This window comes from Gobio gobio (genome assembly GCF_949357685.1).
Source record: "Gobio gobio genome assembly, chromosome: 16".
NCBI lineage: Eukaryota > Metazoa > Chordata > Actinopteri > Cypriniformes > Gobionidae > Gobio > Gobio gobio.
Genome location: NC_137109.1, coordinates 22,906,861 through 22,978,949, shown reverse-complemented (window position 1 = coordinate 22,978,949; position 72,089 = coordinate 22,906,861). Strand labels below are relative to the sequence as shown.

The window sequence follows — 72,089 nt, the reverse complement described above, 5'->3', positions numbered from 1 at the left end:
ATTTCCGGATGTCCGCGGCGCCGCTCTGCGTCTGTCAGTGGAGAGATCGTGAAATCAATGGGCCGCTTGCTCGTAGCCCGGCAACTTAAATCTCAGATTACTAAAATGACACCTTTCCTACTTCAAGTGGGCTCATCAACAGTGCTATCGTGTCTGCTGCTCTGCCGTCGACTCCTGGATCTGACACCTTAGCAGAAATGGACATCTAAGAACACCTTCTCTAACTCAGATGTTAAAAACACACACGCGTATCAGCGTGGGAATAAAAGAACCACTTCCCTTTAGTCGGATATTTGTGAGCGTTGACACAGCAAAGTCTGGAACTCGGCTCCACCAGGCACAGGAAATCCAGCCAGCAACAACACCGAGGGAAAAGAAGATCAGTAAAAGTCCGCTTCAGCACACGGCTTGTTCATCTGTCCAGAGCGTTCTCTCCCCCGGTAAGAGATCTAGCGTCCTTTTTATTGGGAGTGATCTGATCAGCTGGCAAATTAGATCGCTGATGTGATTGGGGTTCTACAGGTGTGTCGATTAGTGTTTGTTATTGATGCAGTTTGTGAAGGAGGAAAAACAGTACCATCAATGATCCAGCAAAATCACAGCAAACAAGGAAAACCACAGCAAACAATATAAACGTGAATCCACCACAAACAATGTAATAAATTAGTCCACAGCAAACAAATATGAAAGTTAAGGCAGAAATTGCTATATCAATCAATAACAATTTCCAAAACAAAATAAGGTTAACCAATCAATCACACTGCTCTACTTATTTTGTATTATATGACACATCCATGTGTGTTTTTGTTTTATAGTGCCTTTTTTTGGGCTTCAAAATCACGACCCCCATTCACTACCATTATAAAGCTTGTAAGAGCAATGATATTTTTAAATACATCTCCCAATTATGCTCGTCTGAAAGAAGAGTCATATACACACTAGGATGGCTTGAGGGTGAGTAAATTATGGGATAATTAATATTTTGGGGAGAACTATATACTTATATAAGTATATATACCTATATACTTATACTCATATTTGATATGCCTCTAAATTATCAACATGATCAAAGCTTTGCTGTTGAACAGAATCTACTACATACCTTCTGTCATCTGATTTATATTTTATGCTTTTTAGCAAGTAAAAGACCTAAGCATAATTGTAAAAACGTTCACCTTCAGGTCACGGTACACGTTTATTTTTTTCTTTGAAATCTTTACTGATTTTTATAAAGTAAAAGTAAGAATAACTTTTATATTGTAAGTAATATTAAACACTTAATGGACTAAAGTAACTTAAGTTAACTTGGTTATCCATACATAATTGTAGGTGCAGGAAAGGTTCAAGGACTTTTATTTTGAAATCGTCACTTCCAGTTTATTGACACGTCACTTGGGCATAGGTGTATATTTACCTGTTAGTTTTTTCTGTGCATGACATAAAGGAAGGGGGTGAGTAGCTGGAACACTCACTTTCTGTTGACCGTTTTGTTTAATTTAATTTTACTTTTTAATATTGTGAATAAAACCTCCTGCATTTGCATTGAAATGCTTCATGGATTCCTATTACAGCCTCTCAGCGGATACTGGCTGACTCCACAATAATTATTTACAACCCCAAATCAGAAAAAGTTGGGACAGTATGGAAAACACAAATTAAAAAAAAAGAAGTGATTTCTAAACTTACTTTGACTTGTATTTCATTGCAGAAAATATGAACACAAAATATTTAATGTTTTGTCTGGTCAACTTTATGTCATTTGTAAATATGCATCCTTTCCTGTCATTCAGACCTGCAACACATTTAAAAAAAAAGTTGGGACAGGAGCAATTTAGGGCTAGTAATGAGGTAAAATGGTTAAATAATGATGTGATTTGAAACAGGTGATGTCAACAGGTGATTGTAATTATGATTTGGTACAAAAGCAGCATCCAAGAAAGGTCTAATCCTTTAGGAGCAAAGATGGGCCGAGGATCGCCAGTTTGCCAACAAATACGTGAGAAAATTATTGAAATGTTTAAAAACAATGTTCCTCAAAGAAAGATAGGAAGAGATTTGGATATTTCACATTCAACAGTGCATAACATAATTAAAAGATTCAAGGAATCTGGAGGAATTTCAGTCTGTAAAGGACAAGGGCGCAAGCCTAAGCTAAACAACCGTGATCTCCGATCCCTCAGGCGGCACTGCATCAAGAATTGTCATTCATCTATAAGCGATATCACCACATGGGCTCAGGACTACTTTGGCAAACCTTTGTCAAGTACCACAATATGTAGTTACATCCACAACTGCCAGTTAAAACTGTACTGTGCCAAAAGGAAGCCCTATGTTAACAGTGTCCAGAAGCGACGTCGACTTCTCTGGGCTCGGAGGCATCTGGGATGGACCATCACACAGTGGAAACGTGTACTGTGGTCAGATGAATCAGTATTTCAGGTGTTTTTTGGGAGGAATGGATGCCGTGGGTTCCGGACCAAAGAAGAAAAGGATCATCCAGACTGTTACCAGCAACAAGTCCAAAAGCCAGGGTCTGTCACGGTATGGGGTTGTGTCAGTGCCCTTGGCAAAGGTAACTTGCACTTCTGTGAAGGCACCATTAATGCTGAAAAGTACATAGAGATTTTGGAGCATAATATGCTGCCTTCAAGAAGACATCTTTTTCAGGGACGTCCATGCATATTTCAACAAGACAATGCAAAACCACATTCTGCACACATTACAAAGTCCTGGCTGCGGAGGAAGAGGGTACGGGTACTTGACTGGCCTGCCTGCAGTCCCGATCTGTCTCCAATAGAGAATGTGTGACGCATTTTGAAGAGCAAAATGCGACAACGAAGACCCTGTACTGTTGCCCACCTTAAGACTTGTTTGCAGGAAGAATGGGACAAAATTACACCTGAAACACTTCATCACTTGGTGTCTTCAGTCCCTAAACGTCTTTTAAGTGTTGTGAAAAGGAATGGCAACATTACAAAGTGGTAAATGCTTTACTGTCCCAACTTTTTTTGAAATGTGTTGCAGGTCTGAATGACAGGAAAGGATGCATATTTACAAATGACTTTTTTTATTTATTTGCGTTTTCCATACTGTCCCAACTTTTTCTGATTTGGGGTTGTAGAAATAGCATGTTAAACTGCGAGTATCAAATATGATACAACAGGCTTTTGAGGAACATTTATTTGTTCATCTCTCAATCATCATTGTATTGCATTGCATGTTATGTTTTGCCCCTACAATGAAAACAGGAACTTCACCATATTTTTGCTCAGTTTGGGCCTCTGAATAAAATGAGGTGTTTTTTTCTCTGAGGCATAATTCTCCTGTATCATACTATGTGAGCCATGAAAACCTGATGTATCGAATATGAAATTGGAAAAAAATTGTCCAAAGGCTCAATAAACAGTTCCATTTTGCTGACTATGATTTTAATATGTCAGGCTTTAAAGAGTTAAATCATACATGTAAATCTACACATATCAGGCATAACATTATGACCATTATGAACATTATGATTATGTTGTTCCCATTTTTCTGCCAAAACAGCCCTGACCTGTCGTCGAGGCATGGACTCCACTAGATCCCTGGTGTGCTGTGGTATCTGGCACCAAGATATTAGCAGGAGATCTTTTAAGTCCTGTAAGTTGCGAGGTGGGGCCTCCATGGATCAGACTTGTTTGCACATCCCACTGATGCTCGATTGGATTGAGATCTGGGGAATTTTTGAGACCAAGTCAACACCTCAAACTCGTTGTTGTGCTCCTCAAACCATTCCTGAAACATTTTTGCTTTTTGCATTTGGCGTAGTATCCTGCTGAAAGAGACCACAGCCACCAGGGAATACAGTTTCCATGAAAAGGTGTACATGGTCTGCAACAATGCTTATGTAGGTGGATGAACATCCTCATGGATGGCAGAACCCAAGGTTTCCCAGTAGAAGATTTCCCTAAAGCATCACACTGTCTCCGCCGGCTTGCCTTTTTCCCATAGTGCATCCTGGGGCCATGTGTTCGCCAGGTAAGCAACGCACACACCCAGCCAACCACGTGATGTAAAAGAAAATGTGATTCATCAGACCAGGCCACCTTCTTCCACTGCTCCGTGGTCCAGTTATGATGCTCACGTGCCCACTGTTAGCGCTTTTGGCGATGGACAGGGGTCAGCATGGGCACATGACTGTTCTGCAGCTATGCAATCCCATACGCAGCAAACTGCGATGCACTGTGTATTCTCCACGTGCATCAATGAGCCTTGTCCGGCCATGACCCTGTCGCCGGTTCACCATTGTTCCAGTTTTGGAGATGCCAGTCGTCTAGCCATCACAATTTGGCCCTTGCCAAATTTGCTCAAATCCTTACGCTTGCCAATTTTTCCTGCTTCTAACACATCAACTTTGAGTACAAAATGTTCACTTGCTACCTAATATATCCCACCCACTAACAGGTGCCGTGATGAAGAGATAATCAGTGTTATTCACTTCACCTCTCAGTGGTTATAATGTTATGCCTGATCGGTGTATATATATATATATAAATATATATATATATATATATATATATATAAAATAATATTTTTAAGATATAAATATTATATATTATAAAATATGTATGTTTAATTGAATGTAAAATGATTGACGTATCATTCATGTCTGTAGCATGAACATTCATTAGGGCTATATGTTCAATTATTGCATGTGCAAGCATCACTAGCTACACTTAGATGACTTAGAATGTAAGACAATTTCCATGTAATTTGGTATGTTTTTTTTTTTCTTTTTTCAAAATTGAACGGACAGTGCTCTACTTATTGCCATCTCTACTGTAATTTTTCTCTGTGCACACTTAGTGATGTAAATCATAAGTTTGTCAGTGTAATTTGCATTATGTGGGTGTGTATGACCTAGTTAGCGCATGAACAACTGGTCACTCTGAGGCCATTACGGGATCAGCACTGTCAGGCTGGCATTTCACTCGCTTGGCTGTGGAGAATGTTGTGTATGGCGGAAAGGTGAGGATTCAACACCCTTCAGCCTGCAGCAATCAATCCTTGTCCCTGCTGGGCATATTTCACATAGCCGAGCCTGATTCTCCGCTCGCTGCAGTGAAGTCTACGCTCTGCCTCTGGAAGCGAAACAGCCCTTAAGTAGGTGTACGTGTTCAGTGGCCACTCACAGAAATGAGGCATGTATGTGCAAAAACGCAAGACTCTCCTCCAAACACTGGGGTGGTGCGCTGCTCAGGCCAGAGGAATGCGTTGTCCGTCTGTCAACAGGAGAGATTTTACACCCTGGCAGAAGCAGAGGATTTCATAACTTGGAGGATTTGGAGGACACCTTTTGCCATGGGCCCGGCGCTCTGTTCCCTTCTGCATTGGAACATAAAGATCACTATGAAACAACAACACACTTGGATGTGTTCTGCCACGTATTTTTTGAAGGGGCAACAGTGGTGGTTCTGGCTCATTTGGTTAAGCAAGATACTGTAAGACACCTAAAAGTAAAAGAAAAAAAAAATGACTTAGTTCTTCAAGTTTACAATGAGATATAAAGTATAAATTTGCTGATTTTCAACCCACTTTTTATTGTTGGTAGTATATGTAAATTAACAATGTTGACTCTTTTTCTGTGTTACCTGGACCAAGAATTTCCTATTTAATTGTCAGAAATTGTTAATTGTCTCGAAATCACAAGTAAAACAAACGATTATCAGTTTAAACTAAAGGTTGGACTCAATATAGTGTTACTTACAACTTACCAAAAATCCAGTGATCCATGGATACTGATACTGCAGCCAGGAATCATGTTTCCTGACATTTATATATGTCTGATTTCGATGCCGGAGAAATACATAAAGAAATTTTGAACGCTTTATATAAATACATTATAGGTAGTTATAAATCCGGGTGACCACTTTTATCAATGTTATATGTATCGTCATATCGCCCTAAATCTTGTATAGTTTTTTTCAGTGTTTAAAACATCCAATTATGCAGAACATAAGATGGTAAATATTTAATTGATGAGTGTTAATCCTTCAACGATTCATTTTCTTCTCTTGTCTATAGTCTTTCGGCAGTCTGTAAAAATATACCTCAAATTTCTTGTCAAATCTATTTGTACAGTCAATCTCAAAGCTCTTTCCCGTTTTAAATGGGTTTTTGTGTGTTTTTTGCAGAATTCACGCTGAAAACCAAAGCAGGCACTCAGTCTTTTGCCACTCAGTGGCCGACTGTGTCACGTGCATACCCTCTATATCTGTGGAACGTACCAACTACACAAACTGTGTGAGGGGAGCCTGGACTGAACCATTCACTGCATATGCCTATAATACAATTTTTGTATCGCTGCCCACGGACAGTCAGATCGGCAGATAGTTATTAACAAAACAATTATTGTAAGAGTAGGTTTATCATTGAAAATTGTATCGGACTTTGTCTACTCTATAAACAGCATTGTGGCATAACACTATGGCAACAGCTTACTTTCTGGTACTCAACTGTGTTTTGGGTCAGACAGAAGGTTCTCACTGTTCTTTCCCTTCCTAGTTAATTGATGGAACAGCAATTTCTTTCAGTTTTATCCCCTGCGTTTGACCTAAAACACTGTGTTCGTGGTCATCCTGTTTGAAATGTTGACTACAAACATAGAGATTTTTCATGTTTTCCTTTGTGGCATTTTCCCCATATTTACGATTCTTTGCAGCCTTTAGCCACTCCCTACAAAGCTCTGGATCCTTCACTGGAAACTGAAAATAATTTGCTCCTGCTAAACGTTTACTCTTTGAATTCTTGAACCCGGGAACAATACAAGTCGACACCATTGTGACTAAAAGTTTGTTTGCTAAGAAGTATTTCCTGCTAAAGCAAGGCGGTATTTGACTTTGGCCAAGCTTATCCAATTGGAGCAGACTGGGAGTGGCCTTGAACAAGCAACATGCCCAGTGCATTATGGGTGTTGAGGTTTTCCTACCTATGTCAGGTTGCACCATTTTCAACCATGTTTTGCCTTTCTACGACATAGACAGCCAAGTTTTATTGAAAGCCCATTTTGCCAGTGTTGAATTACCCCTTAAAATCCTGTGGTTCTCAATCTTTTTTCAGGTGGCAAACCACTTTAACAAGTGTTTTTTTGGGAAACCACCAACTATGTACCCCAAAACAACTATTTTTTTACATAGAATACAAATTACCCTTAGTTTATACCTCTTTGATACACCCATTCATTCTCCCAACCGCTTTTCCTATGTAGAGTCACAGGAATGTGGGATGACCAGTCTATCACAGTAGTTTGTACCTTATATCTTGAAATAGATTTTACCAGACTTTTACAACATTTACCAGAGAATATTAAGGTGTCATGAACTGTCTTTTTTTTTAAATATACTGTTGTCTTAGGTCAACTTATGACGTTTGCATGGTTTTTACATTAAAAAACATCATAATGAATAAGTAAAAGGCTATTTTCTACCCTGGTTTTGAGGCTCTCTCCTGCACGCTCAGATTTTATGGGCGTGCCACACTGAAGACTTGGAAGTAAACGCCCACGGCTAGGATTGGATAAGATTTGCATATTTAATGAGCGTCGGCTCCCCGCGAATACACCATGAGGGATTGTTTTGAAGCATGTGGGAAAACGGCAACCGGAATGATTCGTCCCACAGGGCTTGCAAAACGTTTTTATCAAACAAACACAATGATTTATCTCTCATCCACCTGCGGTTCATTGGAATGTTATTCTTTTATTACTTGGCCCGCCCGATCGGTGGATATAAGCGCAAACCGTACACACACACACACATGCGCGCGCGCGCAAAGTACGTTGCAGACTGCATGAACAAAACTTCCGCGATTGTATTTTTCCTTCAAATATCAAGTCAAGAAAGTAAACAACGCACATCAAGAACCACAAATAAAGGATTCTTCAGCCTTTGACAGTGTGCTAAGGTATGTTAGACACGTACACAATCAATAGATCTATATCAAACGATCTGTAACAATGCAATACTATCACATACAAAAAACATGTTTTACTCACATTAGTGTGTTGCTTCATTCATTAATGTAATCTCATCCTGTCTGCAAATCCAGTCTCTTGTTTACAAACGAATCCGTGATCAGAAATGAAGGAACAACCGCAATGTCTTCCCCACGTGAGCTGGATATTCATTAAAAGTTAAAGTTAAAAGTGCATCCATGCATTCATAATATTGGAATCCGAATGAAGCTTATGTGGTATGTTTAGAAATTCAATGCGGTTTAGCTCTCTCTGTAGGCCTATGTTATGTTAGTGGCACGAGTCGGTGGACGGGGCTACAGAATCGGGCATTGTTCTTCTTCTGTTGAGACGGTGCTTCATTACACTCTAACGTCATAGCCGGGCACATTCTGAGATTGATCGTTTGCTGGGCCAGGTGTCAATAAAAGCTTTTCTTTGACTATCAGCTCTGAAACTTACAGGATATTCTTATATTACCATGACTTTTTATATATCAAAAGCTCAAGGGAAAGTTGATTTCACAATTCATCACCCCTTTAAAAAACCTAAACGGTTAGCTAACTAAATTGGACGGAGCTTATATAGAAATGTATTAACAGTATTAAACATTAACTGTGAGTTACATTTATCAAGTGAGTAAACAGAAAAAATTACCACAAATTAAAATGTTAAAGTTAATTGGTTCAAGTTTTACCCTGCACAGTTGCGTAGTGTAATGGAGAAATAGAAAATATGTGTGCTGCTGAGTGAGAAAACAAGCTGCTGCATTGGCAGTTATGCATAGGCTACATCTGCACATATTAATAAACATAGACAGGATAGGACAAAAGGACAGACAAAACACACACCCCAAACAAGCAGATCAACCGCCAAGACATATAATTGATTTTTTTCTCCCTCTCCAAAGAGCCATGAGACTGCATGTTTTAATATTTGTGTGTGCCTGCGCCACCATGCCAGACAATGTTTTTAGACATTTCCGTCTATTTTTTATATAGGTTTATCAGTTGGGGGGATGACCATTCCACAAAAAAAGGCATCTGTTTATTTTTATTTTTTTGAAAGGTAACAAAAATAATGATTTGTAATGACATGAAAGAGAAAGAATATGATGACAAATTGAGCAAATGATCTGCAGACTTGACTTGAGTGACCACATTTAGAAATTACAGTTTAAAACAAACACTTACCTACAATAATCATGCTTAATTGTCAAATATTCAAACATTTGATTTGGAAGTTGTATTTAAAATCCACTTTTGGCCCAATCTGACAGGGCACGTGCCTCTGATGCCTTATCACTCTCACAAGCATAAGCACTGAAGAAAGTATCAAACTTACTTTCTTCACTGATGAAGAAAATGTGGTTGCATGTGCAACCTTAAGACACTTAAAAGTCTGTTTGGTGTTTTCTGGCTTTCGACGTACAGGCATCACATTGAGTCTCCTCCTCTTACTCCTCCTCCACAGAAGCCAAGAGTTGATGAATGCTGTGCTCTGTGTGGGGCCGTTGAATGTGGCCTAGGCCTGGCCTGCACCACCTGAGTGATGATTCTGTCTTCGGCAGAGCGTCTCCAGCATGCCTGACCTGCTGGGAACACAGACGCACTCTGTGCTGCCCCTTCTGTTGCAGTGGCAATTAGAAAGTTCGGCACAGGGAGCACAAGCCCTGCTCTCATGCTGTCAGGCTGCATTAGGGAGAAGTGCTGGATCCAGGGACACTAGCTCCCCTGTGGATCCCTACGAGGTCAACACTTTACTGTACAGGACGTGCTACCCCAAAACTGCCCGGTGACTCCACAGCACTCACCTCACACAGCGCTTGCCGTCAGCCTCAATGTTTATTATTAGACAAATGAATTTGGCATACTTAATACTAGTTGTGTTTGGCACAATCAGTCACCACACATCATTACATCCTGTTCTCTCACTTTAAAAAAAATTGTTTGCCATAGAATTGAAAATTTTACTATGATAACCACAGTTCCTTGACTTATTGTTACCTGTGTTAAGTTCACACAAGCTCTATTCTAGGGGTTCAAGCACGTAGTGCTGAAACCCTATTGTAATTGTTAAAATTTCCAATGATCAGCATTCTCCCCTAAAAGTGATCGGGCAGACCAAACCTGCAAGTCTTAGAGAACCAAACTAGTGCAGCAAGATTCTCTGGAGTCTGATTGTCAATAATGATCAAAAAACACCAAAACATTCAAAGTCTTTTACTAAAAATGTCTATAACTCGTGAACTGAATGAGATATTTACACCAAACTCATGTGAAAAAGCATGCTGCAACTGGCCGCTTGGTGGTGCTATAACATGTAAAAAACATAAAAATGGTTGACAATAAAACTGATTGACTTGGTGCCAAGACTTCCATTAACCGCGTTTCCACCGCAGGAACTTTCCCCAGGAACTAGGAACTTTGGGGTGTTTCAACCGCAGGAACCAGGGTCTAAATGAAGTTCCGGGTAAAAATTTCCCTCTCCGAAAGTCCCTGCTTGCGAGGTAGTACTTTTTCAAAGTTCAGGAACTTTTGGGGGTGGGACTGGGACAAGTCTTTTGCGAGGTTCGTTCTGCATTCAGCAAATATCAGTCTTGCTCTTTCTGTCTGATGGCGCGAGTTCGTCTGAGCCATCTCACGGTCAATGTCCATAATAGCTGATAACATAAGTTGTCTTATTTTAAATCTAGCTTTACGAGCTTTCAGAATATGCTTTAGTATCATTGCTCGTCTCTTTTCCGTTAATGTGTTTGGCCTTGGCGGAATAGATCTGCTACGCTGCGGTAGTGATGAGTAGAACAAGGCTTCGTGAAACACTGAAACATTTGAAGCAACTGTGCCGCGAATCAATCTGACACCCGTCTACATGGGGACCCCTGCTGGTCAGAACAGTGTAAATGCAACAAAAACCCAGGCCAAACATGCATAAAAACATCTTTTACAAATCTATTGCAAATGCAAACTAATCATCTAGTAAAATAACTACTAAGTATCTAATGTTCTTTTATCAATTGTCAGGGTTTGTTTTGATTATTCCATGGATGTCTCTCAGCTAAACAGGCCAATTAGTACTAATAACCAGCATTATTAATTTTAGTTATACTAATGTCTAATTAAAAATTCAAAAATGTATAAAACTGATCAGAAATCAGGTAAAACCGACAGACACTTCAATGGTTCTGAGTGACTGCTTCGTGAGTGAAGTGTTTCGAAACGTTTCGACACAGGGATGACGTAACAAAGCCTCGTTAAACCTTGTTAACTGATGCAATGGCTACCAATCAGCTGCGCTATGCAGATGAAGTGATCGCTACCAAATAAGTTCATGACAACTCTCAATACATTCACAGACATTGCTGTGAGCATGCAAGACATGCTGCTGAGAAAGAGCCCTCCCCACCCAAACATTTTCTCCAGATAATTTACTGGCTGTACAGCCAATGCAAAAAAAGCTGCACAGTTGCATATAGGGTAATGGGAGAAATAGACTATACAAACCAATAAGCGTGCTGCTGAATGAGAAAACAAGCTGCAACATAGGCAGATATACATCTGCACATATGAATGAACATAGACAGGACGGGATTTTCTGTTATGAGATTTGAAGTTATAGTGTTTTCACTTATTTTAGATGTTGAATACAGATGCTTTCTGAAAGTGCACTGCAGACTGCTAACAGCAAATTACCAGTATTTGAATGTTGAGCCACAGGTCATTGGGCGCTAATGCAACGGCAACCATCAGCTGAGCTATGTAAATAATGATGTGATCACTGCCAAATGAGTTAAGGACCTATTAGCCTGTGCCATCTAGAGTTTCATGCCAGAACTAGGTATTTTTAACAATAACTGAATATAATACAACAATTCAGTGCATACCTTTCCATACTTCAGCACCCCCTTCACAATCGAAAAGACTTGTGGCCTCTCCTGCTGGTGCACAATTGACTAAAAAAAAAATGTGGCTGATTTTTTATTTGACCTTTTATATCTGAGATGAGAGCAACTCTGGCATCACCTGTGTATCTTTCATACATTTCTTTGTGAGATGTGGCGTAATTGTGATTTATAAAAATCTTTTATTACATGTTTTATTTCCAAACCAACCAAATACATGGGTGCCCCTTGAACTCGTTATAAAGATAATCTGTTCCCCATTTTAACCGGAAAACACAATTTTTTTTATTTTTTTATTTTACTTTGGTGAACATTCACGTTAGCGTGCAAATCCTAGTACGTTCACTCTGTAATTACTATGGTTATCGGCAGGAACTAGCGACCTCTCCTGGTTGGGGTTAGAATTAACATCCTAATCTGAAAGCAATCTTTACATGACTCAATTTGCGTGGTGAATAATACATCCTACGGATGCGCTGGGACGCATCATCAGCGATGTATCCTGGGTTCATTGGGTGTTTCGGGTCTCACAACATCTCACCCTTGTGCCCCGACTTGTGTCCCAGTAGCATTAGGCCACGGATCTCCCCTCTTTAATCACAGCCATCATGCCCAGCCGGGCGTAGGCTCTATAGAGAGAGCATCCAGCAAAGCCTCTGCATCCTACTTATACTGGGTGGCAGTGTGCTTTCCACCCCTGCCTCCGGCATTCTTCCACCAGATCCTGGTACTTGGCATTCTTCCTCTCGAATGCTTCTTCCAGGCGGTCTTCCCAGGGCACAGCCAGTTTTATCAGGGCAAGCTGTTTCGTTGCTTCTGACAGAATGATGATGCAAATGTATTAAAATTAATCAGAGTATAACAGGGTTCAACGGGAGATATTGCGGGCTGCCAGTTGCCCATCCCTGATCCAGATTCAAGAGGCTTGATGCAAATTAATGATGAAATCATATTTAATAAACACAAGGAACAATAATGAGAAAGACCAGCACAAAACTTTAAGACAAGACATTGAACAGACGATGACTGAGGGTTTAAAAATGGGATGGATGGAGGGCAGAAGACCACAGCAGGGCAGACGGGACTGAAGATCCCCTTGGCGGAGCAGAAGACCACCACAGCAGGGCAGATGGGACTGAAGTCCAACACTGTGGAGAAGAATACCCCCATGGTGGTCCTGAAGACCACGTTGGAACAATGAACCATGATGGCCTCAATGGCCATAACAGGGAACTCAAGGAGTTCAAAATCGGTTTTCCGTAACCATGACAGGAAGCTCAGAGAGTCCATAATCAGCCTCCGTGGTCGTATCAGAAACAACAGGGAACAAAGGGCGCTTGATTAATTTGAATTCGACACAACATGATATGTGAACTTTCAAAAAAAACCTTTTTATGTAAAAAGTCTCTGTGGTGAATCTGAAACCAGATCGAATAGCTCCATGTACACTAAAGTGTCGAGGTCAACTGTACACAACAGTAATTCGCTTTTCAATTCACACAGCAGCATCACTATAAAAATTACCATGCAGTAACTGTATGACTGCTAATCTGTCAAATAGAATTTATAAAGTGATTTGATATGGTCTTCTTAACAAACACCAATATGATTGTATAAAGCATGTGCCATTTTCGCTATGTGTATGCGTGCATGCTTTGTGAAGGATGCAGAAATTCAGGACCTAGATACGTAAAAACGTGAACTAGAGCAGTTACAGGCGAAAAAGGATTTAAAAGTAGCACATAAGGTTTGAGGCCTATAATCTGATAGCAGCGCAAGAATAATCCTTCAACAAACTATTATCAGAGAACAACATTGCTTGCCTCCAAGCTTTTCTACTAATGGAACATCTCCATCTCAAAACTAACTGCCTTCTCTTTTGCAAGCCCTGCAAAACAGCATAAACTTGAACAGACTGCCAACTCCAGAGCCCTTTGTATTTTATGGTAACCCCATTCAGTATGCTGAGTGGAAGGGTTCCTTTATGTCATTGATTGATAGAAAGAGCATATATGCTGCTGATAAACTTTATTATCTAAAAAGGTATGTGGGTGGATTGGCACATAAAACCTTGGATGGCACCTTCAACATGAGTGACGACGAAGCTTATAAGAACGCTTGGAGTAAATTAGATCAAAGGTTTGAATGGATACCCGAAAGCTACCTGAATGGACTGATTCATGTTGAAATCAGCAGGTTATGCAAACCTTGAGAGACAATAAATATTGTCCAGACTTCAAGGCCTTTGCAGCGTTTGTTTTACTAAAAGGGATAGTTCTACAGGAAAGACTCAGGAGAATTATTTCGACAATAGTGCATTTATTAATAGCTCAGCAAGCTGATGATATACAAAGTCATTTGGCGTAGGCCCCGTCCGTAGTGCATAATCCGAGGGTATCGGATCTGCAATTCCTGCCTGAAGACGAGGGCAGGGGCGCAGCCGACCCCCCGGGAGGTATGGACAGGGCCATCCTGGTGGTGGTGGGGAGGATGGGGGTAATCGTCGCTTCAGTATCTGCGAACTCAAACATGTGTAAGTACCGAGCTTTTATACAGTGAGCATGAGAATATAATTCAATTGGAGTGAAGGCAATAAGTGACGTAGTAATTAAGTTTTCCCAGCAGAACGTATGCTAAAGCTTTCATTTCACCCAAAAATTTTAATTAGCCCATGATTTACTCACCCTCAAGTCATCCTAGGTGTATACGACATTCTTCTTTCAGACAAATAAAATCGGAGTTATATTACAAAAGTCCAGGCTAATCCAAGCATTAGAATTTGATTAATAGTTGTTCTGTTTTTGAAGTCCATAAAAAGTGCATCTACCCATCAAATAACATGCTCCACGCAGCTCTGGGGTATTAATAAAGGCCTTCTTAAGCGAATCGATGCGTTTGTGTAAGAAAAATATCCATATTTAAAACTTTATCAAGTAAACTTTCGGCCGACCTCCTTCCCTGTTCAATTTATAGAAAAATTGTTGAAAGTTCCCCTGTCGATTGAAAGACTAACGCGACCAGGTTGGCTCTTCATGACGTCAAGTACGCATCTTGAGTTACACTTTCAACATTCAACACTTTTCCACGGAAGGTGGTCGGCCAAATGTTTACTTGGTAAAGTTTTGAATATGGATATTTTTCTTACAAAAACGCATCGATTCGCTTCAGAAGGCCTTTATTAAGAATGTCATATACACCTAGGATGACTTGAAGGTGAGTAAATTATGGGCTAATTTGATGGTGATGCCAGTGTAGTGATGTTTGTGACGTGTTTGAAACGTCACCATCATTAAGTACGTGGCCAATTGGGTACCTCTCCGCTTTGTATATAAGTTTGTTGTTCATGCCCCCCTGGAGTGCGTCTTGGTCGAAAGCCCGCCCCTTTTTCCTCGCACTGTTGTGGATCGCAGAGGTATGTGTTTGTAGCAATGTAGCTTTGTTGTTAGAGTTGAATGCTATGAGTGATATCATGCGATCTTTACTTTAGTGTGACGTTGGTCCGCCAGAGTTTTTTGTGTGCGTGGTGTACTGCTTACCCTCAGGTACATTTTAATGTGGTACATTCGGTGTTGTGAGAAGTTTGGTTTAAGTTTCCTGTAAGTTATGCGTTTTAGCGCGGTGTGTTTACAGGGTGCCCACCTGTGCGTCCGGGCAGCACAGTAGACAGATCGGTGCACCAGCTGTTCACCCACCAACTAAAGGAGCTACAGTATGACGTGTGTGTGTGTGTGTGTGTGTGTGTGTGTGGTTGTGAGTGTCCCATCGTCTAATAAGGTGAGTAGTTTGTTTCTCCCTTGTAAATCGTGTATGTTTTAAGTTGAAAGTGTAATAAATGTTTACGTTTAGGGTCCTCGTTAAGGCATTGCGCCTTCTCTCCTCTCTCTCTCCAATCCGCGCTGCTGCTTTGGGTCATCAGACACTTCTAGTCCAGTGGCTAAGTGGGCTGGATATTTGTTTCTTTTTGTTGTGGTCGTTATTTTGGTTGGTTTAATTTGTTTTTGTTATTTGTATTGAGTTATTTTGTATTACTGTCACCAACTCTCAGTTCCTTTTGTGATTTTGACTGTTTTGTTAACAGTCACTATTAATTGAAGTGATTACCGCTATGCGGTATCAATGATCTCGGTGATATTGCAATCTTGAGCCGTGATCAGTTCTGAGTTTGATCTTTGCTGCTGTGACAGTATACGCTGCCTTCTTTAATTAATACTTTTACGTTTTTTCTAATTTGAGTATTGTACGTTTTGTTTATATTTGTTCAGTATTTTGATTCTGGTTTCTTTGTCTTTTAATGTAATTCTTTTCTGTGTTTTGCAGGAGCTGAGTGTTCCTTTGGAGCGGGCTGGTGTTGGGTTACACAGGCTTCACTTTAGTACGGGTTGTCATTTATTGCTGTGTCACTATTTCTGGTCATTATTTGCAGTGATTCTTTGTGGATGTGATTTTGATTGGTGAGATTTCTTTTGTGCACTGGGTGTACCATACTAGCCCGCTTCTCATAAAGGAAGCCTCAGCCTCCCTTTGCATTGATTAATTTTGTTTTCTTTTTCATTTGACTACAACAATTAAATGCTGTGAGGATTTTAAATTTTGTAAACTCTTTTTAACTTTAAAGGGGTGGTAAAACACATTGTTTTGAAGGCTTGATTGTGTTTGTGGGGTGCACTGTAACATGTGTTAATGCTTCGTTTTTTAAAAAAAATCATTATTCTTCATATATTTGACATTTATTCTACACTGCTCTGTCCCTCCTTGTAAAACGGTCTGATGCTTTCCGGGTTGTATGAAGCCAGTCCCTCAAAAATACGCAATGGGCTCAGATTGGTTAGCTGGCCCAGTGTGTTGTGATTCGCTAACCGCAGTGTACGTTTGTCGGAAACGTCACGCCCCTTCCCTTACCGGTAGACTGTGCTTTGGTCAGTATTAGAAACGATGGCGTCAATAAAACCACACCAATCTGAGCCCGAATCAGACCCAGAACATTTTAGTGAAGATGATCGAGCAGAACCTGTTCAGTCCTAATGAGTAAAGACTGCGGATCTATAGTGATCGCTACTGAATGGCACTGTTACTTTTGTATTTTTAGAACGATTATAGCCAAATATCTGTCGCAAGAACTATTAACCCAAAACACTAAACACTGGCTTTACTATAGTAGCCAAATCACACACAGAACCATGTTTAGCATGCCTGTAGATAAATAATACATAAAAGCTCTAATCAAAGAATCATTTACACTAATGCCAAGTTCGCTGTTGAGATTTTAACGTTAGTGTTTGTAACGATAGGTGTTCGTCGGATAACGTTAAGTATGAATAAGCATTTAACAGACTGGTTTGCAGAACAGTGTTGTCATCTGTTTACTTCCTTGCTACAACCTATTACAGGAAAACACATCGATGAAAAATAAATCAGACTTACAGGTTGTGGCCCGTAAACAGCTTCTGTTTGTAAATCCAGCTTTCATGTCAAGCCGTTGTGCATATCCTGCATTGAACTCGCGAACATTGTGAAAGTTTCTCTCCGTGAGATGTGCTGCGGGAGCCCCGCGCGTGCCTGTTCCCTTCTGTCTCATACACACGTGCATATAACATGTTGTATGTTAAACGCTCTGCAACGCACCCCTGTCCCTATGAAGGCTGAACAAAGCAAGTACCCCAGACCTGCAATCCGGATGAATATAACAGCGTTTCCTCGGCATCGCGGCAACAACACTCCAGCCTAACTATACCACAACAGCGCCGCGATAAAAAATGGCCTCATCCCCCCCCCATTTAATATTCTCCGAGGAGGGGTTTATGTAAATATTGAGCCTGGTGATGTCACCAACCGTGGAGGAATGTGTGTAGTCGCCTACTGGCCGTTTGCTGTAGTTCTTAGAAATGGATTTCTTTAAAAGCAAATATCTCCCTTTGCTTTAAACTTTGAACGTTGTAACTTTGCAGATGTTGTTTATGCTAAAGCAGCAACATTACACGCTAGCTTAAGTTAGAATAGTGAAATCGTGGTTTACCACCCCCTTTAATAAAGATATCTGTTTAAACGGAAACTCACGCCTCTTGCCCTTTCCAAGTGGAGCTTATTTGCGTGTTCTTTTTGATAATTTCCCCGTTTTCGGGGTGGCGTAGTCATTACAAATCAGCCACTTGCTACACCAGGTTATATATATTTAAGTCCCACTTGAATGCTACTCGACGAGAGGTGGTCCTTTTGTCACAGATGTTATGGTGATATCTTTTTTTGTTTTTGTATAAATCTTTTATATTTTTCAAAAATTATATTGATATTTATTTTTTGATATTTTCATTAATGCGCACTTATGCTTTGTTTGTTCAGCTCTTACAAATATTTTTTGGAGTGAAAAACTATGCAATAAACTTCATAAACCATCAGTAAAGTTTGGCCATCATTCGGACGGGGTATATGTTACATTCTGTGTCCAAAAACATCTTGGGATAAGGTTTTCACACTGTCATTGTAAGATATAGCAACTCCGTCTGTTTGTCCGAGTTAGCAAAAGTAACTAAGGGGGGCGGGGCTTACCGATAGGTCAATCAATTGCTGATGAGAACCCCTCTATGAAGGACTGTGAATACGGTCTTTTGATTGGCAACAAATGTTCTAGAGCACTGGCACCAAATAAAGTGATTTAAGGAGAGAAGGATGAACCTTATGCTGTCAAAACTGATTTAGGTTGGAGCATAGTTGGACCTACACTACCTAGGCTTGACTCTTCTGCAGTCACTAGTTTCTGTCACAGACTTTCTGTTAAGGAAATTCCTCCATTGACTCCAACAGATCCCATACACATTTTAGAATATGATTTTAAAGATGCTAAGATGACAATTTTTTTTGTAACAAATTAAGAGATGGTAGAAGGAGAAATAGTTTTGAACACTATGAAATGCCTCTAAAAAATACCTTATTTGCCAGATAACAGACTACTTGCTTTTGTGAGACTTAACCATTTAAATAGAAAATTGTTAAAGGACCAAATTAAGGTGAATTTTAAGGCGAAGGACCTCCATGATGTGAAGTGTATGGAGGAGGTCATTGAATAAAAAAAGAGAGGCAGGAGAAATGAAGCTCTAGCGCAAGTTCTGCCAGGAAGATTCAGTGTTACGTCACTCATTACATCCAGACCTAACCAATCATATTCTAATTCTCAGAGTATAAAAGATCGGTACTCTCACATGTCTGAGTTCGCAGATGCTGACGCCAACATTACCTCCATCCTCCCCACCACCACCAGGATGGTCCCTGTCCATACCTGCACCCCTGCTTTCATCTTCAGGCAGGAAATGCAGAGTTACCCTCGAGATGAGAGCTACAGAAGGGGCCTACACCAAAGAACCTCTAATTATAATACTTGCTGGTCTGTTAATAAACTTGCTATTTTATCGTATATCATCTGGCCTCCCGAGTCTTTCTGGTAGAAGTTAAAGAATGGAGGGTGTGAATGCAAAAAATTGTATGTTCCATATCACTGTTTATCATTCCAAGAAACCAAACAAGCTGAGGGTTGTGTTTGATTGTTCTCCGAAGTATAATGGAATACGTTTAAATGATCATCTCTTTCAAGGACCTGATTTGAACAATTTGACCAGTGTTTTTCTCAGATTTCACCAGCAACCTGTTGCTTTAATGTGATGTTGAGAAAATGTCTCAGAAAAAGATCATTTCTGTGTTTTTTTGTGGTGGAAGAATGGAGACTTTAAAAAACAACCTGGACAGTACAGAATGACAGTTCATCTGTTTGGAGCGTCTTCATCTCTGGGATGTGTGAACTGATTTCTATGTAGATGACGGTGCTACAAGTGAACTAGTTCGAGAAGCCAGAGAACTTTGTGCCATTGGTGGCTTTAGACTCCACAAATTTGTGTCCAATGATAAAGCGGTCCTGGAAAATGTTCCTCCAACAGAACATGATCTGACATTCCAAGATTGGAGCTGATTGCTGTTGTTGTTTTAGTGAATGTCAGTAAAATCCTTAAAGAAGAGCTTCAATATACTGACATCACAGAGTTCTTCTGGACTGACTCCAGGGTTGTTCTGAGATATATATAAATAATGAATATCAATACATTCTTGCCAACAGAGTACAGAAGATTGACACAATTCCGCAGCAATGGAGGTATGTTCGAACAAAGGACAATTCATGCAGATTATGTTTCATGAGGTCTCACTGTTGATGACTGGTTCACAGTGCCAAGTTTCTTATGGAAAGCATGCATTCAACGACACATTCATAAGGATAAATCAAGTGGACATTTGAGGAAAGAGAAAGAGCTGAGAGCCTCATAGTCAAACTTCTACATTTTTAGACTACAAAGAGAAGAGCTGCTGAGTCTTCCTTCGAAGCGTTATGAATCAGCGAGTCGATTCAGCGGTTTGAATCGCCAAATTTCAGCAGTTTGGTGGTTTGACACGCGATCCGAATCATCATTCGGCTCATTGATTCATAACGATTCGAAGCTTCATGATGCCGTGTTTTGAAATCGTCATCACTATGCAAGTCGTATTTAGGGTTTTTATTCATAAAGTTATTTTAGAACCACTGTAATGAGATGGACTTTGTAACGACGTCTTTAGTACCTTTTAAGGGTCTTTAGAGTGAACCGTGCCATTGTGTCAATGGAGGCCTTTCAGAGCCATCAGATTTCAACTAAAATATCTTAATTTCTGTTCCGAAGATGAACGGAGGTCTTACGGGTGTCGAACGACATGAGGGTAAGTAATTAATGACAGAATTTTCATTTTTGGGTGAACTAACCCTTTAAGCACACCATCACTGTAGAGAAATGGGTCAAGGTTGTACAATTCATTGTGAGATGACAACTGGTTACTTAACACTTTCAATTCATGGTCAAACCTGTTTGACCAATTTCTCTACAGTGATGGTGTGCTTAAGGTGGAAGGAAGACTCGGCAGCTCTTCTCTTTGTAGTCTATTCAATTATTCCCAAAAACCATCACATTACAAAATTGACCATAGCTGAGTTGAACATCAAGGTAAAGGATTTACTATTTTATTAAATCCGTTTAAGGAGTTTTTGGATAGGCATTAATCGTGCTGTGTGCAATTGTGTTATCTGTAGAAAACACAGCATCTGACGGAAGAGCAAAAGATGGCTGACTGTATCAATAATCAAATAATCAATACAAATGTCAGTTGTTGTTAGCTGTAACATGCTCTTGTTCTGAGATTTAATAATTTGCCCGGGATTCCCTATGTTTTTTTTATTGTTAGTAAAGTAATGCTTGCATGTGAATTCTCTCTCCGCCTCGTCCCTGCCTCAGCGTTACATCACCCACACCTGTCATAGATTCAGCCACTTCATCATGCAGTTGGCTATTTATGACAATGCCATGGATCTTGAAAATCTCAACCAACGATCCATTAGCGAACCAGCCACCCTGCATTCCCCGCCCCAGATCATGGACCCCAGTTCATTTCAAGGGTATGGAAGGCCTTTTTTCAGCTCCTAGGTGTTTTAGTGAGCTTATCATCAGGGTACAATCCTCAGTCTAATTGGCAAGCTGAGCAGAAAATCCAGTAGATTGGGCGCTTCCTGAGGTCATACTGCCACCACCATCAGCACAGCTGGAGCTGTTACATCCTGTGGGCTGAGTACACTTAAAACTCTAACACCTTTCCAATGCGTACTCGGTTTCCAACCTCCCATTTCCCTGGTCAGGAGAGCCATCAGAGGTTCCAGCTGTCAATCACTGGTTCCAGGGGAGCGAAAGGGTGTGGAACACAGCTCATATCCAACTGCAAAGGGCAGTGCGGAGGCATAAAAGCCAGGCCAACCTCCGCAGAGCATCATCACCCTCATACCAACTGGGACAGAAGGTCTGGCTCTCAACCAGGGACATCAACCTCCGCCTGCCCTGCTACATTGGACCATACACCATACAATGACAAATCAACAACACAGTACAAAAATTGCACCCACAGTACAAAATTTTACCCACCTTTCATGTATCCCTCCTGAAGCCTTACCTCTTGTGTCTTCCTCCACAGCCTGGCCACACTCATTAAGGACTCTGATAAATACTCAACCGTTCATGCATCTCACTGTCTGGTCTCGTCATTCAACATTCACTACCCAGTGCATGGACTAACCTGACTCCTTACCTCACCACACTTATCAGCCATCATCCTCCTCTTCCGTCTTCATCATCCTCTTTCCCTGTGCCTCGGAATCCTCAGTCTACACCGCCATTCCTCTGCAAAGAGAAAGACTTTTACTATTGAATGAAGTTCTGATTTGTGTCTGCAGTGGATATCACTTACCTGAGAGTTTGCTTCAACCTGTTGAATAAAACTTTAGATTCTTTTATCCTTTTGTCTCTTCTCTATTTGTGAAAACACCATTCATTCACAAAATGACCAACTATACTGTTATCTTACCATGCAAATACAGTGACTGTCTGTCAGCAACAATAAAATAATGACTAAAGCTGCTAGATATAACACAAACAAAATAATAAATTATGATTGTATAAAAAACAAGATATTGTAATCAGTGCTGTCAAGTGCTAATATATATATATATTTTTTATCTAACATTTTTTTAAGGAAAAAAGTCTGAAGTGGAATACTGTACAGGTATACACTGTTTAATACAGCTCAGAGCGGTAGCATGAATGCAGTTATAATTGTATAAATAATGCTATGAGAGTAATATGTTTTAAATGAGTATTGATGGGTTTAGAAATATGAAATTTTGAAATATGAAATTCTAAAAAAATGTGATGATACTCTAAATAAGAAACTAAAACCGCCAGTAGGTGACGGCAAGTCACAGTTTTAATGAGCGAGTCATCAGTCATTCATTCAACCGATTCATTGAAATGGCTGCTTCATTCAGGAATGAAGAAAGTGAGACTTTATGAATGGGTCACTGAATCATTGGCTCATTCGATTCATTAAAAAATATAGGATGCATTCAATGACCAAATAATGCTGTGTGTTGCTCGGAGACGCACAACAGTTCTGCAGTGGCTTTGTTGGAACTATTTTCATTGGCGAAATTGAGCAAAGACAATATTGACAATATTGCATAAAAAAGTCCATCCATCTATCTATCTATCTATCTATCTATCTATCTATCTATCTATCTATCTATCTATCTATCTATCTATCTATCTATCTATCTATCTATCTATCTATCTATCTATCTATCTATCTATCTATCTATCTATCTATCTATCTGTTTATTGGCAGTCCATCGGTCTGTCTGTCTGTCTGTCTGTCTGTCTGTCTGTCTGTCTATCTATCTATCATATGTCTGTCTACCTATCATCTATCTCTCTGTCTGACTATCTATCTGTTTATTGGCAGTCTATCTATCTATCATCTATCTATCTATCTATCTATCTATCTATCTATCTATCTATCTATCTATCTATCTATCTATCTATCTATCTATCTATCTATCTATCTATCTATCTATCTATCTATCTATCTATCTATCTATCTATCTATCTATCTATCTATCTGTCTGTCTGTCTGTCTGTCTGACTATCAATCTGTTTATTGGCAGTCCATCGGTCTGTCTGTCTGTCTATCTATCTATCATATGTCTGTCTACCTATCATCTATCTGTCTGTCTGACTATCTATCTGTTTATTGGCAGTCTATCTATCTATCTGTCCGTCCGTCCGTCCGTCCGTCCGTCCGTCCGTCCGTCCATCCATCCATCCATCTATCTATCTATCTATCTTTATTGGCCGTTATCTATCCGTTTATTGGCCGTCCATCTGTCTGTCTGTCTATCTATCTATCATCTGTCTGTCTGTCTGAAAATCAGTTTGAAAATATTGTGTAGTCTCAATTAATTAAATAATTCACTCACTCACTCACTCACTCACTCACTCACTCACTCACTCACTCACTCACTCACTCACTCACTCACTCACTCACTCACTCACTCACTCACTCTTTAGATTCACACACATTTTGTGAGAAATGAAAGATTCAGGAGATGCACACAAACAATGGAATTCATTTGAATATGTTGACCAGGTTAAAGCAAAAGTATTCCTTGAAAATTTTCCGGGTTTTTTTGTCCAACTACTCAAGAATGAGTTTATAATGATTTTACCATGCTGGGTACACAACTCAACAAAGTCAAGCCTTGATGTTATACACACAGTCCAGTATAATTTTTCACACAGAGCGTAAATGAGCAACTCATGAACACCCGTGTGACCAAGGCAAGGCTGGCGTCACCCACAGCACTAGAACTTTGGACAGGAACTCAAATAAAAGTGCCAAGGACTTGACGTCCACACACACAGAGTGGGTTGTGGTTAACAATGCCCTGTGTGGCACTGCAGGGCAGTTAGGGACCCAAAACAGAGACGTGCTCAAAGTCCAGTGCTCTCTCCAAGCCTTCTTTTGTCTCCTTATGAATAATCTATAGTCAAATGTGGTAATCAGACCTTCTAGACAAGCCTAGTTACAATGCTCATCATTTACCCCCATTAGCAATGCCGTTACCTCATTTCTTGGTTAACTCAAATTGCATGGAAACAAGTAAAGCATGGTAAATGGCCTGCCTGCAGTCTGGACTAGGTCTACAGCGGTACATTATGACGGGGGCAATTACTGTTGGATAGGTGGACTTTGCCATTGTACGCCTCCTGCGTGGTCTGTGTGGCACTGGGAACCGCAAACAGAAGATGATGAGGTCATTATTGTGCAAACCCACATTTATTGGATATGACATAAACGGCAATACGATCCTCTATATTCACACACAGTTGCTCCAGCTTGTGCAGACGATTTCACAAAACCACGCACACATAAACAGACACACATACAATCAATCAGTCTGCACAAGAGTGGTTTACTGCATGGTTTACTGGCAATTCATAAAACTTACGCTGTGCCATGGACTGTGCCAGCTCATTTTTCCAACTGTCTTCATACTGGCTTGTATAACAGAACACACACTTAAATGATTATAGTGTGGTTTTAGTGTCACTACTGCGATAAACAAACAACGGGACTAAAATATGCTTGTTTCTGGTTGCATGTCCTTGTGAAAAAGAGGTACACTTTAGCATATTTTTAGTACTAATTACAGAAATAATATACTTTAAAAGAATATACTTAAGGGTGAACTCAATGACAATTAAATGAAAATTTATTATAGTTTAAATGTATATTAAATGCAATTAGCTGAAGTGCTTTTTGACCAACTGAAGTACATCTTTAAATGTAATTTCACAATTACTTCTATTGACTTTGAAATATGGTTAGAGTGTATTGCCAACTGTACTGACAAACATTTATGGTAAACCAAGACATGTAATTTCATTCTAAACATATTATATGTCATGTATTTAAATATACTTGTAATTACACATTTGTAATGATGAATTTGCACTTAGGGTTTAAACCTAGGTTAGTATATTTAAAATATATTAACTTAAAATGTAATATCAAATAATATACTACAGTGAAAATTATAATCACGTTTTAAATCTTCTTAAGTATGTTAGTCAACACATCAAAATAAGTGTACATCTTTGAAGCATGAAAAAGGATTCATAAAAAAATATTTAAAATGGATTTACTTTAAAGTAAAACTTAATTTGACATTATTATTTTTCACAGATTTTACATACTGAGAGAAAACTAAATAAAAATTGCTTTTTATTTATTTTTATTAGACAGTGGTTTACTGAACAAATTGTGTCTGTCCTTAAATGAATTCAATTATGACTAAAAGTTTCTTAAAGATAAACATTTTTATCTCTGCTAATGCTGTAAAGTGGAAACTATATAGGGAGCCCTTGCACATAACAACAAATAGCCCAAATTAGCATAAATTCAGTTGCTATTTATTTTTAGATATAATAATCATCACTCAAATAACATCATAAGCAAATTTGGAAACTTCACATAAGGCAATTTTTGCATTAACTTCTAAATCTAATTATAAAATTATGTTTTACTCCAATTTGTTGTTGAAATATAATAATTTATGTGGCTGTCATTTTCATGACTATTGCCAAATTAATGCACTATATTAGTCTATATAATCATTATATTTTCAAGAGTAGAGCAGGAGAAGTGTAAAAAGAAAAATCCTTGGCCGGTACTTTTTGGTAAAAGAGCTGATAAAAAATACACCCAGAAGACTAGCTCAGCTGAGGGCGAGAAAAAACCCAGAGTGCGGATGCAGCTGTGTCACAGTCAAGCAGAAAATCTGATAGTGAGTTACAAGACCATGTTTTGAGCATATGAAATGCATTTGTTTGTTCTGTCCATGGCTCTGTACTTACTTTTTAGTTTTGGACATTTGTAATGAAAAAAAAAATAGTCACAAAATTTGGGAAACATTATTGTGTCAAAATACAAATTATATTTGAACAAAGAGACATTGAAAATCAGAACTGAATTAATACACTTTATTTACACTGAATAAATTTGTATCATATTTTTTTCTATTTTTAATGCATTTCTTTGGTAATTTTTATTTACACACACACACACACACACACACACACACACACACACACACACACACACACACACACACACACACACACACACACACACACACACACACACACATATATAAAACCACATTCTTCACATGCTTTCAACTTACATTCTAAATAACTCACAATTTCATATAACCCTTTTAATTCAGCTCAAAATATCTGACATTGGGTGTCTGAGCTTTTGTGGAAAAAAGTAATATAACATGATATTTCATGACTTTTGCCACTAGATGGCCTATGGAGCAATTGAGCTGCTTCACTGAGTCTTAAAATCAGTATTTCTTCAGTAGGCATACAAATGTTGACATTATAAAATATTTTTAGTAAAGTGTTATCATCTTGGTTTGAATTTTTAGCATTTTTATAAAGTGGTATAAAGTGTTAATTTATAATTTGTGAGGCAGATAATTGTCACTTGTCTTATAGTTATTTATTTATAGCAACAAATTAATTGGAAGCCTCACACATTCACAGAAAATAGCTTACTTCCACATTGAAAAATAAGATGAATAGAAGAATAATTTCATAATTTATAGCTGTTGTAATATAAGTAGGCACTAATAAGAAAGAGGATGTCATATTTCATTTATTCATAACAATTTTGGTTGATGTCATTCTTTTTTAGATCAGATTTCCAATGTAAAAGTCACAACACCAACACCATCTGGCTTCTGATGTGGATGTGGATAGGGCAAAAGGAAGAGTAGTGGAGAAGAAATGTAAAAAAACAAAGAGGGCTTGGCCGGTACTTTTTGGTATTAGAAGCTGAGTCCTGCACGGGTGTCCCGCGAATATTGCTGAAACGGGTGAAAAACATCCTACTGTGTCGGATACGGGTGCGGGTCGGACAAGGGAGAAACAAGGGTCTAAACACGGGTTTTAAACAGTCACATGCAAACGAATTAAGGCATATATACAAAAATATGCCTTGCCTGTATTTCAAGTTGATAAAAAAAAAATTAAAATCCATATCAGTTTACCTGTGGCCGTGCGCGCGCGATCTGCCTACACTGCAGTCGTCAAGACAAATCATGAGGAGTTGAGGAAAAGATAGCCGCAAATGTGGAACTTCATCGCTGAGGAAGCACGCAGATAACTGTGGTAACAACCCAAGCACAAGCAGTTCTATAAAACAGTATTTTTGATATGTTTCCTGAGTTTGGTCTCAACACTGGCTGCGTCCCAATTCGCCTACTTATACTACGTCCTAAAAGTATGTACTCTTTTTGTGAAGAAAAAGTACATACTTTTGAGTGTGTAGCAGAAGAGTATGCAAGCTTTGGGACATACTACTTCGTCATCTTTAACGGACTCTGTTAAGTGCGTCCCGTCACCGTTTAAACTGCCCTGTCAATCATCGTCACAGTTCAAATCCCCCACATTCAGTTTAATCTCCTACCGTATCGGAGAGAAATGTAGTCGCTCGTTGATCTGCCTTTCGTGGGTCTTTAATGCAGAGACTCCTCTCATGTGTTTGCAAAGTTAATGGCCAAACGTATCATTACAAAAGTTCTCAATGCTGCTGAAGGAGAAATATAATGTGGATAATATTGAATAAATATCTTTTCGTCAGGTTAAATACTGATAATTGCTCACTCAAACCACTTTATCTAATCCTCTCCACTTAACCGTCAGACTCGCGTAACCGTCATGTTTGTAGTTTTTTAAACACTTTTTATCCGCGTTTGTAGTTCTAATCGAATCCTCGTCCATCTCGCAATGGGTTGTGGGCAATATCAGCCGTTAGAGTGCGCATCGATCTGCACTTCGGATTCTGACCGGAAATAGTAAACCATCCGGGAATCTTTGGAATACTCTTTTCAAAATACTAAGATTTGGGACATACTAATTCTTTTTTCGAATACTATTTAGTACGGATAGTATGCGAATTGGGACGCAGCAACTGTCTTAGTACATTACTGTAAGCCACGTTAAAGGTGAACTATGTAGGATTTTTGCAGTAAAATATCCAGAAACCACTAGGCCAGTGTTATATATTTTGTTCAGTTGAGTACTTAGAATATCCCAAATGTTTTAAACTATTTGTAAATCGTGAGAAAATTGCTATTTTAACCAAGGAATTGGGACGTGTGAGCTATGCGTGTGAGGGAGTCGCCTGTCGATTGCGTCATATCTGCGTCACCCTCGGTCTCCGGTTTTATTCAGTGAAACACTTTACTCTCACTGCAGTGTGAACAAGTGTCATAGCAGCCGCCGAGCGAACGTCATAACTTCCTTTTCAACACACTCAGATATATCTAATACGATAAACAGAGTTGGGTTACCTCAGACTCATGACTGGAAAAGAGGAAGTAGCGCCGGCAACCGTGTCATAATAAAAGTCCCGCCAGCGACTATGCCATAATAACAGTCCCGCTCTTCAATCGCTCCTGCGGCCTTGCTCAGCTCCACAACACTCGCTCCTGCTCTACTTCAGACTACAGTAATGTTAATAATCGCATCCATGAACATGATTTCTGCCCGAGTCCTATCCTGACTGTTTTCCACCGGCTGTGAGGTGAAGACCACATGTCCCGAGATTCTGCGCTCAAACGTGCCGTCATCAAACTACGCCTTTGTTTTGAACAGGCGACCTCTAGTGGACGGAAAAGTTACATAGTGTAGCTTTAAGCGTTTTCTTATAGGCCTAATGGTTTTCTATGGGAGGAAAACGCTTAAAGTGTAATTAAACTCGTTGCGTTCATATTCTGGGCTCATCTGATTTTTTTGTACATAGTATACGTTATTAGTATTATGTTTACTGAGTTTGGTCTCTTAATAACAGTGTCTAAAGCCCCGTTCACACCGCCAGCGACACGCAGCGACAAAGCGACACGATCCCATTAATTTCAATGGAGCGCTGGCGACTTCCGGCGACACGAGCGACAGTGACCGCTGGCGACAGAATGTGGGCGTGTCAAGCGACGCGAGACAAGCGACAAAAGTTCAGAAATTTCAACTTTATGCAAATGAGAAGCGATTTTCGCGAGCGACAACCAATAGGAGTGAAGTCCGTGGAGTGCACGTGATCCGTCTGCTGTACTGCTACTGCGGTGTCGTGTTAAGATGGAGGAGATGTTGATTTTGGCTGTTAGCAATTTCCCTGTTCTTTACGAAATGTCTCTGTGTACATACCTGTCTATGGTACAAACAGAGACACATTTAAAAAAAAAATATGCATGGAAGAAGGAGGGTGATCTGCTAATGACGTTTATACGCAACCCGTAGTGGGAACGCCCACTAGCGACATGAATCTCTGGCGCTGGCGACATGCAGCGACATCATCGCTGGCGGTGTGAACGGGGCTTTAGTATTGAGCCACGTTAAGCGTTTTTCACGTTAAGCGTTTTAGAATGTCCCGGCTGAAGTTGTCCTTGTGTTAATGGTCATGTAATAACTTCTGTATGCTGGCAATAAACATTTTTGTAAGTGTTTCTATAATGTGATATGCTAAACTGATTTTATTGCGGGTGTGGGTCGGGTTTCGGTTCTGTTTTAAGCGGGTCGGATCGGGTGCGGATTTTATTTAGTGCTGTTGTCGGAAAACGGGTCGGATGCGGTTTTAAGCACTGCGGGTACGGATTTACAAAATCGGACCCATGCAGGACTCTGATTAGAAGAGCTGGTAAAAAATACACACAGAAGACTAGCTCAGCTGAGGGTGAGAAAAAACACCAGAGTGCTGATGCAGCCCTGCCACAATCAAGCAAAAAATCTGATAGCGATTTACAAGACCATGTTGTGAGAATATGAAATGCATTTGTTTGCTCTGTCTAGGGCTCTATACTTTTTAGTCTAGAACACACAAAAATAGGGCACAGTCAAATATTTAGGGACATTAATGTGTCAAAACGAGGAGGCATTGAAAATCTGGACTGAATTAATAATTTGTTAAGCATTAATGTACATAATGGGATTTTGTGTTTAGTGTTATAATATAAGTGTAATATAATTTGGTAAAATGTCACTTGAATTTTTGCACTAGTTATTTACAAATAGCGACAAATTATCATTAATCTCGCACATTCACAGAAAATACCCCTTACTTCCACATTGAGAAACAAGGTGAATAGAAGAATCACTTCATAATTTATAGCTATCATAGCTGTAGTAATATGAGTAGGCACTAATAAGAGGATGTCATATTTTATTTATTCATAATCATTTTGGTTGATGTCATTCATTTTTAGATCAGATTTCCAGTATAAAAGACCCACTCCAACACAATCTGTCTTCTGATGTGGATGTGCCGAAAGGAGAAAAAAAGGAGGGAAAATGTAAATAGAAAAAGAGGTTTTGGATGGTACTTTTTGGTCACAGGAAACCTAGTAAAAAAGTAATCCTCCAAGCTCCTGTCAGCACTGAGTCTGACTGGAGTGTTGATGCCCTTCAAGCTCCAGTCTACATTGAGTCTGACTGGAGTGCGGACGCCCTGCAAGCTCCAGTCCGCATTGAATATAACTGGAGTGCGTACGCCCTGCAAGCTCCAGTCCGCATTGAATCTAACTGGAGTGCGGACGCCCTTCAAGCTCCAGTCCGCATTGAGTCTGACTGGAGTGCAGACGCCCTTCAAGCTCCAGTCCGCATTGAGTCTGACTGGAGTGCGGACGTCCTTCAAGCTCCAGTCCGCATTGAGGCTGACTGGAGTGCGGATGCCCTGCAAGCTCCAGTCCGCATTGAGTCTTACTGGAGTGTAAATGCCCTTCAAGCTCCAGTCCGCATTGAATCTGACTGGAGTGCGGACACCCTTCAAGCTCCAGTCCGCATTGAATCTGACTGGAGTGCGGACACCCTTCAAGCTCCAGTCTACATTGAGTCTGACTGGAGTGCGGACGCCCTGCAAGCTCCAGTCCGCATTGAATCTGACTGGAGTGCGGACACCCTTCAAGCTCCAGTCTACATTGAGTCTGACTGGAGTGCGGACGCCCTGCAAGCTCCAGTCCGCATTGAATATAACTGGAGTGCGTACGCCCTGCAAGCTCCAGTCCGCATTGAATCTAACTGGAGTGCAGACGCCCTTCAAGCTCCAGTCCGCATTGAGTCTGACTGGAGTGCGGACGTCCTTCAAGCTCCAGTCCGCATTGAGGCTGACTGGAGTGCGGATGCCCTGCAAGCTCCAGTCCGCATTGAGTCTTACTGGAGTGTGAATGCCCTTCAAGCTCCAGTCCGCATTGAATCTGACTGGAGTGCGGACACCCTTCAAGCTCCAGTCCGCATTGAGTCTGACTGGAGTGCGGACGTCCTTCAAGCTCCAGTCCGCATTGAATCTGACTGGAGTGAGGACGACCTTCAAACTCCAGCCCGCATTCAGTCTGACTGGAGTGCGTACGCCCTTCAAGCTCCAGTCCGCATTGAGTCTGACTGGAGTGCGGACGCCCTTCAAGCTCCAGTCCGCATTGAGTCTGACTGGAGTGCGGACGTCCTTCAAGCTCCAGTCCGCATTGAGGCTGACTGGAGTGTGGACGCCCTTCAAGCTCCAGTCCGCATTGAGTCTTACTGGAGTGTGAATGCCCTTCAAGCTCCAGTCCGCATTTAGTCTAACTGGAGTGCAGACGCCCTTCAAGGTTCGGTTTGTATCACGGTTTTAGGTTCACGATTTCGGTAGGGTTCAGTATTTGCTATGTTCAGGGAAAAAAGGACTACTGTCAAATAAAAATAAAGAAAATAATAAGAACAAATAATTTAAATACAAGCAGCAGCACAAATAAATACTATTGAGCAAAGATAGGCCTACTAATAAAATAAACTATGCTTTTCAGGTTTTTCGGGTACGTCTAACATTAGTTTTCAGGTACAGAAATTGATCAAATGTGAAATAACATTGCATATTTGAGTGTATAAATTAAAGATTAATCCTATTAAACTTACAAAAGATATTCAATCAAGAGCAGTGAGTGATGTCCTTGTCAGCAGTAAAGGCTACTGCCCCTTTAAGACCTAATGCACGGATATGCGTCGTCTTTCTCGGCTGTATTAAGTTTTCTTAAGGCATAAACAGACTATGTCTGCTAGAATACTCATCAAGATGGACATGTTGACATACTTTTTGTGTGAGTTTGTCCGGTCAAGAGCAAGACTTGAAAGAGAACTAAATTTTTGCGTGCTGTGAGACGTGTGCGTGGTTTCGGATGAGTGCACAGGGACAAATTTTCTCTCAACGCGCGCAACTTCTCATTTGCGTCTTCTGGCACGTCACCCGGGTGATGACGGCGAAAATGTCTGGTCATATTCGAACATATACGGCAGCACTCGCATGCATTGAACAAAGTTTACAAAGAGAGAATTATTTGAAAAAAAAAAAAAAAAAAAAAAAAAAAAAAAATATATATATATATATATATATATATATATATATATATATATATATATATATATATATATATATATATATATATATATATATATATACACTCACCTAAAAGGATTATTAAATACACCATACTAATACTGTGTTTGACCCCCTTTCGCCTTCAGAACTGCCTTAATTCTACGTGGCATTGATTCAACAAGGTGCTGAAAGCATTCTTTAGAAATGTTGGCCCATATTGATAGGATAGCATCTTACAGTTGATGGAGATTTGTGGGATGCACATCCAGGGCACGAAGCTCCCGTTCCACCACATCCCAAAGATGCTCTATTGGGTTGAGATCTAGTGACTGTGGGGGCCATTTTAGTACAGTGAACTCATTGTCATGTTCAAGAAACCAATTTGAAATGATTTGAGCTTTGTGACATGGTGCATTATCCTGCTGGAAGTAGCCATCAGAGGATGGGTACATGGTGGTCATAAAGGGATGGACATGGTCAGAAACAATGCTCAGGTAGGCCGTGGCATTTAAACGATGCCCAATTGGCACTAAGGAGCCTAAAGTGTGCCAAGAAAACATCCCCCACACCATTACACCGCCACCAGCAGCCTGCACAGTGGTAACAAGGCATGATGGATCCATGTTCTTATTCTGTTTACGCCAGATTCTGACTCTACCATCTGAATGTCTCAACAGAAATCGAGACTCATCAGACCAGGCAACATTTTTCCAGTCTTCAACTGTCCAATTTTGGTGAGCTTGTGCAAATTGTAGCCTCTTTTTCCTATTTGTAGTGAAGATGATTGGTACCCGGTGGGGTCTTCTGCTGTTGTAGCCCATCCGCCTCAAGGTTGTGCGTGTTGTGGCTTCACAAATGCTTTGCTGTATACCTCGGTTGTAATGAGTGGTTATTTCAGTCAAAGTTGCTCTTCTATCAGCTTGAATCAGTCGGCCCATTCTCCTCTGACCTCTAGCATCAACAAGGCATTTTCGCCCACAGGACTGCCGCATACTGGATGTTTTTCCCTTTTCACACCATTCTTTGTAAACCCTAGAAATGGTTGTGCGTGAAAATCCCAGTAACTGAGCAGATTGTGAAATACTCAGACCGGCCCGTCTGGCACCAACAACCATGCCACGCTCAAAATTGCTTAAATCACCTTTCTTTCCCATTCTGACATTCAGTTTGGAGTTCAGGAGATTGTCTTGCCCAGGACCACACCGCTAAATGCATTGAAGCAACTGCCTTTTGATTGGTTGATTAGATAATTGCATTAATGAGAAATTGAACAGGTGTTCCTAATAATCCTTTAGGTGAGTGTATATATATATATATATATATATATATATATATATATATGTATATATATATATATTTGAAGGACTTTTACACGGCACCCCTGCTGCCGTGGCACCCCGGTTGGGAAACACTGGACTATAGTATAGAACAATAGACCTCTTTAAACTGTAAAATTGACCAAATATACTCGACATGTTTTTCAGTTCATGCAACCTTTACATGTTTGTTGACCATCATGTTAATTGTACATAATTCTTACACATTCCTCATCTTTCCTTTGTTGATCAGGTGGCAGTGAAAATTGCCCAAAAAACAGCGCATTTGGAATATATCAGCATTGTACGTAGACTGTGCTTTTTACATTTTATTCCCTTTGTCACTGTTTTCAATATTTGGAAAACCTCCTCCATCTAACCATCATACAAAATTGCTTTTAGCCCTGCTCTCCCGAACCGCTTCCATTGGAGGTCGCTCTTTTAATCCTTGCAAATAAATAAGTTCCCAGATAATCCAACTGCTGGACTGGAAGGATCAGGGTGAACACTACACCATGGTTCTGGAGCGGCCTGTTCCCTGTGACGACTTGTTTGATTTTGTGACACGACATGGAGGCAGAATCAACAAGAGGTAAGCGAGGGATGTAATGCGGCAAGCAACACAAGCCGTGTACATCAGTTGCCAATGTGGAGCGTTTCACAGAGACATAAAACATGAAAACATTTTAATTAACAAAGACATCTTAGAAGTCAAACTTATTGACTTTGGCTTCGGCGACCTCCTTCATAGCTCAGCCTACACTACCTTCATGGGTATGTATTGAAGTAGCAAATAGCACCTAATGATTTCTAGCATGCTAATGGACACCTAGGCAAAATGCTTTTGTAATACAATACCCATAAGACAAAATATCTTTCTTACAGGCACACGACTGTATTGCCCACCTGAATTTTTATCAAAGGGCCGACACAACGGGGAGCCAGCAACGGTGTATTCACTGGGGATGCTCTTGTTCTAAATGGTATGCGGGAAATTTCCGGACAGCCATGACCCGAATATGATAAATCAGAACCTTTGGTTCATAGCTGGCTTGTCACAAGGTGGGATCTTTAATCAGAACAAAGAAACACAACGGGGCAATAGAACATTAATAAAACATTGCATTTTTCAGATTTCTAAACTAAGATAAGTTATGAAGTTTAAGGTAATAATGTCTCTCCTATCTTTCTGCAGAGTTCTGCCAATTGATTTGCGCTTGTCTTCAGCGTGAGCCAACGCAACGACTCAATTTGGGCAAGATTCTTCAACATAAATGGTTTAAGGTAAGGTTAATATTTTGAAAATATATTACCCAGCAAAAAAGTTTTGTTTGTTCAAAATGTGTTTAGAACCTAAGAATGTCACAGACACGTCAGGTTCCACCCTCCACCAATCACAGCGCACTCCTTCCCCAGAGTACTGATCACCATCACCTGCACCTCATCACGACACTCATCACCAGCACTATAAGACTCACAACCACACAGCACTCCATGTCCGGTCTCGTTCGCATATACTACAGGCTATGCTTACCTCAAGGACTCCTCTACACTTACTTACCTGTCTCCAGCGTGTCTCCTTCCTTCCGTGTACCATGTCTGCTGTGTGGGTGTGTTCCAGTCCGTCCCTCAGTACTCCAGCGATCTCCAGGCTCCATCGTTCATCCATCTACTACACAAAGGACAGTAACTCTCTCTCTCGTATCATCTCCAGTTCTACCAACAACCCGTTAACTAACCTGTGTTACAACACCTGCTCTACTGTGGTCTAATAAACTACCCGTACCTGTTAACATCTGTGTCTGCCTCCTGTGTACTTGTAACAGAAGACCGGACCCAACCGAAGACCCAGTATGAGCCAACCAGATCCGTTCCAGGAATTGGTAGATGCGCTTCGGCGCACATTTCCTCCACCACCCACTCCAGTTACTGTTCATTCACCTGCACCAGCGAACACCAACCACTCTGTCAACAACCCTCCTTCACCACCTCCGTATGCAAGTCCCATGGCCAAACCGGTGCCCTACTCAGGATCGGCGGAGAATTGCAGTGGCTTCCTGCTGCAATGCACACTGGTCCTGGAGATGCAGCCGCACCTGTACCCGAGCGACACTTCAAAGATCGCCTTCATCATCTCTCAGCTCAGCGGCAAAGCATTAATGTGGGCCGATTCCATCTGGTCACAACAGGGTGCGGTAACGCAATCATACGCAGCGTTTATTTCCCACTTCCGGGAAGTGTTTGGAAAACCGATCACAGATTCTTCAGCTGGTGAGAAACTTTATAATTTAAAACAGGGATCCATGTCTATTTACGATTATGCTTTGCAATTCAGAATGCTTGCAGCAGTCAGCGGGTGGAATGAACAGGCGCTGATAACAACATTTCGGCAAGGATTAGAACCTCGGGTACGGCTGCATTTCGCTGCATGCGAGGACTCCATCGGCCTTGAGAAGTTCATCCAGCACTCCATTCGCTGCGCCACTCGCATGCAAGCGTGCATCCAAGAGCACCAGGACCAGTATCTCTTCTACGTGCCCTTCCGCCGATCCGAACCCGTCAGCACTCCAGAACCAGCCCACGAACCCATGGAATTAGAAAATTCCCGCCTAACCTCTGAAGAACGCCGCCGTCGGCTGACCCTTCGTCTCTGTCTGTATTGTGGTGAACCTGGGCATGTCATTGCTGCATGCCCCACACGACCCCCGCGACCCATGGTGAGTACCATTATTCCTGCTGATCATAAAATGAAACCACTCACCACTGTCGTCATCCTTACTGCCGCTAATGTCTCCCTTTCAGTGGTCGCGCTGCTTGACTCGGGGTCAGCCGGCAACTTCCTCTCCGGTGCCATCTGCCGCCAGTTACGCCTCAAGACCACTCCGTCTCCGACCACCTACAGGATCAGCTCCATAACCGGCAGACCCCTCAGTCGCAAGCACGTCCGCACCGTGGCTGGACCAGTCACTCTCCAAGTAGGTCTGTTACACCGGGAAGAGGCTCACATGCTGGTTCTGGAGGATTCAACTGCTGACGTGGTTCTGGGGCGCCCCTGGTTGGAGCAGCACAACCCTACCATCTCCTGGAAGACGGGCGAAATCCTGAAGTGGGGCGACACTTGCTTCTCTCGATGTTTAACCGAACTTCCTCTTCCATCTTCATCTCCGCCTGATCTGACTCTCTGTGCCACATCCATCGAAAGTCCAGTTGAACAACGTTCTGTTGACGTCCCCAAGTGTTACGCCCCCTTCAGCGATGTCTTCTGCCCGCAACGGGCTTCCAAGCTGCCTCCACACCGGCCATGGGACTGTGCCATTGACCTGCTTCCGGGTGAACCAGTACCAAAGGGTAAGATATACCCACTATCCATCCCGGAGGAGAAGGCCATGGAGGAATACATCAAGGAAGCCCTCGCCCAAGGTTACATCAGGCCGTCTACTTCCCCTGCTGCATCCAGCTTCTTCTTCGTGGCAAAAAAGGACGGAGGCTTGCGGCCATGCATCGATTATCGCTCACTCAACAAAATCACTGTTAATTTCCGATATCCCCTTCCTCTCGTCCCGGCAGCCCTCGAACATCTCCGTGGTGCCACTGTGTTCACCAAGCTGGACCTCCGCAGCGCCTACAACCTCATCCGGATACGTGAGGGGGACGAGTGGAAGACTGCCTTTATTACCCCTACTGGACACTATGAATACCTCGTCATGCCGTATGGATTGGTGAACGCCCCCTCCGTATTCCAGGATTTCATCCATGAGGTGCTCCAGGAGTTTCTCCATCGATTCGTCCTAGTCTACATCGACGACATCCTCATATACTCCCGGAGCCAGGCCGAACATCGCCAACACAATGCGGAGGTCCTCAACCGTCTACGTCAGTTCCTCAAGGCCGAAAAGTGTTCTTTCCACCAAGCATCAGTTTCCTTCCTGGGGTATCACATAGATCACAGTGGCATCCGGATGGACGAGAGGAAGGTGGAATCCATCACTAACTGGTCAGAACCCACTACCATAAAAGAACTCCAACGCTTCCTCGGTTTCTCCAATTTCTACAGACGGTTCATCAAAGGTTACAGTTCTATCACTCATCCACTCACCAGTATGTTACGCAATAAGCCCAAGTCTCTGTCCTGGAACCCGGCAGCCACCAACGCCTTCAACCAACTCAAGAGAGCCTTCACCACCGCTCCCTTACTAGTTCATCCAGACCCGGAAAGGTCCTTCATCGTGGAGGTGGATGCTTCCACAACTGGAGTGGGAGCGGTGTTGTCACAGCAGCAGGGGACGCCCAGTAGACTCCATCCATGCGCCTTCTTCTCCCGCAAGCTCAGCCCGGCGGAAGTCAACTACTCCATTGGTGACAGGGAACTCCTTGCAGTCAAGCTTGCCTTGGAAGAGTGGAGGCATTGGTTGGAGGGAGCCAAACATGGGTTCCTGGTGCTAACGGATCACAAGAACCTAGAGTATATTCGATCAGCCAAGAGACTAAACCCCAGACAAGCCCGGTGGGCTATGTTTTTCTCCCGTTTCAATTACACCATCTCCTATCGTCCAGGTACCAAGAATATTAAAGCTGATGCTCTCTCCTGTCTTCATGCTCCTGACGAACAGACCGAAGAACCAGAACCTCCAATGCCTCCACGAACCCTCCGCCGGGCTGTCCACCTGGCTTGCTGTACCTCACTCGGACACGACGCACTCCCACCATTCACTCGGCTCACACGTCACTTGGTACTGGTCACCCGGGGGTCAATGAAACCCTCTCGTTGCTGAAAGAACGCTTCTGGTGGCCAGGGATGGCTAAGGATGTCAGAAGGGCTGTAGGGAGTGTGCCATTTCCAAATCTCTGCGTACCTGTTAACATCTGTGTCTGCCTCCTGTGTACTTGTAACAAAGAAACATTTTCACACTTATTCTTAACATAAAAGCGGCCATTTGTAACTTGAATGTGTCTTCCAGTCTCTTTCGCTTCGTAGCTGTACATAAAACTTATTTTCATAATTATAAACACTGGTTTATTTGTGCAAATATTACTATTTACTGCATTTTGTCATTACTACAGCGGCTAATGAATCGAAGTTGTCTATAAAGCCTATAAAAAAGCAGTCTTCATGTATTTTACAACACTTCAGCTTGTGATTCTTGGGGGTCATTTTTTAGGATTCTTTACCTAACTTAAGTCTATGAGATCCTGACACCTTGGACTTCTGGAGACTCCATGTTAAGGTTACAGCTCTGTAAAATGGTGGCGCTGGAGACTAAAGGGTTCCTGATGGTTTCACACTTAATTATTTTACTGTTAACATGTGTCTTTTCTTCACCACGTGTTTTTGTCTGATCCTGCTGACCCAATGAGCATTTCACTGTCCAATGGTCATGCCTTAACTGCAATGTCTAGTATTGCATTCGTATTGTATCCTTCTCATGGGCATTTCATAATTTTTGACTTTTCAGACTGAGTTAAATCATTGTATCTGTAAAAGAAAATAGTTGCTTGATAATTCTGCACACCTGAATATAAGGTGTTTTTCATTTCCAGCCTTCATGAACAATTATATATCATTTATAAATTATTAAAGGGTAACTAAACCCCTGCTCAGAGCTTAACTCCACCCACTGGCAATTTTCAAAAAATGCTGGAAAAGTGGGCAGAGCCCGGCGGACACAGAGGGGACGAACCGAGGGCGGGGCTGAGCGGAGGGCGTGCACCTGAGACCCGCAGGGACGGGTTGATTGACAGCTGTCAGACTCGCGAGTCGCAAAGATGGAGAATGACTGGAGTGACGCCAGCTTTGCAACAGAGCGGTCATTTCTCCTACCTTCACCTGAAGTGGAGGAGGGTGGATTGTCTGTAGACATGAACCCGGAGCCTTATCAATGCGAGCCGCTGCTCAAACTGCGTTAACTCCCGATGCCGACGATGCTAGTGAAGCAGCCGCGCAAGAGAACTGAGCTAATCTATCTGCGTCCGCGGCAACCGCTTGCGTGTCAGGGTTTGAAAGCGCGTCTCATGTATGAAAATTATCTGTACACATGACGGGCGGCAATAAAATCGCAAGAAAAGCCTGACGTGTACTGACAACTTCATTATTTAACCGTATTTTCTTCAATACAATGTTAAAGCATGTGTCAAGTGAGTTTCATTCATAATGTTTCCACTTCATGTAATATGACAGTTCATACTGGAGTAAAGCCGTTCTCATCATGTGATTGGGGGAAACATTTCTGAGGGCGTGGTGAGCTCGTGCTAGGGGCGCGGATTGTGAGCCGTTGGAGGTACCATCCTACGTCACGATGTACCACAACGTCCAATAGGAAAATTCAACTGCAGTAGCCACCGTTCAACCTATAGAGGGCAGCACTTTGGCGGTTTTACACCATATTTTATAGAATTAAAACACTTTATACTCAAATGTCAAAACATTTACTCGAATCAATGAACAGCATTAATAAAGCCCCAGTATTACAGATCATTAACTAAAAAAAGTTGGTTTAGGGTTTAGTTACCCTTTAAATACTAAATGAATAGTAGTTATTAGGATTACTGTGGTTTGGAATTGGTAAAATGAGCCTGGAAAAAAAATATGATCATAAAATCAACGTGCCTAATAATTCTGCACACAGTGTATATATTTTTACCAACAATCCCCCAGTGTAATAACCTTGTGTACCACTAGAGGATGCTGTCTTACTTTTTTTATATAGCTTGACTATTCTTGGGCTGAATTTGAAATAGCACACTACCATACTCTTACTATTTGTGTCTCTCTATATGGCAGAGATTGTAAAAGTAGTATGGCAATATGCTATTCTGCTTCAGAAGAATAATGTCAGCAATATAAGTATTTTGAGCTGCAGATTTATTATGAAATAACAGTTCATTCCATGTTTGGACTGACATTATGGACAACATTGTGTTTCATAGATTATGCAGTGTCTTTTTTCCAGCTATCTCTCATGAGAAAGCAGTGTACTTTGTGCAGCTGAATCAGTCGAGTGAAAAGTTGTAATGATATTAGCCTGCAGCCTACATGACTCTGCCTGACTGTCTATTGATTATGTGCTTTCCTGCTGATATTCTTCACACAAAAATGGCCAACAGGGGCAATTTAACTTCAACACACATTGTTTTCGCTATTGCCCACAACTTGCAAAAGCTCTTTTTTTTTTACAGTTACGAAGGTTATCATGGCCTGAGATCCTCTCTAAATGAGAGTGAAATGCAATATTGAACATCATTACTCCCAATACAAAGTGAAATAGTCTTTTTGTGTTGCCATTTCAACAGAGTGATTCAAAGATGACTCATTGTTTTATAGTGTAGCCTGATCATGACACACAAACAAATATAATGAAGGAAAACGACTAAGAACATTTAAGTTGCTGGATTTAAATAGGCAAATGCTTAAGAGTCTGTGATTGGATCATTATTGCAGTGATTATTATGTTTCTAGCATGTTATATGTTTGGCAACAGTTCTTCTAACCCTAATTGATGGAGTGTAGCTTTTCATTTCTTAAACAACCGTGTAGGAAGACACATCATGTGGCCATATTCCAGGATGACAATGTCAAGATTCATCATGCTCAAATTATGAAATAATGGTTGGGAGGGAGCATGAAGAATCATTTTCACACATGAATTGGCACCTCTGAGTCCAGACTTTAAACTCACTGAAAGTCTTGGGGATGTGCTGGAGGAGACTTTACAGAGTGCTGGACTCTTGCATTGTCAATACAAGATCTGGACCAAAAATGTTTCTTCCTACATGGTTGTTTAAGAAATGAAAAGCTACACTCCCATCAATTAAGCCTTGTTTATACTTTCGCCTGGCTCCGCAGCGCCAAACGGACAAGGCGTTTATACTTGACGCGCTCACCGTTGTGCTATTCTTTGAAATGACAGAGGGGCGACTTGGAGTAATTGTTCTATAAACCATCAGGAAACAGCGGTGAGATTAAGGAATATAGCTACACAAGTGACGATATTTTAGTACACTTCACCAAAAATCACAATACAAAAGAAGCGTGTAAAACCCAGTAAACCTTCAGATTATTACTTGTGACATTAGAACAAAATGTATGCACACATGTATAAAACTAATTAACAATCTCTTAAATATTTCTTAATTTCACTAAACATTTTCATTTAGTTTCGTGAACATATTTTTTTTTATTAAACATGGATCTTTATTTTCAATAAAAGGGCTTATTTCTGCTTTTGAAGGCGCATTTTGTAAATATAAGCAACTAATTTGTACGTGTGCTGCACACCGCCACGCGAAATAGGGTCTTGCGCACTCAGCGCGCACTACCGCCCACTTCGCGATGACAACATTTTTGCCACACGAACCTTCATGCTCGTGCGGACGCGGCGAGTATAAACCAAGCTTTAGGGTTAAAAGAACTGTTGCCAAACATATAACATGCAAGAAACATAATAATCACTGCAATAATGATCCAATCATTGACTCTTACGTATTTGCCTATAAGGTGCAGTGTGTAAATTTTAGTGGCATCTAGCGGTGAGGTTGCAAATTGCAACCGTCAACTGCTCATCCCTCCCTTTCGGAGAACATAGAGAAGCTACGGTGGCCGACACAGGACAAATATGTCGTCGTCGGAGAGGAATTGGTCCCTGAATTGGATTTTTTTTTATTTTAAATATGTATTCATATGATCAATAAATTTAAAATCACAGTTTGTGCTCGATGTAAAGTTTTACATTAGCAGCTACTTGTACGAGTGTATTTGTCAGCTGTGTGTGGGGCAAACAGGCCTCAGAAAGTGACAGATGCTGAGGCTGCAGTGAGGGCTTGTGTGCTGCTTGGCTGCTTATCAGTCTTGGTCTCCAATCGCCATTCTGGATACGATGGGACACTGTTGCTATGGCAGCCACAGTCCCATCAGGCATGACAGATTCACAGTTCTGATACAGGTTGTGTGATAGTATACATTTTAGAATGAAATGTGGTTGTGATTTATTAATGATGGGGTGGCTGTCTGGAAAACATTCAGGTAAATCATCTCACTCTTTTACCTTAATCCTATGCCTAGTTGATGTGTTTTAGAGAGATATATAGGTATTAACCAGGTATTAACCGTAGAGTGTTTTCTACCCAAATAACTGAAGTGATCTGAAACAGTTACGTTCATTTCTCCACAGCAACTGTGCTTTCAGAAGTTGTGAAATAAAACATGCTTTCCAAAGCACACCCCTCCCTTGTGTACGTCTGTATAAAGATACACTGGGGATACAGATGTTCCCTGCAAGAGCTAGCAGCTTTATACTTGCCCTGGTTTGCTCAAAATATCTCTTCATTTATGCTACAAATTAAAAATCTATGTCATTCTAAACACAATGTTCTACAATTGTATGTGACTAAGCTCGAAGGTAGCAGACCAGGCTAACAATATGCCACGGTTTCCAGGGAAACAATTTCATATTGCCATTGACAAGGATCTATTTGGTTCTTTCCCCTGTCCTTCACTGTAAAAAAAAAAATATGGTTACACTTTATTTTGGTAGTCCACTTTCACATTCTACAAACTATAACTTTGCAACTTCATGTCAACTAACTCTCATTAGTAGACTGTTAGGTTAGGGTTAGTGCATTGTAAAACCCAACAGTTGTTCTAACTAACACTTTTTAGTTAACTTAATGTCTTAACTTAATTGTAAAAATCTAGTAATCTGTACTATTCACATACTATTCCTTGTTTACGCAGATAACCCAAGTTGAGATTAATTGATTGGTTTGAATGCCATTTTGTCAAGGAAAAAGGGGGTTTTTGAGGCAGAGCCATTTTTAAAAGACATTTCCCTAATTTCCACCCCTTTCTTGCATTTACTCATTTCCCAAAGCCATCTTGAATGTTGAATTGTTAATACAACTGAACAATTTGAAAGAACATCACATAAGCTGACTTCATAAATTGATGTTGATTTTCCTAAAATGTTTTTGTCTGGACTCCCCATTATGGTGATCAGTGTTCCATTTGGTTGGGCACTTGTAAATTCATTTATATTTTTGTAATTCTCTTCCTATATACTTCTAACTAAATCATTAGTCTATTTTTCAAGTCGAATAATCCCACAACAATTTTATTGCTAACACGTGTGTCATAAAGACCTTGTGAAACTTTAAATTGGGTTGATAAAATGCCTCTATATTTGTGACAATATCTTGCAATTGACCATGCTTGAGTCACACAGACTTCAACATTCAGCATGCAAAACACAACAATGGTAACAACAACGGTAGCTATACTAAGTCAAGAGTAAATTATCAAGAACTCTGTCAAGCATTCTGCATTAGTTCAGGCAGGCAACAAAGTCAAGCTCCGCTATCAGCTGACATCAGCTGATTGGCAAAATTCCAACCCCGCCCAAATCAGCTGATCCGATTCCTATATGCACTCAATTGGCAACTCTCAAACAGTGCGCCTTACTTAAGTGCAGCTTAAGTTCAGTCTGCCTGCTTGGCCGCTTCCACAGCATGCTGCTTTGCAACCCACCTCCTCCCCAGCTCCTCCATAAACTTGTGTTTAACTTAATCAATGTCATTCTGTTGTCATTGATGCATGCTCTGTTCTCGATTGGGGATTTACGCTGCTCTCAGTTAAAAATGAGAGGTTGTCACCAGAAGCTGCTGCTGTTCCCTCTTAGCTTTGAATTTAGAACTGAGACATACCACCAAATGCAATTTATGCACAAAATATGCCAATAAAAATTTGACTAAAAGTTTGGTATGGTATGATATTCTTGACTTAAGTGGTCCTGACTGAACAATAGTTCTTTGTTAGTTATTAGAAGTGAACTATACTAACTAAGCTTTTGTCAGTACAACATATATTCCTATTAAGGCAATTGGTTTGCATGATTTTTTTAATAAGTCTAACTAATTCGATTTTACAGTGTAGAATAAGGGGTTATGGTTAGAATAATTTGCCATGTAGTGGCATGTTACTTATAGTCAATAGAATGTCTGTTGGTGCAAAATAAAGTGTTAGCAGATAAGCAGACTAGTAGTCTACTAACACTCTAATGACTGTTATTACTGTAAACCCTAACACTCAAAATAATTAATTGGTTTGAGTAGAGCCAACTCAAATTAAACAAATTAGTTCAATCAAATTAAATGGGGATACCATTATGGTGATAATTGGAGCATGAGCTTAGTCTGAGAACAGATATATATATATATATATATTAAATATTTTATATTGCTGTACTCATTCAGTAAGTGCTATGCTATGCTATTGCTATAAAGGCATTATGTTACCAATTAGCAAGGTAGCATTTATTGAATTAGTTAGTTAAAGCTAGCCAAGCTACTAAAAATATTTGTTAAGTTGAGATTACATGATCCTTTTAAGTTTACTAAAATATTTTAAGTCAAGTACAATTAAAATGTATGAGTACAAAATACTTAAATGATGTTAATGTTTTGAGTTTTGCTAACTTATTCAGTTTTACAGTGTAGTTGACTTAATAGAATGTCTAAAGTGGACCATCGGAATAAAGTGTTAGCAAAACATTTTTTTCTTTGTAATTATTTGTCAAACTTACCAGCAATTTCCAAATTATTATTTTTTTTCAGTGTTCTGTTTCAACATCATGCTAAGCTATATCATGTTATATCCAAAAATTGGTAAAAGTTTTTTAATGATTGGATTTATTGTTATTATTGTTTTAAAACCAAATGAATCGTATTTAATATAATAATTATTCTTAATATATTAAAATATGTTATTTTACAACTTAACATTTTCCTATAGAATCTTAATTTGTTATTTGCTATATTTATATAGATTATTGCTGTCGTGACAAACTCAGAAATGAAAGAAAGTTTGACATTGTCATCTACCGCACTCCACTATTTACAGTTTTAACTTCAAAACAGAAGATCCCACATGCTCTCCTTTAAAGAACACAAACATCCTGACACAGCAACGCATAGGTTTTGCTAAGTAAAACACAAAGAGGTAAGGACACACATTATAAATCAAAGGCCTTTCAGAGAGAGAAACTAAAGCTCCCAGGATCTACGTGGTCCATGAATAAGTGATTACGAGGGTCTGATGAATAATGAAGGTGGTTTAGAGATAAAGCTGACAGCAGCTGAAATCCCATTGTTCGCAGATCTGAGGGTCAAAGGTTCAGAAATACCCAAGCTAATTGTGTTTGTATGTTTACTTACTATTTATTTTCATTTTGAGCATGCATAAAAGCCCAGATCTTGGCAGGTCAAAACCAGTTCTTGACAAGATCAATTCAAGACCTTTGACCGAGCCAAGCACTTAAACACAGAAGATTATGCACAAACACACATGCAAAATAGGAGACATTTCTGGGGGCATAGACTCAAATCTGAGTTTGAAGTCCAGGTTTATAGAATCTTGGTTTATAGTTGTTTTTGTTTGCAGTCATAAATCTATATGGCCATACGTGTGCCACATTAGTGTATGTGAGTGTGTATAATCAGTTCTCACACATTACGAGTGCTCCTGCAGGTGTAATCTGCAGACAAAAGCAGAGAGCAGTGCTTCCATTGAGCTATTTCTGTTCTGTTCACGCACTCAACCCTGATAATACAGCACACGCTGTCTGGCTTATGCTCCTTTAGTCTGCATGTCGTCGTTGGCCAAAAAAAACCACGTGCATGTGTGTCTGGGTGTTGGTTTTCCACCAATAGCTGAGGAATAATAAACATTATAATATAAAAATGTATGTCAGAAAATGTTACCATATTTCTTATATTAAGAATGTTTTTAAAAATATGTATTTCCATAGTTTGCAAGTTTAGTTTAAATGGAAACCAGTTTGTATTCATGGTTTTTGGAGGACTTCTCATATCAGTATCATGCATGTGCATGTTACCTCTCAATCCAAAATTTGCTGAGTGTGCATGTATTCAAACCCAGTTTTTCTCTCTCTCTCCCTCTGCACTACGTCCTACCAAAAGTGAAAGGAGGCCACAAGCACACTCTAGTCGTAGCAAGACTGGAAAATCATAGGAACGCAAGCCAGTTTGGGAGCCTCAGGCTTAGGTGTGTGGCTCAGAAATCATTGCGTTCCATTTGAATGAAATTAGACAATATCAGCACTTTCAAAGGCAGGCTGAAACAGTACATCATGTCTCTCACTTTCCTTTTCACTTCCTTAAAACATTCACACAGACAGATGGATTATCGCTTTTTCAGTATGCTGTGTCATCTAACATGCGCTCTCTGCAGGGTTTAATACTTTGGCCTGGGTTAAAGTGGACTTAGATGTAAAACACTGCCGTGTTAGCTTCTTGCCTGAAGTCTGAGAAACCCACTCAGGTGTAAAGAATAGAAAAGTGGCCTGTCTCCATTGATTAGACCTTCAAGAGGAAATGAGTGCTCAGATTCAACAGCACATCCACAGGGACAATGAAGCGTTCCAGGTTGATTGATATAATTACCCTTTGCAACTGGAGCTATTTGTTTGTATTGCATGTGAGTAAACAATTAATTAAGCATTTATTTTTTGTAAAGGAACGTTTGTTTTATAAGGAACTGACCAATGGGAAAGTCAAAATCAGAAGCAAACTAATTGGCAACACAGTGAGGTACATTACATTACATTAGTTTAAAACTAAGGTTGCATGCTCTCAACAAGGCACAGGGAGCGAATCAGTGGTCAATAAATACTACGCTGACCTCCCTTCAGAGTTATTGACTGGCCCATTCAGTTACAAATTGATCTTTTATGGCCCCAAATCCCATCAATGCTCATCTCTATAACTTTCTGATTGAATTATCTGATTTGCTCTTGATCATTTGAGTACAGTGAATCTTCAGCGTATTCTGATAACCCAAGAGTTGTTTTCCTCTAGATAGAATTCAGACATATTTTCAATGATTCATGAGCTGAAAGATAACCAACAGTACAACCAATTGAATGGATGTAAATATCTGCACAGCCTCAAGGCATCTGGTGCATTCCGGTAAATAAAATACATGCTGGATTCATACAAAGTATATCAGTTGAAGAATTTTTGTCATGCACAGAGCTTTGTTGCTCAGTGCATGACTCGTGAAGAGGATAGCCTATTCAGTGCGAGAACAAAACTGTCATTGTACTCCTGCAGTGTGTCTGTGTGTGTGTCTATGTGTGTTACTGTTTATCCTCTTGCGCTGTGACTCTCCTCTCTGCTGCCAGGCCAAAGCAGAAGTTCTCACATGGCCAAAGCCCTTAGTCACATGGCCTGGGCATGTGCCACATAGCGCTAGCAGTCAATGCACACCAACACCAAAGCTTCTCCCCTTTAACACAGATAAAGGACAGTTTAAAAAAGAACAGAAGAGAGACGGAGACCTAAGGCCAAGAGCTTGACGGTTTCTATTGAAACCGAGAACCTGAAAAAAGGACTGCAGGGGAATCGATGTGAGAAACTGAGGAAGGTCAAAAGAGGGGAGAGAGAGCAAGAGCGAGAGAGAGAGAGAGAGAGAGAGAGAGAGAGAGAGAGAGAGAGAGAGAGAGAGAGAGAGAGAGAGAGAGCCACACTGGCTGCATGCTGCTGAATTGCATGGTCATCTTCCCAGCTGTCCCTGTACATACACTGACATCGGCTTAGCTTTAAGCCACACATCAGGAAAGACAGAAAAGGGAGGGAGAGGGAAGAGAGTGTGCGTATACGTGTGTGTTTTGTTAGTGTAACATTGGAGGAACAAGAGGGAGGGGTCCTTTCCCAGCTGTTGCAGTGTTTGCACATGGTTTATGACACTGCAGTAAGTGTAGCTCGATCCCTCTTCTAACATGGCTCACTGTTTACCCATCATGGGCCGAAAATGTGGCAAAGATCTGCCGAGAGTCAGATGGGAACTTTGGAATTTGGTTGCAGAGCTTATGAATGCAGACAGCCTTCTGATTTATATGCGTTAGTCAGACTGTCCTATAATGACGCAACTTACTTCTTCCACCAAGCACAGCTCATTTTTGCTTTTCAAAGCTTGCGTTTTATGGAATTTAATAGGCATTCTTGATTCATGAAATCATGCTCTTCACATCTTTCACCTTGATGGCTACCGCATACAGCGCGCTATTCTCCGCAGCCTACATTTCAAACCAACAGCAGTGTTGCCATGGAGAGATATTAATTGCATTATTTTTAAAAACATTCATGCCGGCAAGCATTGAGATTTGCAACGTTACAATAGCAGCTGACAGGAAACGTCTCTTGGTAGTTTTTATGGTAGCTCAAGCTTGCAAATCTTTTGCAGTCATGTCAAAGCTGAAATTAAGGACACATCCTCTTCTTGAATCGTTGAACGGCATGTGAAATAACGCAAAACTGATTGCATCACCCGGGGCGAAGTCTAGCAAGCAACTACAACGCAGATGTGTCAGACAGAACAACATTGTGAGCTACAAGTGAAGATAGCTGCCTTTTTAATCCTCTGAGCAGCCCCCTCGCTGTACTTGTCCTTCTGCGAGATGACCTTGTGAACAGTATCTTGTGACAGACCCACAGACAGACTGATGAAAGCAAAGACCACAAATGGTTATTCAGGTCCCAGCTCTGCCTGTTTTCTGGGAAACAGAAAGTGAGTGATGTCAATGACGGATGCATTTTAAACACGGCTGATTCATTTATGGCTGCTTTTTTAATATGTGGTATGAAAGAGGAATTATTCTCGGTAATATTTCATCAACATATCTGCATGTGCTATTTATTAAACACTTACATTCTGTGAATGTTAAGGTATACGTAATTAAATTGAACCCATTTTATAATAAATTCTTAAAGTAATCATTTATGGAAACTCTCTGGAACGTGTTTCTTTTTATTTTAGGTTAACATGAGCTACATATGCTAACCCTGCATAGACATGGTTAAATTTAGACAAAGCTTAAAAGGTTGATTTGATCTATTCCCATCTCAGTACACAGACCGAAGCTCAGTTCTCCCTCACATAAATCATCAGAAATATAAACTGTTCAAACACTAAACTTGACGTATAGCTACACAAAAACGAATTACTTGAGACAGATGCATCCAAAGGATGTCACACAAATTTTAATCCAGTGCTGCAGAGAAATGGATTGATTTTGATCTGGTCCAGGCATGAATAGTCAAGCGCTAAAACTCGATTACAGGCTGAAAATAGTAGCAGCTTACTTTAATGGGATTGCAGGCTGCAGTGAGCACTAGAACTGGCCTACTGAAGGCATCCCTGAGCCTCTAAACCCATCATTAAAAAGATATAGACGGTGTCTGCCCATTAGTAAAAGCAGTGTGCAGACTGAATGAATGTGAACAAAAACAATCTACCATCATCCAATATTTCTCCTTCAAACCTGATAGGAAATTTTTATTATTCATCCTGTCAAACATGCCTGAAGCATATGTTTTCCAGACCAAGAAAATGCTCATATAAACTCAGAAAAATTCATATAAATCTCATATATCTCTGTCAACTGGCGTTGCTTTGTTATATGTGACAACACGTATAATGATTACAAAGAAGCTGCTTTTTCATTAATAGATATGTTGGTTCATTACAGGAACTCTGTAAATTAATTATATTATGTAAACACAGAGAAAAAGGGTGTCAAGATTGTACCTTTAGGAGTACAACAGCTTGTTACTGGGGCAGTACCCTTAAAAGCAATTTTTTTTAATTCATTTTTTTACCACAAATAGGTTCATAGTAGTACCTTAAGGTACGTATTTGTACTCTAAGTTACTAATATGCACCTTTTAGGGGTAATAAAAAGCTACAGAGATAAGGGTTAAGATTAATGGGACTGCCACAGTGACTGTTGTAGCCTACCCCTAAAGGTACAATTTTGACACCCCTTTTCATAATTTATTGTTAGCCTATATATTTTATTGTTTAGAGAAATATGCCCAGTGTCGATAGACAGCAAATATTTAAACATTTCAAAGCCGGTTCTATAATGTATTTACATTCAGGGCAGGTACAGTCACCCTTCTATCGGCGATAGAAGGTAACTGGCTGAGAAAGAGGTGTGGTTGGGATTCTCGGGGCCAATCAAAGGCCGCGTTTGCTCAATCCTGGGCGGAGATTCTACTATACAAGGGCGGGGTTAAAGACGGAAGTTCAACTGGATTGGTTGGTCGGTTGCAACACTCACAAACCATGGTCATCTGCAGCACGTCCTTGCAACTTGGAAACGTAAGAAACCCTGTATCATTCTCAGTGTGGATTCTGAAAATTCTTATAGCAAAAACAGCCAAAATGTGTCGAGTGTAAATGGTTGCCCGACGAGGACGCGTGATCGTTTTTAACCCGCTGTCTTTTATTATAACGCCGACTGCGATGCACGGTGTCATTAAGAAACCAGAACACGAACGCTGTCGTTTGCATTGCGGGATCTGAAGTCATTTAGCGTTGCTTATGAAGCAAATGTACCAGAAATTCGCCGAGTGACGTTTGGCATCACAACCGTGGGATTTAATCGACGTGTCAATGTAAATTTGAGCATTTATAAGGTAAAATTTGGACCGAGGGGGGACACTACCTCTATCGCACATAGACTGAAACGTCATCAACATTTTCCTGTATTTAAATGGTTGAGAGCGAGGAGGTCATTGCTGAAATAAGGAAGAACGCCGGTAGGTCAATTGCATTTTCTTGAAACATTTTGCGATGACAATGCTTTAAAATGCGTGCGTGAAAATCCTCCATCAGCGGCCGTGCTGAATTATTAGATAAGGTGGCCTGTGTCATGATGACTTGTCGTGATGTTTAAAGAGACGACCCCGTTTTGATGGAAGAAATGTCGATTAAATCAACATTGCACTGCATGGCGTTTCTCGTTGCAGCGTCTTTTCCTCTTAATTTCATTTCGATTAAAAAAAACTAAAAACTGCATAAATCCTTGATAGAACAGTAGCCGACTGTGTGTGACTGAATGACGGCAAAGGTCGTATGTGTAATAAAAAAACAAAACAGAAAATGCATGTATGAATCATTGTATACAGGTTAGATATCATTGTTATACTGGAAGATGTGACTCATTAGCTGTTTAGTATTCTAAATATTTCTCATCTCTCTCTCTCTCACACACACAAGGGTATTAAGAGAAACTGAGGGAATTACACGCAAGTGAAGATTTACTCGATTAAGCTACATAAATGGGGGATTACGGCTTTCTGGTTAAAAACAACGCCGCAAACAAATCAGTTTTCCCTGTAAGAATCCATCCACACCTGCAGCATACGGTCCACCACCAGACCGCTCCTCCAAGCCCTCCAGCTTTCATCAGCAACAACAACTCTACCAATGGTGGAAGTGTTGGGTCTGCTTGGCTCTTCCCAGCTGTGACGACCCACTCTAACATGCAAGATGATATTTTGGAGTCTGAGACGTCCAAGGCTTCGCAGCCGCAACTGGAGAGTCAGGATGGACAGGACAAGCAGACGCTGTCCACGCCAGGTCACCAAGAAGCACCAGGAATCATATCAGATTTGGACAACACCATGCCAGAGGAGAATCAGCTGGAGAAAGGGACCATGGAGAATGGTAACGGCAAAGAGGCGCTGCGGCTTGAATCTCCAGTGTTATCAGGCTTTGACTATCAGGAGACGTCTGGCATTGGTACTTTAGCACAGTCCAGTAGCTCTTCTTCATCGTCCCTTACTGGCTTCAGCAGCTGGTCCACTGCTATGCCCCCTAACCCCTCCACCTTGATTGAAGAGGTTGGCTTTTTCAATCAAGCTGCTACTACTAACAATGCTCCTCCTCCGCTGCTATTTCAAAGTTTCTCTCATCACACCAATACAGGATTCGGGGGGAATTTCTCCCACCAGATAGGGCCTCTATCTCAGCACCATCCATCTCATCATCCTCACTTCCAGCACCCTCATAATCAGCACCGCAGGTCCTCGCCCAGCCCCCATCCGCCTCCCTTTTCCCACCGCAGCGCTGCTTTCAACCAGTTGCCCCATTTGGGGAATAACCTGAGCAAGCCTCCATCACCTTGGGGAAGCTATCAGAGCCCCTCTTCCACCCCGTCTTCAACTTCATGGAGCCCAGGTGGAGGATATGGAGGCTGGGGAAGCTCTCAGGGACGGGAGTATAGAAGAGGGCTGAATGGAGGGGTCAATCCCCTCAACTCGATTTCGCCTTTAAAGAAGTCTTTCCCAAATAACCAGACACCAACACAAAAGTATCCCCGCAACAATTCCGGCTTCAACACTAAACCCTGGATGGAGGATACCATAAATCGCAATGATAGCATCTTTCCATTTCAGGTAACTAAAGCTTTGTCTCTCTCTTAATTGTTAGCTATTGATGATTTTGATGGAGGAACATGTTTAGAGGTAATATGGTAGCAAAGATGTGTGTATTGAGGATGAGATGACCTTTTTTTCCCCCTTCTTTCTGAATTTCCTCCCTTTGGCCTAATCTAATCTGATTGTGACAAAGCACTCATGTGGCCTGTTTGTTAGATAAATGTGATAGATCAAAGCTTAGATGAGTAATGCAGTTCTGTCGTTCCACTTCTGCAAGCTGTGATGGTCAATGATATAAAAAGACATGGATGAGTGAGTCAAAATCAGAGGATGGCACAGGACAACGGGAGGGGAACTGGAAAGTCTGATACTAATTTAGCCACTTATGTCAACACGATTATCATGATATTAACATTCATAAATATTAGGGATTTCATTTTTTTTCTGTGATTTAGTAACCATGGAAGACCAACAGATGATTTGATACCAATGCCAAATTTGACTATTTATAACACAATTTGGCTATTATTTGAGGCAACTGTATTTTTTACCTGTTACCAGTGAGTCTGAACTGTATGTTGTTGTTTTAAACACAGTGGTAACTGTGTAAACACTCACTGTTTCACATGCTCAGTGTGTCCTTCCCTGTTCAGTTTGTAGCCTAATACCAAGAACAAACCTTGTATTGTTTGTAAGGCTTTCTCTGTTGGTAAGCACAGGGTTGTTGTGCTAAAACACCCAAGGGTTATAGTGCATTTCATCAAAATAAGTGTTTGTGGTCAATCCAGGCTAAATCAGGTGACTACAGACGCCATGTACATTTTTGAATTGCAAAACATGGGTTCTTTTGCAAGTAAGCAGATTTGTTACACAGAGAAGGACTTTTCTTTAGATCTATACCCATTGATCTAATGGCACTATTGGTGTACACACCCAACGGTGTCAGTCTCTGTATGTTAATGGCCATAGCTGTATGTTTACATGGGTGGCATGACATAAATCATATGCATTTTTCAAAACAAAATTATGTGAACGTGCCAGCAGGAGTTTCAGAAACTGTTGATATCGCAGAACTTTGTCTGCATTATTTTGTAAAATCCATTTATTACTTTTAAGACAGAATGACAGGGTCTAATCACGTTTCCTTTGTCGTTTTTGCAGGAGCGCAGTCGGTCCTTTGATGGTTTCAGCATGCACTCTCTAGAGAACTCTCTGATCGACATCATGAGAGCTGAGCAGGATTCCTTAAAAGGTACATTACTCACTGCCATCATTGCAGATCCTGTCTCATATGAGCCTGAAAGACTATATTGAGTATCTAGTAAAAATCACTAAATTTGATGATTAATCATTTAGAATTTTTAGGCCTAGATAAAATCAATTATCTAGTTTATACTTGATATTTGTTTATACTGGTCCTTAGTTTATACTTTATATTTGTCTGTTATTCATAGCAAACACTTAATATATCATATTTAAAAGTGTGGTTATGAATTGAAATGTATTTTACAGATTATTGTCCAAAATAACCAAGTATAGCCTTAGTTTACTTAGCTTTGATTCTTATATTGGCATCATGCATGCTGTTTTATGCCCTTTTGATATTATGGGTTTAAAATCTGTTGAGTTTTATTAAAATCTGGATTTACTGACCAGTATGTTGTAATCTCATCTCAAACACTCCGTAGTTTCAGTGTATGCAACCATGTTTCCTGCCTCAGTGTGTATGTTGCATCAGGTCTGCAATATGATTTTTCTTTTTGTATCATATCTGCTGTATTATAATGTTTGATTTCCCAAAAACTCCAAATTTGTATTCCCCAACCAAAGTCAAAAATATGTATCTCTTATTTCCATACTTGTCATAATCGATATGACAAATATAAACCGTCCCCCATACTAACGTTTTCCTGCGTTCAAGTAACCCACATGCACAACCCAGTTCTAAGTTTAGTTGTGGAATCTGTTAGCGATTTGTGATTTATTGTAGCCATAGGATGAGTGTTTTAGAAAGCACAGACACAGAATAGGTTGAAATACGGGACATGGAGACGCTCTCCCAATATATCACCCAAGTTCCCTTCCGGATTTGAAGGCTAATCTAGGACAAACACTGGAAACTTTGACATGTTGATTTTGTACAGAACTTGTTTGGTTGCATAATTTATGGTACTTTTTTCAAATCAAGATGAAGTTCAACATTTTATAAATCTTAATATAGGATTTAATTAATTATATATTTGAAAACCACAAATGTGGTGAACCAAATGATCTCTCAGCGTTTGCTTTATCTCAGTGATGTAGGCTACCTTATGCTTTCCAATACCTGTGGACTTGCATCTACTAACTGTATGTGCTATTGTGCATTTTAATACAAATATCATCCATTTTTACCAGTGGTGTTTTAGATCTATAGCATCATATTGCAATAGTCTTTGCTCAAGTTTTTTCTGTCTTATTTCACATGCAGCAAGGAATTACGGGAGGCGACGAGGTAAAGATCTTGGAAGTGTATTTATACTTTGTCCGTTGGTTCATGTGATTTCTTTTCAAGTTACAGCATGCCTTTGTGTTAAATTGTGTTGGTTGCCTGGCAAGGTTTCTGTGCTCAGTTGTGTTTAGAAACTTTGATCTCTCATTGTTTTCAAATGAAGGTGTGTGTTAATTTAGGGTTCCAACCAATTTTCAATTTCTAAATTCCATACTCAAATTTCCAAACCTTGAACATATTTAACATAAATTACTATTGTACTGTAAATCATGTATTTAATAATCATAATAACAATACTATATTATATTAATAATGTTATAGATGTATTAATTTAATAGTTATTAGTATTATTTGTTTTTATCATTAACAATAATACAAATAATTAGTATTATCATTGTTTTATTTTATAGAACAACTGTAAAATTACAATAGTAATATTTAAGGTTGTCCTGATTTCTTTGCTTTCAAATGTTAAACCTTTTGAGGTTTTTTTTTGGCGAAAACCCGCGGGGAGAGCTTAATGCTTCTCTTTGTTGACATTATGGCTTTGGGTAGATGGTTTTCGTATGTTCCATTCCCAAATGCAAATTTTAAATTACTCTAACACACAGCACTTGCAGAGTAGCATTTATTGTGAAATGAACACAGTACTGCACTTTGTCTTTACTCTTTTACTCATACAATTACATTACATCCTTTGCGATTGGATGACTGCACCAAGCCGTATTACATTCTCACAATCATGCATTGTCAAAATTTATAAAGTTACCAGGCAACTGGTGAGTAACGTGAGAATTTTTTTTTTTAAACTCTCATTTGGTACTTTAAACCCTGGCTAACATGGTGCAGCGTGAGCTTTTGCAGTGCTGTCAGAAACAATCCGTGCATGAAATAAATGTATTAGAAAATGAATTTTTTTTGCTGTTTTAGTAATAGTTTAAGGTCTCTTTTGCGATTTCAATTTCACGTAGGTCACACTTTCCAGGTCGGAAAATATGGAAATCCATGTAAATGGGGAAAAATCACATCCCTGCTGTATATGTTTACCTCTGACACATGGGTTTGATACTGATCCTGATATACTGTATATTTGATACTGATCGAGCTTTGATGTTGAATGATCACCAAACAGGAAAGTACAGTCTAAATTAAATGATGGTGTGCCCTTTAATCTGTTGCTGGTTCAAGTGGCACATGCACATTCATTTAGAGAAGTTCAAAAGAGACTCACTTCTGGTGAAGACAAGCAACTTTGCGCAATGAAAATGCGCACCTTGAATCCATTCAGACATGTTTCACAATAACTAAACCATCACTTAACTTTTGCTATGAAATCACTCTGCTTTTATGATAAATGTATTTTTTTTCTATTTCAGAAAACTGAGTAAGGGAAATCATACTTTTCCAGACCAGTAAATTACTCAAAGCAAATTCCATACTTTTCCAAACTGCGTAGGAACCCTGTTTATTGCTTCTCTTCACGATTTACAGCAGCTTTTCTATACATCTAAAAGTTTGTTAGGTGACTTCAGTATCAGTTCCACTAAATTGCTTTTGGGGCTATTGTGTGACAGGTCACTCATCGTTGTTTCCCATGGAGGATGAGCGGAATTACGGAGAGGATGAGCGGTCTGATCAGAGTCTGAGTGGATTGGGCTCACCACACGGTTTCCCTCACCAGAATGGTGAACGCATTGAGCGATATTCTCGCAAGGTCTTTGTTGGTGGTCTACCTCCGGACATAGATGAAGGTAATAAGGGATAAGAAGCTCGTTTTTTTTTTTTAAATATATTTTATTAAATGTGCAACAACCGCAACTAACATGTCATATGTATTGTGTATACAATTTCAGATGAGATCACTGCCAGTTTCCGACGCTTTGGACATTTGTTTGTGGACTGGCCTCACAAAGCAGAAAGCAAATCTTATTTTCCACCGAAAGGTGAGTTTCAGAGTCATTTGCAAGGATATTTATTAAGAAATGAGTCATGCAAACATCAGCTTCTCTCGTTTTAGCTTATTAATTCTGTAATCCTATGTGGGAGCGTAGATACAAACCATTGTTTAAATCCAAGCTCAAGATGAATATCAAGCAAAGGCTACAGGTGTAGGTTACAGAAAGTGATTGCTGTTTGATTCTTGCATGCATACCTTAAGTGAACCTGTTGTCTTCCAGGTTATGCCTTCCTCCTGTTTCAAGACGAGAGCTCAGTCCAGGCACTGATTGACGCCTGTATGGAAGAGGATGGGAAGCTCTATCTCTGTGTCTCTAGCCCTACAATCAAAGACAAACCAGTAAGATATTAAATGAAGTTCCTATTGTAGGTTCATGAGGAGGCTAATCATTCAGTCCTGTCAATCTTCATTAAAAATGTATATAAGCAGCAGTCATTGCGCCATCCTAGTGACAATTCGTCCGGCATGCTTCCGCCTCCCCTTTTCCTCCTCATTTTCTCTAATTCTTCCTGTACATAGTACCATTATGGGAGCTCGAGTCGAGCCTCGGGTTCAAGCTTACTTTGAAGACAGCTAGCCAAATTAGTTTACCATTAGCCATTAGGACTGGATGGGAAGGCAAACTCATGAAAAGGCTGTATGGTGTGCTGTTTGTTTTTCTTTTGTTTTTTTTTCTTTTTAAAGGGGTCATGAACTGGCTTTAAAAAAATAAATAAATAAATGTATTCTGTTGTCTGAGGTCAACTTATGATGCATGGTTTTTACATTCAGAAACATCATAATGAATAAGTAATAGGGTATTTTCTACCCTGGTTTTGAGCCTAGCTCTTCAATCACTCTGTGTGGGTGTGCCGCATTGAAGACTTGGAGGTAAACGCCCACTGCTATGATTGGATAAGTTTTGCGTATTATAATGAGCTTCGACTCGTCAGTACATGTGGGATTTGTTTTGAAAACGGCAACCGGAATGATTCGCCCACATTCGCAGGCCTTGATTTATCTCTCAATCCACCAGCAATTAATAGGAATGTTTTATTCTTTTTTTTTTTTATTACTTGGCCGGCCCGATCTGTGTATATAACCACAAACACACACACGCAAACACACTTTTTCACTTTTTAAGATAGCCCGTCGGCAGGCAGTGATACATTTTGGTAGCCCGACTTGAAAACACAACCCCGGGACACAGGCTTTGGGAGCCCTGGCTCATACATGTTCGAGTCTGATCCCGAATCGCAGGACCATGAACCAAACGAATCCACAGTGAAATTAAGTGAACAAACACACAAAGTCTTACCCATGTGAGCTGGAACTTCATTAAAGGGTATCTTCAGTGATTTAGCATTTAAGCTTTTTATTTAAACTGGTTCATTTATGCAGTAGAAATGTGAAATAATTTTTGAATTTGGTGCCTACTAGACTGGGAAAAGACCTGTGGATGAAAGACAACAACTCCCAGAATGCACTTGCTGCGCTGCCCTACGAGGCCACTCCGTACACTGTCGTTTTGATCTTCATAGAAATGCAATCATTTTGTTCAGTTAGAGAATAAACACTACAATTAAAAACTGAACGTGTCTTTTCAATAAAGTCTGAGTGAGCCGAACGAAAGTCACGGCACAGACGCAGTAGTGTCAGATTTCATTCCTCACGAAGAGCTGAGCAGAGCTGAGGTAACGTTAAGCGCCAGTCTGGCATGTTTTCAGATCGCATATAGAAGCTAAACTATCACAGGAATTAATTGAAAAGTTGAAACACTCGCTTTACTCTGCACCGCGCTCTGTTATTATGATTGTCCGTGCAGCCGTCTGTGTCTTACATTCTGAGCGTGAGATCTCTCCCCTAAGGACGGGTTGATAACATGCAAAACAGCTCCATCTAGTAACTGTAGTCTTTAGCCTCTGGCCAAAAAATCTTTCCAGAAATAAAATGTATTATTCTCTCGTCTCAGGGGGATATGAGGGGGGAAAGTACCATAATTTGAATATACTACCAGGTTTCTACTGATACAAAGCCTAATGCTAAATCACTGAAGTTACCCTTTAAAAATAAAGTTCAACCATGCATTCCTAATATTGGAATCCGAATGAATTTTATGCTGCGTTTATTGCTTGTAAGTTCGATCCAGTTTAGCTCCACGTAGGCCTATGTTATTTATCTATGTCAGACACGAGTCGGTGGGTGGGGCTACAGAATCGTGCTTCTGTCTTAAGGCTGTGTTTTGCTGCTCTCTAACGTCACGGAGCGCACATTTGCAGATCGATCGTTTGCTGGGCCTGGTGTCAATAAAAGCTTTACTTTGACTATTTTGGAATTTTTCAGCTCTGAAACTTACAGGATATTCTTATATTACCATGACCTTTTATATATCAAAAGCTCAAGGAAAGTTGGTTTCTCAATTCATGACCCCTTTATGCTCTTATGCAAGTCATGAAAAATTAGTAGAGCATTTTACAGTTAAATATTCACCTGAAAGTTGTAACCTGCTCCATTGTTACTGATACCAGTGGAATTTCGTAGAAACAAAGTGGTATTTATTGTGCATCTTTAGGTCCAGATACGACCCTGGAATTTGAACGACAGTGATTTTGTGATGGATGGCTCTCAGCCCCTTGACCCCAGGAAAACTATCTTTGTTGGGGGTGTTCCACGACCTCTACGAGCTGGTTTGTTTGGCTTTCAGATAATCCCACAAATCTTTTTCTACTTGTCACTGTAAATAAAATAAGGTTTTTGTAGATTTTGTATCAATCATGTAGTACATTTTACTCAAATACAGTCTTGGTGCTACAGAATAAAACCATGTTACAGTACGATTATGCACTTATGTTTTTGGGAGGCCTTTTTACATTTATTTCTTTTTGGTTTTTATTTATTTATTCATTTTTATTGATGTGTTGCCCCATGACAGTGGAGCTCGCAATGATTATGGACAGACTGTACGGCGGGGTGTGTTATGCTGGCATTGACACTGACCCTGAGCTGAAGTATCCTAAAGGGGCTGGACGGGTGGCCTTCTCCAATCAACAGAGTTACATTGCTGCTATTAGCGCTCGCTTTGTGCAGCTGCAACACGGAGAGATCGATAAACGGGTGAGTGGGGGTTGGAGATTTAAGCAATGTATATGCAAACTGATATAGTCAAGCTCATTTTGCTTTGCTGAACAAAGTTCTTTAGCTCTTCCATATATCAAATGTCAGCACCATGTACTGCAGGACTCTTCAACTGCTGGCCGGCAGACATTTTATATGGCCCTCTGACTGCATGATTTTCTTGTGAACTGTCTAGTTTTTGCGCAGGAAGTTCTTTAGCCAGTCCCTTTTGAAAGAGTTTATGTCTGGTCCCTTACTCTCTTTGTGACCCGTGCTGGGAAAATGAGTCGGGAATGCGCATGGGATCATTTCGAGCTCCAGGCCAAACAAGTGAAAAATGGCTTTTTTTTTTTCTTTTTTTTTGAGGTTTTCACAAAAATAATTTGGGGATTTTAATTTGGTGTTGACTTGGTGAATGTCAAATTTGGTGTTATTACCAGGGATTTTTGTTTTGAACTAAAAATGTTATGCTCAAAATTGGCTTTGCTAACTCTGTAATCATTTTGAAGGTTTTTTTTTATTAGAGAATTTGAAAGTAACGAACTAATTTTTGAAAATGTGCACATTGCAATTCATTTTGCCAGCACGGGTCACATTTAAATAAACCGTTAAGTGGTTTAGTTTTGTGTTCCTTGCAGTGTAGAAAGAAAGTAAGCCTCTAGAAAAGATAATGGAGATCTGATCTACTGTATACTGCAATGTCGGGCTCTTTGCCTTATTTGTTTAAATGGTTTCTTGTCCTAATTCTTTTGTTCTTAATGGTCAAGGCCAGCCTACTTTTGCATGTGCTAAGCTAAAAGTGTCTACCTTTCCCAGGTGGAAGTGAAGCCATATGTACTGGATGACCAGCTGTGTGATGAGTGTCAGGGCACGCGTTGTGGGGGCAAGTTTGCTCCGTTCTTCTGTGCTAATGTCACTTGTCTTCAGTACTACTGTGAATACTGCTGGGCAGCCATTCACTCACGTGCCGGACGGGAGTTTCACAAGCCTCTAGTGAAGGAGGGAGGAGACCGGCCTCGCCACATCTCCTTCCGCTGGAACTGATCTGGGAGGCCAAGGCTGTGCTATCCGTATACATGCACTTTTCATTTTGCTAAGTCCTTTTTATTTAGAGTTCTTTTTTAAGTCTAAAATTGTATTTATTCTTAAGTTTTTAAGTTTTTTTGCAGAAGAGAATGCTAAAAGAAAATGGTGTAATCCTGATTTTTGTTGAAAAGCTACATTGGTGCGCATGAAGACTTGAATGCATTAGATTTAAAAAATATAGATGTTTAGCCTGACTTGAATTACTGTTCTATCTTTATTCTCTTGGAGCATCATCTTCTGTTTGTAATGGGTCACATTTTCACTTGAATCTGTTGAAGGCTATACACACAGAGGCTGGAAATGTAAGGGTTCAAGCCTCATTTATATGACTTTAATGTTGAGGTTTGCTGTTTCACTGACTAATCTTAAATGGTTGCATGGCAAATGTGGAATCATAGTTACTCCTTTCAACAAAATACACAGTAACGACTAACAAGAGATAGCAACCTATTCTGGAATGGATTATATGGACCGGTTCTCACATGTAAGGCAAATCTTTGTGATTTAGCCAAAAAAAGAAAAAGAAAAGAAAAAAGATGCAGTTATTAAAATCTTTTAGAGGTTCTAATCCTAACAATGCTCAAGACACTGTAAGATTCAGGATCCCAATCCTGAATCGTTCTATAAAGATTACTATTAAACTACATTGAAGTTACTTATTTAATCAAGCATAAGACTTAAGGCAGGCTAAAGGACAACAGCAGAGAGGCAGCGATAATACAGGATGTGACTGTTTGTTGTGCTTGATACACAGGTTTTTGGTCCGGCAAACCAAAGATGAGCCTTAGAGATGTCCTACTGTCTATGATACAGTGGATAGAAAGCTTAAAAACATAATTGGTTTAATGGATTAAAACAATATATCTAATTCTATTCACAAGTATTTATGATTCTTGTAATGGTTATGGCAGTAACTTTGGCTCATTTGTCAGGGATTTTGTGCTAAAAGCTAACTCAATGTTGTAGTATTTGCTAATGAGGAATTACCATGTGTTGCATTGATAGTGTTTTACTGCATGGGTTTTGCCATGGGTTAATTGGTGTTCTAACTGAGCATTGCAGTAGCTGAGCACATTTCAAAGAATTTGAAAAACGAATATTATTTTTTACATGGTCTGCTGATTTTTGTACTGTGTTTTATAGCTAATTATTTTGTCATGGACGTAAAACCATTATGCACTACTTTTCTAAATATTGTTTTTCAAATCACTTTTTTCCACAAATGGAAAGTCCTTTTGTGATAACTTTTTTTTTCACTTGTTGAATATAGATTTTGTACCTTTTGTTACTAAGAGATCTGGTTATGATGCAAGCATACCTTAAGGAAAAGAAAAAAAGCTAATATAATTTTGTTTAGGTTTTTATGTCTTTACGTTCTGAAATACCTAGATTGTCACATATATAGGTATATAGGTGACTGTATTGTTGAAACTAATATCTAATATTTGCAAAATGCAAACAGTGTTCTTTTCTATCTTAATGGACAAAGTAAATATTGAATCTAGCATGACACAAATTCCTTAAAATGTGTGGTACATGTAGAAATATATACCTATCCAGTACCTACCCTCTATCAGTTATGAGAATGATGATACCTCCCTCATTATTGGCTGTAGAAAATAAAATAATTAACGATGTAAATTAGAGAAATGTTAGGATGCACCTTGTATCACAATGATGAATGTTCCATATTGAAATATCAATGTTTACTGTTATGTATAATTCTGAGAGGCAACAAGGTTAATGTATTCATTAGGTACGCATGAGCTAAATTAACAAGTTAGGGTTTAATTATTATTTTCACTTGCTTTAAATAGTGGTTTTGGTTCAACCCTTTTTGTGTTCTGTACCTTACCCATGCACAAACTGTGCGTACCCCACTTTACTGTGTTTACTAGTTGACAAAAAGAAGCATACAAGAGGGTGATTTAGTCATATATTTATTCAGGGTTTACTTGAATATACACTTTCAAAAAAATTGACAGTGAGATCTGTGCAATACTTTTTCCCAGAGACCTTTACAGTGTACGTCTAATATAACCGCTTACGTGCAAAACCATTTCTTTCAACATGCACCACCTCACAAACTCTCCTTCAGCCATTAAAACCTTCTCTGATTTATACAGTAAAAAAAAAATACCACTGAAATTATAGGTGTTTTTACTTTTATGTATTCACATATTTTCCTACTTGAGTTCATGCTACTGTGACTACAATGTAAATATTAAGTGAATAATGTTTCAACCATTTACTGATATATTTTTAATTGGAATGTAATAATTGTCATTTTGATTATAGTTTTTGATCCGTACACTTATTAGATTTTCTAGTTTTAATAATCACTATATTGTGCTTCATGTCTACAGAAGGATAAGAAAAAATATCAGAAAATTCTCTATGTACCTGCTTATTTAAATTTACATAGTTTATAACTGTATGGGAAGGTGTATTTATCAATAGATTTTTATAAGAGGAACAATTTTTTTGCTATGTCATTTAAAAGTTTTAATTTTTATATTTTACATCCATATGGAGTTATATGTAAAGAAAAATATCATTTAGTCATACATGTGCTTTGGTAGTTCAGTCTTGATTATTTGCGGTTAAATATTTATAACAGAATGCTTAAAGTATTTGTAATGTGAAATGTTGAATGAATAAACTTGATTGCAGGAAATGCTGGGGGTCTTGTCTTGAAGGATATCAATAAAACCTCTGATGGGAAATTTGATCTGGAACTCATGTTGTGTTCAATTGAACTCAACCAACATAAAATCATCGTCTTTTAACAGAGCGCAATAGGAAATGCAGTAAGCTTCTGGCACACTGACTGCGAATGGGGTCAAAAGAGTCTATTTTTAGCTTGTCTGATACAGAGCATGCTGCCAGTAGGCCTGTTATGATTGCGAGGAGGACATAAGGGTGAGACCTTGATTATTCTGTAATTATTAAGATTGATTGCTGTTTTTACTACAACTCGAAGGTGTGTTAATGGAGCTGCAGAGGGCAGGCCTCATCATGATATATGTACAGAAATCTAAACTGTATGCACTTGCATTACTTAGAGCTTCCCGTGCTGCAATGCTTATTTCTATCTGTGAATCATCTGCTAGTTCTACAGTATAGCATTTGTTTAGGTCTGAGCACGGGACTGAATGCAGGCCCTCTGATTTACAGGCCGCCTACACATAATTACTGCAGAGGCACACAGCACCCTCTGGCGGTGCTTCAATCAGTGCCACACAACATAAATGGAAGTGCACTTGTGCGGTATTGATTACATTTTGATATAAGTATACACTATTATATATTTTAAATCAATTTTGATATGGATTTTACGCCAGTGGCTCATTGTCTCGGTATCACGATTGTGATAATCAAAATGAAAGACTTATTTTAGCATTTCATTCATTCATGTCTAACACAAAATCGAACTTTATAGGTCAATTAGAATAATGTAATTGATATGTTTGTGAATCGTTGAGTCTAATGTTAGGCTTAGGCCTATGTCTACTTTTCACTAGAGTGGGGTAAATTCCCAAAATAACCACTAGATAAAGTCAAGATATGTTTTTGTTGTTGCTATGGACCACATTGACAAAAGTGATGTAGAAGTATTCACCGTGAAGCTTACACTGAGAGAAAACGGATTTCACGTTAAGAGATAGCATTTTTAAAAGTGTTTTAAACGCATGTTGTTTTGTAGAACATCACAGTTATATATGATATGACAATAATCAGGCCTGTGGTTAGGGAGAACATGTTATTTAAGGAAAATTATATTTTTAGGATGATATTTTCTTCTCTAAACCTAGTCTGTGGGGTAAAATGCTCCATCATAATTACTGTAGTTATGTTCTGAACATCACTTCCTTTGTTTTTCCATCAAATGTCATTTAAAAGGTGGTTGAATAAAAATATTTAAACTTTATATTTAAAAGATTACCTCAAGTTAGCATCAGCTAGCTAGTTAGCTAGCCATCAGATAACAATATTTTTCAAATAGGTTGATTTTCAGAATGGAACTATTTTGTCCCGAAACTAATTTTTAAAACCAATTACAAATTGAGTGTTCAAAGGATTGGTCTAAGACCATAAGACTCTGGTCGTACTTGTACCACGTATACACAACAACAACAAAAACTGACTGAATTCGAGAACATTTGTGGTGGAAATTTAAAAAAGTAACAAATCCGTCCCTCGCGGGTCAATTTGACCCCCTTAGGAATGAATGGAATGGGAGGAATGCTTCAGTACACATAGAAAAATCTAAAAATGCTCAAAATTCAAACTAAAATTGCAAAAACTTTACCAAAAAAATTATTTTATAATGTCTACATGTGTATCTGAATGCGTAACTGAAGAGATAAACTCGAAAACTGACTTTAGGACTCAGCGGAGCAGCTCATTTGTTCCATATAGCACTATAAGGCCATCTAGTAGTGGCAAAAGTCATGAAATATCATGTTATATTATTATTTTTCCACAAGAGGTCAGCAAAGACACAATGTAAGATGTTTTGAGTGGAATTAACAGGGTTATGCATGAAATTAAGAGTTATTTTGAGATAAGTTAAAAGAATGTGCTTAAATTATTAAAAATAGTAAATAAATAAAATTAAAATTCCTCCCCAAAAAATGCATTACAAAATAGAAAAAATATTATCAAAACTAAACGAAATAAGCTTCCTGACAAAAAAAAGTATAATTTTAGGGTCTCGGGTCATTTTGACCCACGAGGGAAGGATTTGTTTCAAAGTGCGAGGGAGGAATGAGGGTTAATTGAGATTTATCGACTGTTGTTTTAGCTTGTCTCTTTAATTTTAAGCTAAAACTGCTTGTTTGTACTTTGATTTTGGTGTAACTGTATAAAGCACCTCACCCTGGGGGGATTACCCACCTGTGGGAAAAAACGCCCCTTTGGTATAAATACATTTTTTGTTATAAAATCCAATAACATATTTAAAATTTATGCCATTGTCACTGTAATTTCTTTCTGTGAAAAAAAAGTTAATTGTGTCCTTAAGGGGTGTTTGCCCCCACTTTGCCCAAATTGCTTGGACAGTTCATCTGAAGCATTTATTGTGTAGCTATCTCATTCTCAAGTAGTGTAATGGAAGTCTAAAATGAAAAGAACATTTTGTCATAATTTAGTCATTCGCATGTCGTCATCAAACCTGTACTATCTAGGCGCTATATTTGATTTGAAAGCTACTTGCCTAATATTTTAAATGTATAAAGAGTTTGACTATGCACAAGTTTGGCTTCATATAAAGCTATAGTGTATTGCTTCTAAATACTTTTAATGTTTATATAGTACACAGAACACAAAGAAGGGAAATTACAGCATTTGTAAACAATTTAGTTTCATTGTATTGAAAAAAAATTTATTTGCCTAAATTACATAGTCATACGGGTTTGGAACACGAAACATGAGTGTTAAAAAATAATTAATGAACTGTTCCTTTAAGGGCATATCGGGTTCTTTACACTGCGCGCGTGATCGTGCGCCTCCAAACCTGAAGTGACCGTTGACGAGCTCGCCCTCTTCTGGCGATAATACATTGAACAGTTTGTGAAACAAAACTTTTTTTTAATAATTTATTTTCGATTGTAAAGTGTGGTTTCGTCGTTAACAATGGCAACTTACCGTAAATTACTCTACACACCGAGTTTCGACTCTCAGCCGTCCCAAACTGACAGGAAAGCAGGGCACACCGGGGAAAATAGCAAACACCATAAACTGAGTAGGAGGTTCAGGTTCACTCAAGAGACCCCCTCATCCTTGTTTGACATCAAAAGTCCAAAAATAACACCGTGTTTTTCAAGACAGATGAAAACAAACCATCTTTTGAGGTTTTACTCGAATATGAGGACCTCACAGAAATCTACTGTAAATCTGAGGGCACCTGAAGGCGGGAAATCACAGCGCGCCAAACCTGACGCTCGTGGAGGTGCGCCCAGACACTCACGCAGTCATACAAAACACACTGGTTTGTGTATCACTCTTGTGTAGAGCAGAATTATTTCAGTTGCATGTTCAGATGCAGTTGTGCTTTGTGTGTTTAAATAGGGCCCTCATCTGATACTTTTGGATTCCTACCAAGAGATGCTCAAGCTGCAAAGAAAATGGTGGGTTTGTGATAGTTTCAGAATTTAATATTATTTTATTTTCATTATAATGACCTGTGTGTGTTTTTTTCTTCTTCTTTTTTTCTATGTTAGTCCCAAACAAAACAGGATGTATTGAGCACAATCAAGAAAATGTTGGAGGAGAACAGGTTGATCAGAGAGCGGTTACACACCTTGAGGCAGCTGAGCCGAAGCAAATGAGGTTCGCCCATTGTCTGCAGTTTAAGGGATAGTTCTCCCCAATGTAGAAAGTGCTGTCACTATAGCTGTGTCCCAGAGGCTGTATCCTTCATGCATCACAGCCGTGCGACCAAGGCTGTTCCAATTTGAAGGCTCCTTCAAATGCGGCCTCGAAATGTGTCCTTCATTTCCTGTGAATGAAGGATACAAAAGATATTACACAGGATACCCAAAATTCATTGCGGGCCAGTGAAGACAGGATTTTTTACTCTTTAAACGTAAGTATTGGGTCTCAACTTACTCGTATCTAATGACACAAATGTAAAAATAAGAATACAACTTTAAAGCGGTTCAAATGTTTCATTGTTTTATGTGTTGGTGAGCCAAAGACAAATTTCCACCTCGGTGGACAATAAAGAAATACAATACAATTCAAATACAATACAAATGTTGACTTATCTTACTATGATGCAATTAGTTTATACACTTTATAATACAGAAATGGATCATAGTGAACATATTTAGACAGTTTGTGAACCCTGTTTTGTTTTCAGACAGTTGAATATAACTTTCAAAAAAGCCACAAACCTTACTGTCACTCAAAGGCAGCTGTCACAGTTGCTAGGCGACAAGAACAATACTCCGGCTAAACCGTCCCATTTAACAACGCTCGGTCCGACCTTTTTTGGGCCCTTCGAAGGATGCATCCTCTGAAGTCCGAGTCCTTTGAATGATGCAGACTCTGAATTGGGACATTACTCATATTTTCTAGTTGATATTGACCGTGCGTGTCAAGGCCATGAAGGTCAGCGCGTTGTTAAATGGGACGGTCTAGCCTACGGAGGATTAGAAACTGTGACAGCTGCCGTTAATGAGTGGCAGTAACGTTTGTACTGGATATTTTGGAAAGTTATATTAAACTGTCTGAAAACAAAACAGGATTCACAAACTGTCTAAATATGTTCACCATGGTTTATTTCTGTATATAATAAAGAGTATAAACTATATAATTGCATTTTAGTAAGATACGTCAACATTTGAACCATTTTAAAGTTTTATTTCTTGTTTTTACATTTGAGTCAATAGATACGAGCAAGTTGAAACCTAATACTTACGTTTAAAAGTGTAATTCAGCAATTTCTCTCAAAAAATCCTGTCTTCACTGGCCCACAATTAATTCTGGAATAGGCGAGGCTGTGAAAGATCCATATGTTGTATCATTTCATGGGAAACGAAGGACGCATTTGGAGGAGCCTTCAAATTGGGACGGCCTTCGTCATGCCACTGTGACGCATTCAGCCTTCGAGGAGGCAGCCTCTGAATTGGGACGCAGCTTATATGACTGTCTGCACTATTACTGCACCAGGCTATACACCGATCAAGCATAACATTATGACCACCTTTCTAATATTGTGTTGGTCCCCCTTTTACTGCCAAAACAGTCCTGACCCTTCGAGGCATGGACTCCACTAGACCCCTGAAGGTGTGCTGTTGTATCTGGCCCCAAGATATTAGCAGCAGATCCTTTGAGTCCTGTAAATTGTGAGGTGGGGTCTCCATGGATCAGACTTGTTTGTTCAGCCCATCCCACAGATGCTCGATTGGATTGAGATCTGGGAAATTTGGAGGCCAAGTCAACACCTAAAACTCGTGCTCCTCAAACCATTCCTGAATAATTTTTGCTTTGTGGCAGGGCGCATTATCCTGCTGAAAGAGGCCACAGACACCAGGGAATACCGTTTCCATGAAAGGGTGTACATGCTCTGCAATGCTTGGGTAGGTGATAAGTGTCAAAGTAACATCCACATGGATGGCAGGACCCAAGGTTTCCCAGCAGAACATTGCTCAAAGCATCACACTGCCTCTGCCGGCTTGCCTTCTTCCCATAGTGCATCCTGGTGCCATTTGTTCCCCAGGTAAGCGACGCACACGCACCCGACCATCCACGTGATGTAAAAGAAAACGTGATTCATCAGACCAGGCCACCTTCTTCCATTGCTCCATGGTCCAGTCCTGATGCTCACGTGCCCACTGTTGGTGCTTTTCGTGGTGGACAGGGGTCAGCATGGGAACCCTGACTGGTCTGCGGCTATGCACTGTGTATTCTGTGTAATATACCTTTCTATCAGAACCAGCATTAACTTCTTCAGTAATCTGAGCTACAGTAGCTCGTCTGTTTGATCGGACCACACGGGCCAGCCTTCGCTCCCCACGTGCATCAATGAGCCTTGCCGCCCATGACCCTGTCGCCGGTTCACCACTGTTCCTGCCTTGGACCACTTTTGATAGATACTGACCACTACAGTCTGGGAACACCTCACAAGAGCTGCAGTTTTGGAGATGCTCTGACCCAGTCGTCTAGCCATCAAAATTTGGCCCTTGTCAAACTCGCTCAAATCCTTATGCTTGACCATTTTTCCTGCTTCTAACACATCAACTTGTTCACTTGTTCACAGGACAAAATGTTCACTTGCTGCCTAATATATCCCACCCACTAACAGGTGCCGTGAGGAAGAGATAATCAGTGTTATTCACTTCACCTTCACCTTATGCTTGATCGGTGTATAAGCCTTCTTTAGTGTTAGGAAAACTGGAATTATGTATGAGAAAGAGCTGTGTGAAGAACATTAAGGAGAATAAATAATTTTTTACTTAAGGTAAACTGTTCCTTTAATGCCATTTTATAGAGCTTGTTGGTTTCTAAAATCACCAGCAGATACGAGATGAAAATTTTTAGCCCTTATTATCTTCTGAACAAGTCAACATACTTGAATGTCAAGTATGATTTACATCTGGTTTTAATTTCAGGTGGTACCACATGCAGTGAATTTCGAAGAGGAAAAGAATGCTGTTCACTCGGTCATTTGTCAGCGAGACTAGAGGGCAATAGGATGAGCTTTTATTTGTGCACCTTTTATGATTGTTCATAAATAGTTATATTGCCTAATAATTATAGGATAATATATGCCTAATAAGTCATATATAAGAGTTTAACATCTAAATTCTCACTACTCATAAATTGAACAAGTTATGGAGGAAATGAGTATGAGCTACAGATGACCACTAGATGGTGATATATCCAAAATTAAAAGCAGCGATATAAACTGCTGTGAGGCTCCCGTGCACTTCCACGCTTTGCATTTTAAATGGATTTACTAGTTGTTGTTTTTGTTATTACTTTTTTAAATATTCATAAAGAGAATGGCCTTCCAATGTGTTGTTGAAGTGTTCATTCAATGCCATTAATGTATAGCTATATTGGTTGATAAATGAACCTTAAATACTCCATTCATCACTAAAACACTGTTGCCTCTCTGTGGTGTGAATGTTTGCGAATATAGTGACAGCATGTATTTTGGTTGTTATTGCATGTCAAGTCATGTTAAAAAACGTTTCTGAAGGTTCAAATCAGCAACAAAAGTTATTGGAGACTTAGAATTTAGTGAAAACAATTGTCAGTAAATGACAATTAAATTGCACATCTTGCTTATGCAGGTTGTGGGTTTGTGGCAGAAGTCGATTAATCATGTTGTCAAGTCAAGTCTGTATAATGGGCCAATAAACCCAAGGCTTGATTACAGACAATGATACTTATAGTGTAGGCCCCTCTCCTGGGCGCCTGTGATGATTATGTGTTTTCCTTGAGCATCAGCTAAATGGCAGTGGGTAGATCTCCAAGATTAAATGCAGGTTAAATGCAACTACTGTAAATGTTTGTTGTAGATTAGGATAAATGATAGAACTCGGGTAAGAAAGGAATAGTTGCTCGGGGATGTTTAGATCTCTCACAATGGCCAGCTAAACATGTATTTCACAATATGTTCGTTTGGTCCTTGAAATTAAATATCTCACGATGAA

At 39.9% G+C, this 72,089-nt stretch overlaps 2 protein-coding genes across 5 annotated transcripts in view; both read left to right on the top strand.

The window, feature by feature from the left end:
* Nucleotides 1–51,137: 51,137 nt before the first annotated feature.
* Nucleotides 51,138–64,644, top strand: cpeb4a (cytoplasmic polyadenylation element binding protein 4a). Of its 4 annotated transcripts, none has more exons than XM_079839611.1 (10): nucleotides 51,168–51,230; nucleotides 52,131–53,311; nucleotides 54,455–54,545; nucleotides 55,764–55,787; nucleotides 57,359–57,535; nucleotides 57,638–57,727; nucleotides 57,962–58,080; nucleotides 60,293–60,407; nucleotides 60,653–60,834; nucleotides 61,651–64,644. In XM_079839611.1, the coding sequence occupies exons 2-10, from the start codon at nucleotides 52,193–52,195 to the stop codon at nucleotides 61,876–61,878; spliced, it is 2,145 nt and encodes a 714-aa protein (XP_079695737.1). In that variant the 5' UTR covers nucleotides 51,168–51,230; nucleotides 52,131–52,192; the 3' UTR covers nucleotides 61,879–64,644. The 4 variants fall into 4 exon arrangements, with proteins under 4 accessions (XP_079695739.1, XP_079695737.1, XP_079695738.1 ...); XM_079839612.1 differs by having other exon boundaries at nucleotides 51,179–51,670; XM_079839613.1 differs by lacking the exon at nucleotides 55,764–55,787 and having other exon boundaries at nucleotides 51,138–51,230.
* A 2,802-nt stretch (nucleotides 64,645–67,446) lies between these two features.
* Nucleotides 67,447–72,089, top strand: part of LOC307140258 (uncharacterized protein) — a 4,677-nt gene continuing 34 nt past the window's right edge. The window contains exons 1-4 of the mRNA XM_079839615.1: nucleotides 67,447–67,873; nucleotides 67,993–68,051; nucleotides 68,145–68,253; nucleotides 71,040–72,089. The exon at nucleotides 71,040–72,089 is cut by the window's right edge and continues 34 nt beyond it. Of these exons, the coding sequence (XP_079695741.1) occupies nucleotides 67,558–67,873; nucleotides 67,993–68,051; nucleotides 68,145–68,252 (483 nt within the window). The 5' untranslated portion in view covers nucleotides 67,447–67,557 and the 3' untranslated portion in view covers nucleotide 68,253; nucleotides 71,040–72,089. The remainder of the gene's footprint in view (nucleotides 67,874–67,992; nucleotides 68,052–68,144; nucleotides 68,254–71,039) is intronic.

Coding starts and splice junctions, on each gene's coding strand:
- cpeb4a (XM_079839611.1), top strand. CDS start 52,193: ATGGGGGATTACGGCTTTCTGGTTAAAAACAACGCCGCAAACAAATCA. Junction 57,536..57,637: donor ACCTCCGGACATAGATGAAG/GTAATAAGGGAT, acceptor ATACAATTTCAG/ATGAGATCACTGCCAGTTTC. Junction 60,408..60,652: donor TCCACGACCTCTACGAGCTG/GTTTGTTTGGCT, acceptor GCCCCATGACAG/TGGAGCTCGCAATGATTATG.